Below are 61,587 nucleotides of genomic sequence, written 5' to 3' on the forward strand. Positions count from 1 at the left end.
TCATAAATACATAATTGTTTCTATTTCTGGTTTTATAGTCAGCTTTTCATATACTTTACCGTCTTTTGGTGTAATTATCTACAAGACATGTGTTGTTTCAGGATCCTTCCTTTGTTCTCTAGCTGCTCATGTATCTCTTAGACCAGACTACCCCTCTAGCTGGGCTCTGCACTGTGGCTCCGTGGTTTGACCCAGTGCTGTCTCATGAGTTTTCTGCATTTTTCAGAGTTCCAAGAAACAATATCTCAGCTTCATCGGAAGCCTCCTCTAAACAGATGGTATTGTGACATTTACTCTAAGTTATCAGATGCAGTCCCAATTAGTATTAGAGACCCACTCCAACAGTTTGCTGTGTTTAAAGCACCTCTCTGCTGAGGAAATTCTGGAAGAGACAGCTATTGGATGGTTCATCAGTCTTTCACCCCTAGACCTTTACTCCTAAGTGCTATTCTTAAGAGCCTTGTTTTAAATTACATTTAGGGAATTCTCTCCCACTTAGAGCTTGGGCAGTGGCCAGGCCTTAGCTCTACCTGGACAGGAATTTGCCAACAGACACAGATGTTTTCTGCATCAAAACTAGATTTAAGTTGCTTTGACTTAGCAATTTGACCCTCCACATGACAATTGAACTATTTTTAAAGGGAGCTTGGGAATTATCTGGAAATAATTATCCAAGTCCCCACTGAGTGGAGGTTTGTCAGCTGTTTGCAGACTATGGGATGATGGATGGTAGATTATTTCAGAGGTTGCTAATTACCTAATTCCACCTATGTTGTTAGTTTTGTCTGCTATTTGAAATATTCCTGATATTTATATCTGAATTCTTCCTAATTGCTCTAAGTTTCTCGTCCACTATGTGTAATATTTTACTATGATGTTTCTTCATGCTCATAACAAAAGACATGCATCTCATTCTTAAAAAAAAAAAAAGAGAAATTAACACTTTAAGAACATTTAAATAATGCAATATGTACATTAGAAATTTAGAAGACAAATCATGTTGAGTACTGCAATATTTACATTAGAAATTTGGAAAAAAGATCATCACATCTAAATCCCAATTGAGTGTATCGCACTGAAGCCTAATTGATTCATTAACTTCAGGAGAAGATAGCCTGTGTTTTATCATCAACAGCTCAAAGCAGTCACCTGTTCATTCCATCTGATACTGATCAGCTCTGTAAAACGAAGCCTAGTGAAAAGCTAAATAACCTAATCACCTTGCAGCCTTTGTGGCCAGAACAGAAACATGCTGTATTGTCATTTTGTACACTTGAGTTACACCTTGGTTTGTCCCAGTTTTCCCCTGTAATAATGGTTCTGCCCCTGTTATCTCCTCCCTCCTCCTCAGTGTCCATCTTCTTGCCTCCACCCCCCACTCCCCAAAAAGTGCAGAGTCGTTCCCTTGATCCCGCCCCAGTGCCCAGTCCATCACTCAGCAGCCCATCCCCTCCTTCCAGAAGCTTCTACCAGGGGTGTCGAGTGATTGGTTCAGACACTGGGGTCCCTCCCCTGAATTACTCCCATTGGTTTCCCTAAATGTCAATCTCCATACTCCCCGCCCTCCTGCAGCCCCATTGGTGGATGGGCAAGCCCCGCCCCTGTTTCCTCCCCACTTTATAATATGTTGCACAGCCCAGCCCTGGGTCTTCACTTGGCTAGTTGGCGTGGGATGTGGATTTCTTTGAAGCTGTCCAATAAACCTGGATTTTGCCCAACTGGAGGTTACTGTCCTACTTCTATCAACATCACATTGTGTTTTACCTGTACAAGGCAAAAGCCTCGGCTGCCGTCCTGAGGAACAGGAGAGTGACCCTGCCGCTCGCAGGGCCTGAGCCAGCACCAGCAGGTGACTGCAAGTGGACGCTTGGAGGAACACTGAGACAGGAACAGGACTGTCAAGACATAGCTGTGTCTGGGAACTTACAGAGGCAATTTGCAAACAAAAGCCTCATGTCATCATTATGGTACAGGGTTCCTACTAATCTTCTTTAGTTATTCCCTGTTCCAGCTCCCAGGAGTACTTCCAGTGATGTCAAAGATCAACGCTTCTAGCTAGTAGACTCGCTGGTACTGTTCAAGTAATTGGAAACAAGGGTCATTCATTTCCATTTCTCTAAGCGACATTAGACATTATTCTTTTGTCTTCTCCCGCTGTGAAAGCTTGGGTCAAAGACTTGATAGAATTTAATAAGCTTTGTTGATTGTAATTGGTCTTTCTTGTATGTTATCCCATATCTAATAACCAGTGATAACCTTCATGAGGCAATAGCCTTACAAGAGTGAGCTGTTTCAGCATCAGAACACATCAGCCTTTTTCAAACTAACGAGAAGGAAGCGATGTCATAGACAAGCAGAAGAATTCTAAAAGAAAGGCCTTATGAAATCAGGCCTTGTTCTGCTATATTCGTAGCTGGCGTGTCATCTCTTCTAAGAGCAGCTAAGCAATTAAAAGTTCCCATGCAAACCTATTTTGAGAATGAGATTTAGTTAACAGTCTAGTCTGAAGAAGAAAAACAAATGCACCTGCAACAACAAGGAATTTGTCCCATAAGAATCAGTGAATAGCTAAATAATATAATGGATTTGATGCACAAATAAAATATATTTTATGAACCAACAGAATAACTGGTAAGAAATTTATTAACTAATTAAAGTTGTTCAGGAGGTCTGAAATTGTATAAACTGAGTTGTGTGAATGAAGAATGGTCTTCTCCTGCATGAAGAAACTTGAGTCCCAACTGCATTATTGCAGCAGGGGATAACCTCCCCATCCACACAGATGGTACACAGTCGCTGCGGAACATCATCATCTGACTGCCCCCTGTGCAACTTTCCTTTGCATCTCCGGCTGGGATGACTGAAGATTCCTTTGGTCTCCACTTTTTGTTCAGGCTTCTTCACCTTCTCCTGAGCCTTACTGGTCTTCTGACCTTTGTTTCCAGCTGCAGGATGGGACTTGTTTCCCTTTTGGGTCACAGGTACCCTGAACAGAGTACTCTGAACCCTGTCCCAGTAGGAGAAATTTTCAGGATCAAGTTCTCCATTTCAGCTGGGTCCTCTGAGATTTCAGTTCTCCCCTTGTTTGGGGCTTTAGCTTCCCCTTTCTTTGGGGCTTTGGTTTCTTTCTTTTCTCTGGGGCTTTGGTTTCCTCCTTCTTTGAAGCTTTGGTTTCTTTCTTTAGGGTTTTGCTTTTCTTCTTCTCTGGGGGCTTTGGTTTCCTTTTCCTCTGAGATTTTGGTTGCCTTCTTCTCTCTGGATTTGGTTTCCTGCTTTTCTGGAGGTTTTTTTTTTCTTTGGGGGTTTGGTCTCCTTCTCTGAGGCTTTGTCTTCCTTATTCTCTGGGGCCTTGTTTTCCTTCTTTGGGGGTGTGGTTTCCCTCTTCTCTGGTTTTTTAGGTTGTTTGCCCATGGAGACACCTTTCTTTTCCTCCTTCCATCTCTTTCTCCTCTAAGGCTTTTTTGCCTCCTCAAGCTTTTGAGTCAGCTGCTTCAGATCCCTTCTGCAGACAAAGTAGAAAACATTGCAGAGAGTCACTACCAGAAACTTGGGCTCACTCGTCCTGGTTGGCCCTGCACTTCATTCCTTGACCCTGAGGCAAGGCAGAATCGTGAGACCATTTCCGTGAATTTTGCTCAACCCACAGAGGTTAGGAACATCCCAAGTGAGGGGATTGGTGGAAGGGGACGTCCAGGACCAGCCAGACCTGAGCCTTGCCATTGTAAGATCTTGAGTGTGCAACCTCCCTCTTAAGGCACACCCAGACACCTCCAGCCCACTGCCAAAGGCTGATCCACCAGCTCTCTGCACTGATGCCCGAAAACTTTGTCTCTTGACTTCCCAGTTTAAAGCAGATCACAAATTACTAACATCTGCTTTTCTCTCCTTCTCTCTTAGCTCATTCAGCCCCCTTCTCCCTGGGCATAGCCTGCTCCTTACTGAGAATAATTCCGTCAGTCTGAAAGCAAAGGCTGCAGGAACTGCTCTCCTGCAAGACAGGCTCTTGTCAGCCAGATTTCCTGCTGGAACCCAGCTGTGACCAAGCAAACTGGTGCTGTCTGCCATGGAATCGATCTGAAGCAGCCTCATCTGTCTCCTCCCCATGAAACCAGCTTCAGCCAGGGCTGAAGGAAGTCCTGGCACACAGGCTCGCTTTAAGCAGCCTCCACTCCCAGCTGCACACTTTGCCTGTGTGTCCTGAGCTGGGCTGCCCTGCTGGAGGAGAGCTTCTCCTGTGCTTGCCTACTGCTGCAGCTGAAGGGGATCCTCAAGGACAGGAGTGGTGTCCCACCATATGGAGAGCCCTGGCAGATCAGCATTGTAAGGACTTCATCTGTGGCAGCACCAGGACCCAAACCAAGGTTTGGTCTGTGCCCCACACCTGCCCATACCACAATCCCATTGTTTTGGTGAAGAAGGGAAGATGATGAAGAAGGTGTGACTCAACACCATGGACTTAAAGACACCTCTACAGGCAGTGCCAAGGTAACCCCAGAGCCCAGCTCCCTGCAGGCAGCATCTAAACCAGGAGGGCTCACCACTGAAATAGAGAAGAACATGTTGTGTCTCAACAGAAGAAGGTCCTTCCTCTCTTGGGAGCCAGGCAGCTAAGAGTGGCCATCCCTGTGTTGCTTCTGGCCTTTGCTATCCAGCACCTCTGAGCTCAGAGTCCTTGGAGCAGGGAAGCCCTCCAGGGACAGTAACCCATGGAAGAGCAGTGATCCATGGAAGGCTTACTCACCTCTCCCTCCATATGCGCTTCTTTTCAGGTATTATTTTATCCATTTCTGCTTTCTTCTCCTTAGGGAGGGCATCATACTCATCATCCATTTGCAAGACATTTTGTTTCTCTGGGTAGCTTTTTTCTGCTTCAGTTCTTTAGTACAAACCAGAGGAGAAACCCTGAGTGACTGCAAGCAGAGCTGGGTACTCTGGGTCAGCTGCAAGGATTCACAGCTTTTCCTGACCCAGCCAGGAGATACTGGGGAGCTCATATTCCTGCTCCAAATTCAGGCAATCCCCAAAACTATGGCCAGGCAGTAAGGGCCCCATTCCCTCAGACCCCAGGAAAGGAGACTTGGTGAAAGCAAGATGAGCTTGTTCTTTTGTTGCTAGGAAGGTGCAAATATAAAAGAGCCAGTGATATTAGACCTGGTCCTACTGGCTGAGCAACTCATCCAGTCCTAGTCTTTGTGGCTAAGGGACACAAGGGAATATCCTGATTATTTCCCCAGTCTATGGCAGGCAGATAGGAGCTTGCTTTGGCTACACTCAGGATTGGAAGAGGATGCTACAGCCCTTCAGCCAAGAGTTCCTCCACCAAGCTGGGGAGCAGGCAGCTGCTAAAAGCATGGGCTTTCCCTGGAGAGCAAGGTGACAGAGAGTTCACGGTGTAGGGGCTGGAGTCCCTGCTGTTACCACAGGCAAAACAGACACCACCAAAACCTCACTGTTTTTCTGACCTGCTGCTGCCTTGCCCATGGCCTTGGCCCTGGCCTCAGCCTCAGTCCTGGCCTTGGCCTCTGCTACAGCCTTGAGCTTTGCCTGTTGAGCCTTCAGCCTCCTCTGTGCTTCATCATTCTCGGGCACCTCTGGGGGCAGCGTCTCGCCCACGGCACGTGGCGGCATCAAAAAACTCTTTTAGTACTCAGACCCTGTTTTATCGTGCTTTTTGTTTCATTAGTAGGTTTGTGGTTTGATTTGTGGTTTGGTAGTTTTCCTTGGTGCTGTTTTCCTTTTGTCTCCACCTTTTCCCAGTTACTTCGTCAGCTAGTTTCTATTTCTCCAAACTTTAGCCATTTATTGAAACCGTTTTTCCTCCCATGGAAGTTTATTGGTTCACTGTTGTTATCCCCGCCTAGGTTTTTTATTGCCAACTCTCCTTATTTGTTGAAAATTGCACCTTCCCCTGACCTCCCCCCACATGTAAGTCTTTGTTTGCCCCTTGATTGGGGTCCCAGGGGAGGAAAAGGGGAAGTTTACCATCAAATAAAGTTTCCCTGGGACCCGTGTGCGCTGCCTGTGTTTTATATTGCACCGAAACAACTGACAGCTGGGATTCAACGGAGCTCCAGGGGGAACCTGACACCCTCCACCCTTCTCATCAGCTACCCGGAGAAAGAGAAGCGGCAAGACCCCACTGCCATCCGTAGGATCTGTGTGTTGAGGGAAGGGAAACCGTATGGAAGATTCCTTTTCTTGCTTTTCATCACACAGACTCAACAAACCCATTTTCTGTCTCCTCCCTTCCTCCCAACAACACAAATTATTTAGTTTAGGTCCTCCCACAGCATGTCAGCAGTGCTGGCTTTGCCCTGGGGCTTGCCTCCATCTCCCTGGCACAAGCCTGGGAATGCTGGAGAGCTGTAAAGCTTAGGCACCATGGACATGGGGACCAGAGCTGCCTTCTCACCTTCTCGTCCTCAACAAGGTGCTGCTCATCAAAATCCAGTGAGTAAAACTTAGTGGGCAAGGAGATGGCCATTTTAAACCAGCTTGGATGCCAGGTGTGTTCCTCAAAGGTTGTACTTCCAAGCCCCAGAGCCAACAAAGGGGCTGGGAAGGGAGCCCTGGAGCGAGGTGGGCAGGAGCCCGCTGGCCGTGGTCCCAAGGCAAGGAGCTGTGCCAGGGGAGGTGTGTGGTACCTGAGAGCCACAGCTGATCTCCCGGGGCCTCAGGGAGTAGCTGGCACGTGAGGCCTCCCCGGTCAGCACCACCTCGTAGCTGGGGCCTCCCTCCACGTGGCACAGCACCGTGACATTGGAGATGGTGTTGGCATGGCCACAGAAGGTGAAGGAGACCTGCTGGCTCTCTCCTGGCTGCAGCACACCTGACAGTGGCACGATCCTGAAAGCCTGCATGGAAGACAGGAGAGACTGAGCTGTGGAGCATGGAAATGGATGCAGAAGAGCATCTTGGAGCAAAGTGCAGCTGTACCTGGAGGGGCCTATTCCCCAAACACAGCCAGAATCACCCTGATCTCATCCTGTATCCATGCCACTGACCAGTGCAGGGACCATGGGGAAAATCTTCTCCCATACACACGGATCAATGAATTAATTAGTGCATTACATGAAAGTGAACTGGGATGTCTCCCGGCAGTAGAAATTCTCTCTGATGCACAAATTGCCTTTAAAAAGCAGTTCTTACTGTTTTTAGAAAAGGAGGAGACTCAGAGTGAGAGCTCTTGGAGCTGAGACAGCCCAGCTCATCTGACTCCTGAGGCTCTTCCCCTCTCTCTCTGATTTAAATGCTGCTTTCTCAAGGTGCTACAGCAAAAGCTCCTCCATAAATTTCCTATGCACCACCTGAGGAGTTCCAGGGGGAGCAATGCCCTCCATAGGTGCTGCACAGCATCCTTGGGCAGCCCTACAGCGTGTCCTGCACAGCCTCTCCAACAACCAGCTGCTCCAGCAGCACTTTGTGATGGGCCTGCAGGGATGGGAGGCCCCTGTGTGGCCAATGCTGAGGGCCACCAGTGGCACTGGGAGCTCCAGCCCTGCTTGCCACACTGACAGTGTGCAAGTGAGACACACTCCCTCTTACTTCCTCTGCTTTGAGGGGAGTGTGTGGGAAGTCCATGGAGCACCTGAATTCCTCCAAGCCTCCTGGGAGCTGAGGGTGTTCAGGAGTTTGAGGTGGCACCTGAAAAACAAGCCATTTTCTATGCTAGGAGGAAGAGACAGCCACTTCCAAAGTCTCAGTTTGTAAGACAGCTTCAGGGCTACTGTAGGAATGTGCCCCCTATTGATGGAGTGACAAAACTATCCTTTGTCTCCCTAAAAAGGAAAAAAGCCCAGAAGTTTCTTTCCCAGATATGGTATAATTGAAAGAATAGACTCAGATAAAGGTACACACTTTACTTCAAAAAATTTCACATTCTATATGTGTTGTATTACACAAAAATTGGAAATTCCATACCCTGTGGCACCCTCAAAGCTCTGGAAGTGTGGAGAGAATGAATGCTATCCTTAAGAACCATATTACCAGATTAATTATTGAAACCAGATCAGCATTATTACGGATCAGAACTGCTCCAAGAAAGGACACAGGAGTTTCTCCCTATGAAATGTTATTTGGGTTACCTTATCTGGGAAGGAAGGAGGGTTTGCCAATGGCTGAAACTAATGACTTATATCTCAGAAATTACTTCAGGCAATTGCACTCTCTCTCACAGATCTTCGAAGAAAAGAGTTGTTATTGTTACCCCAAACATCACCTCTAGACTTTCACATACACCAGGTAAAACCAGGAGATGGGGTTCTAATTAAATCTTGGAACGATGATACCTCAACAGCAGCATGGGAAGGTCCCTGTCAGGTACTTTTAACAACTGGAACAGTCACCAGGACTGCAGAAAAAGAGCTTCTCAATCAAAGGGCCAGTGGAAGCTGCTCCCCAAACTTGGACAGTGGTACAAGGAAGTCAAAGGGCCAGTGGAAGCTGCTCCCCAAACTTGGACAGTGGTACAAGGAAGTGACTCTTAAAAGTTAATCTTCAAAAGATGACTTAATAGTGAACAGTCAAGGGCAGAACTGGACAGACCTCTGTATTTGCACCAGAGAGCCTTTTGCTCCACTCTGGGCTGCCATCCCTCGGGTGTTGAGTAGTAGGAATGTAAGGCAAACCAGACCTTGACAAAAGAGGAATAGGAAATGATGATTTAAGATTCTGGAAATTGCTGGATGGAGTGTCATGGCGTCTGTGCCTCACCTCTACATCCCTGCAGTGTGCTGTTCTAGTGCACAGAACTCAGGAAGCAGGTGTGGATACCAAGGAAGGTAATCTTTGATGCTGCAGTTACAGTCTGAGGTTTGCATCATCTGAGCAAGCATGGATGGAACTGCTGATGGAGGCACTGCACACAAGTGTATCTGCATCCTACTTGACTTGACTTGGAGGAGAACTGTGGACAGCAACGTGAACTGACAAATGAGGAACTTTTAAATGACTGAACTTAGCACTGACCAAATAAAGACTGATTAGTCTTATTTACAACTACTTCACAAAAGGGGCCAGTTTGTGCTGACCAGACAGGGTCATTAAAGCAAGGGCTTCAGCAATAAAAGGATAATAAAAAGAAAGGGTGGATTGTGAGAGACAATTGTGACATTTTGCTGAAGCCAAAAGGTTGTTAGGTTAGGTGTTAGTTCTGTGTGGTGTTTGGATTGTTTGGATTTTTCTGGTTGGTTCATTGAGTGTTGCTGTGAGCTGGGAGAGGGGTGGAGTTGAAGACCTGACTAAAAGAAGTAGGATGAGCGGGGAGGGGAGCATACATTTACAGATGACACCAAGGTGGGAACATGAGTCAATCTGTTTAGGAGGGCTCTGCAGAGGGACCTGGACAGGCTGGATAGATGCGCCAAGTCCAACAACATGAAGCTGAACAAGTCCAAGTGCCCAGCCCTGCATTTTGGCCACAACAACCCCTGCAGTGCTACAGGCTGGGGACAGAGGGGCTGCACAGTGCCCAGGCAGAAAGGGACCTGGGGGTGCTGGTCAGCAGTGACTGAACACGAGCCAGCAGAGCCCTGGTGGCCAAGACCAAATGGCTCCTGGCCTGGATCAGGAACGGCGTGGCCAGCAGGAGCAGGGAGGCCATCCTGCCCCTGCACTGGGCACTGGTGAGGCCACACCTCGAGTGCTGTGTCCAGCTCTGGGCCCTGTTTGGGAAGGACCTTGGGATGCTTGAGCACATCCAGAGGAGGCAACGAGGCTGGAGAGGGGCTGGGAACACAAACCCTGTGAGGAATGACTGAGGGAGCTGGGGGTGCTCAGCCTGGAGAAAAGGAGACTTGGGGGAGACTTTATAACTTTCTGCCTGAATGAAAGGTGGTTGTAGTCAGGTGGGGCTCGCTCTGCTCCCAGGCAACAAGTGACAGAATGAGAGGGCACAGTCTTAAGCTGTGCCAGGGGAAGTTTAGGTTAGATGTTAGAAAAAGATTCTTCACTGGAAGAGTGACTGCACGCTGGAATCGCCTGCCCAGGGTGGAGTCACCAACCCCGGACATGTTTAAAAAAAACTGGATGTGGCACTCAGTGCCATGGTTTAGTTGATGAGGAGGTGTTAGGTCATGGGGTTGGACTAGATGATCTTAAAGGTCTTTTCCAACCTAATTTGTTCTGTGATTCTGTGAAAAGTTGGTGGTCGGGAGAGAATGGAATTTCCTGAGTACCCATCCAATGGCAGAGGGTACACGGACTGCCCCAGCCAGGAAAAGGTATAAAAAGAAACCATTTCCTCGGGCAGTGGGTATGTTGGCCTCTTGGGCAAGGGAGGCACACTCCTGGCTCAGCTGAATCGTTACTAATAAGCAGTTTTCCTTTGCTTCGACCATTTGTCCCCATTGAATTGTGCCTAAAAGTTAGTGCATTTCTAACACCATGGAGGGGGAATAAGGTGATCTTTAAGGTCCGTGTTCTATGGTTCTGTGACTGGGCACGACTGCGGCCCTTTCACGGTCCTTCTCGCACCGCGGTGCCGGAGCTGGGGAGGAAGCGATGGAGCCGCCGCATGTCTGGGGCAGCGCGGGCCCGCGGCGGCCAGGACACGGCCAGAGCGGGACAGGGAAAGGGAACGGGAAAGGGAACAGGAAAGGGAGCGATGGAGCCGGCCGGTGTCGCTGTGCCGCTGCCGGGGCCGGGCCGGGCGATGGCGGCGGAGCGGGAGCGGCCGGGCCCCGTTCCCGGGCCCTGCTCAGGGCCCGCGGGGGGTGAGCGGGCCGCGGCCGGACGGTGCCGGTGCTCCGCTCTGCCCGCTCCGGGGCACGGCGCCCTGGAGAAGGCCCGGCGCCGCCTGAGGGAGTTCGATGTCGGGGACAGGTTCTGCCGCTTGCCGCTGCCCCGAGCCGCCGTGCTGCTGCCGCTCCTGGTGCGAGCGGGGCGGCTGCACCTGCTGCTCACCGTCCGCTCCCTGCAGGTACCGGGGCTCCCAGGGCTGCGATCCTTCCTTCCCTCCCGGGGAACCATCGCCGTGTGTGCCCCCAGTGCCGCCCCTCGTTCTCCAGGGCACGGCCGGCTGTTTTTACACTCCTGTCCTCCTGGTGTTCGCCTGCCAGGAGCACCGCGGAAACCCGTGACAGGAAATTATCATTGTGGGCACTGATGGCTTGCTTAACTGAGGAAACTGACCGTGCAGCGCAGCTTTGTTAAATGAGGGGTTTCAATCTGCAGTTAATATTACTCCTTTTTCCCTTTAATACATAAAAGGCAACAGCTCAAGGCTGCCAGAACTCTTTCTCCAGCATTTTGTTTTCTTTTACAACTCTTGTTTTCCATCCCTGTGTCACATCAACTGCCTGTACTCAGGAATCACTTTTTTCTGTTGCTGGGTCTTGCTTAAGAAACAAATACAGTTCCATAGCTGATACAGTGATTATAAAGGTGTTTTTTACTGATCCTTGATGCACAAGCCTACTACTGCAATGTACTTAAGGGTATCTTAGAAATAACTCCTTTTTTGATACAGTCAAGAGGGGACACAGTCTTTGATGCAATAACTAAATAATTTAATTCGTAATGAGTCAGCTGAGTCGGGTGCGTGTCTCCCTCCCCAGAGGCGAAAACACACGCACTTGGCAGTCAAATGGCAATCTTTTATCCCCTTGTGTGGCTGAGGTTGATCCCTGTCCCCTTTCCCATTGAATGGCTACTCAGGAACTCAGGCTCTTTCCAGAATGCCAACTCTTCCGTCCTTTCCCTTCTCATCCTTTTTTCTTGTTCTGGTCATGTCTTCAACCCTGCCCCTCTCCTGGTTTCTCAACAGCACCCAACAAAACATATCCCAACTATAGATAACAACAAAGAGGAAGCAGAACCAACCATTTTCGTTCTTCTACTCCGTAGTATTTTTGGGCTGAAGCAAAATGTTATTTCCTCTCTCATGGGTACATTATTTGTGTCTTTCAAAAGTTTTTGCTCTTGGAGTATTTTAATCTTGCTCTGCAAGTTGTCTGTCTGGATTCATCTGTCATTTATGCAAACAAGATGATGCAAAATGTGAACGTTGACATAAGTAGAAGTTCCAGTATGGATTACACAACACTGTACAGCTACATATATTTTCTGATAGTGAGGGTTTATGGATTAGCAGGGGATAGCCTCAGAGTTTTCTTAGGTAGCTACTCTTGCTAAGGGATGCTTCTTCTGGTCTGCAGAAACCTTAACCACCATTTCCAGCTTCTTTGACTGGAAAGATAAACATAAAGGGATGCTGCAATACCAATATGCATCTGTGTGGGTCCAATAAGAAACATAAACCTTGCTATATTTAACAGCAGTACTCCTTTACATTCTAGCTGAGAAGATCACCAGGGGAAGTGTGTTTTCCAGGAGGTAAAAGGGAAGCCACTGATAAAGATGACATTGACACTGCTCTCCGAGAAGCTAAAGAAGAAGTTGGTCTTCAGCCAGAGAAGGTGGAAGTCATCTGTAGGCTGATGCCTGGAATTGATAAAGTAAGTCAGCATGTCAGCACAGAATAAGTTTGGGTGGTTTTCACTTGTGAGGCTGGCAGTGACCTTTTCAAACCTGGAGCTGCCAGGAGGCGCCGCTTCTTCACGTGCACAGCCCGTGTGTCCAGCAGAGCCCAGGGAAAGGGTTCTTGCTCAGAGTTTGGTATTTGTGAGACCAGCTCTGGGGCACCAGTCAGTGACTCTGGAGTACCACGCTGACAGCGCTGCCCTGGCGAGAGTTCAGCAGAGAGCCACGAGTGCAGTCATGGGGCTACAGCGAGTGGGTGATGAGCAGACAGGCTGAGAGAGGTGGGCTTGCTCAGCTTGAAGGCTGCCAGGGGATTTGGCTGCTTTCTTCTTCTGGGGAGTCAGAGCATGATACCAGAACTCTTCTTGAGGCAGTAGACACAGCAGCAGCATGGACTTTTTGATGAGCTGCAAGAAAAATTCCTCTTCACCATGAGGTCAGCCCAAAAGTGGAGCAGATGTTCCTGGCAGGCTGTATAATCTCCATCCCTGGCGCTGTGCAGAGCTCACTCACCCAGGCTGCTGTAGCTTCACAGGTGTCTCCTTTGGTGTCTGCTGGCTCCAGGGCTGTGCACACAGAAAGGGAGCACCAGAGGGGATGTGCACCAGGATGGTGTGCATCATCTTCCTCCAGCAGGGAGACTCCCAGAGGTGTCTTTGGAGTGTAGGTCACCATTTGTAAATTAACAGCTTCTCAGTTTCAATAGCAGTGTTCAGTATTACATAGGATCAGTTTTCCCACAGAACAGAGGAATTGCTGCTTCTGAAGACTATTTTTGTTCACCAGGTAAAACTCTATTACTATGCCTCCTATTCTTTTATCTGTCAGCAGTACCCTCTCCCCATTAAAAAATAAATACCTACTTTTGAAATTGTATTGAAAACAGCTTTATTTAACGACTTAAATTATAATTTCTCTACAGATGACCTTAGAACCACACAGTTCAGAGGCAGTGTGTAAAAAGGATCATATTTTCCGTGTTTCCAGCCAGTTACTTCAGTCAGTAGGAGAGATGGTGTGGGTTTTGGACCATGAATATTGTGCATGTCAGATGATACTCTGCCTCCTCAATATGCACATTCCAGGCGCTTCTGGCTGGACTGAGTCTTTCCAGACTTGAATCAAATACCACAGGCACTGTTTTCCTCCTTTCTACAGGACAGTGGTCTTAATTAGTGTGAATAAGTAGAACTAGCACTGTATCCTAAAGAATTTTGGTGTTCTGTTGATGCAAACTATGATTTCAGTGATTTTGTCTTCCCATGGAAGAAATAAATAATGTGTTCCCATGTCCATAAATAATGTGTTTGAAAAAGTGTTACATTTTATGGCTAAATACACTGCAATAATATTTCTGTACCTATAGAAAAATACTTCCATATTCTGGAAAATTCCTGTATCTCGGGAAAACAATACAGAAATATGATAAAGGATAGGGAAAATTTGGAATGAAATCAGAATTAAAAACATAAATAAGGAAGACCCATGAGAGAAACCACGAGTGCCTTTTGACTTCTGTAGAAGCCTTTTGAACTGCTCTGATTATACAGGATGAGCACAGTATTTGTAAACTAATTTTTGACAAATACAAAATATTATTTCAAATTCTCAAAGTCAAATTAAATAGCTTGCCATTAGGAGACTAAATTGCATTGCAGTTAAAAATAGTTCATAGGCTTCTTGTACTCATTTTGTAACAATGCAATGTTTTTTTTAAGTAATGAACATTTTTACTTGGTACAGACATAAGTGTTTGAGAGTTTAGTTGATTTTTTAAAATTAACTTATTTATTGGGGATTTTTTTTCTCTCTTTTTAGATGAATAACTTGGTGACACCAGTTGTAGGGTTTATAGAGGATACATTCCAGGGCACTCCTAATCCAGATGAAGTGAGCGAGGTTTTTGTTGTGCCTTTGGAGTACTTTGTCAAGCCCTTGAATTACAAGACCTTCACTTATAAAACCTCCTCAGGTTACTCAACTCGTGTACACTGCTTTATATATGATGACCAGGAACATAAAAAGTCATTCAAGATATGGGGACTGACTGCCCACTTTGCTGTATTTCTTGCTCTTATAATTTCTGGAGAAAGACCTACCTTTGAAGTGGATTATGATCTTGACAACTTAATTTCATCCTCTGAGAATTACTTCACTAATTTGTATGCATCTGTACATGAAAGAAAGAAGAGTAATCTGTGACAGTTTGGTCTGGCCATTCATTTACTTTGAAAGAGGAAAAAGGAGCTTGGTTTATTTCCTTTGTACTTCTTGTTTGAAAGCTACACTTGAATTTCTTCAGAACTGGGAATTTTTAAGTTGACAATCCCCAACTGGATTAATGTAATTTTTAATCTCTTTGAAGACCTGCGAGAAGCACACAATATTTTCTGTGAAACAAACTTTCAAAAGGTCTGTTTCAGTTCCTTCTCAGTTTCAGTGCCTTTGTTCTGTGTGTTTCTGTGCTTTGCTTTGTCTATAATGAGATAATGCTATTTGATGGAATTTGTGTCTGAGTTAACCTATGAAAACTTTTGGGATCTGCCTCTTACATGTGCCATACGTGGACAACATGATTCATACAGTCTTGTCTGGTATCTTTGAGCACTTACAGAATGCACAATAAAAATACAAAAGGTTTCAGCTGCTTTCACAATCTTATTTTGTTTTCCTTGGGCTTGTGGAGGGAAGAGGGCAGGTCAGTATGTGCAATGAATTTTGGTTAATTTAACATTTCTCACGAGGCAATTCCATAGGCTATGGAAAACTTAGGATACAGGCAACAGGACTGAAGTTTGTCCCTCACCATCTTGTTATCAAATCTCACTCAGCTGCTGACAGGAGTCTTCTCCAGGACAGAAAAGTGGAGGTGAGGATTCACGAGGACAACCCACCAAACAAAGAGCAACGCAGAGAGGTTCAGAGCCTACAAAACAAGGCACTGAAGAATCCTAAGAGACCAACAGCACCCAGGAAGAGCCTCTGAACATTCAGTGGCTGAGTGCTCCATGCCAAATATTCTGCAACCTGAACACAAGATGGAGCAGTATAAATTGGAGTCAAGAAGTTGTTAGGAAAATGAATCCACAAACATCAGAAGTTTATGTCCAAAAAGGACACAGAGGAGTCCTTTTATTTTATTTGAAGAAAGGGAGAGGCCATGGGGCATTCCCCTGGGATCTCTCAAAGTTTTGGAGGACGCAGCCTCCCTTTTTATCCCAATTTCCCAGTCGCATTTCCCTTCTCTCTTTCCCCATTGGCTGAGGTACTTGAGAGGTACAGACTTCCCAATACACCTGATACAAAAGATTTCCCTCTAAGGTATAACCCTCCCTTTTCATTTTTAAATCTTATGGAATTGAGGGGCTTTTCTTCCCTATTGTTTCTTTCATCTTTCATTGTCCAGTCTTCATTTATCAGCAAACCTAAAGTTTATTTGTAAAAGCAAATACCTTTTCCATTCATCAATCAGTGGAATCCTTCCCATTGTTTCTTTTATCTCCCCGTGCTAGTTTTATCTACCAGCAGAGCCACAGCTTCTTTGTGAAGACAAATCTGCTATTCCTCTCAAAATCAATTACCATGATAGCACAATCTGGCAAGTATGTGATCACAGCTAGAAATCCCCATTCCTTGGCACAGCTGGCACGTGTGCAGTTAGTTGGGAGTCAGAGAGCTGCAAAAATGGGTGCTTGTGAGGATGCTCCTCTTGTTAAACTCAGAAGCAAAGTGGCACAATTTAGAGCAGTGATTTTCACTGTAGAATACTCCCTCTGCCTTTGGGAGTGCACCTCACAGAGGCAGCTCTTCTGGAGTATGAAATCCCATTACTGATGGAAAGTGTGCAGAAGAGAGAGGAAGGGCATCGAGCCAAGCCTTGCAGGGTTCCCTTGCACCTGGCAAGGAGCAAGTGCTGAAAGGCTCGTGCCACCCTTCCACTGTGTCACTTGAGCTCCTTGCATGTCCCAGCAGCTTCCTGGTGCCTCTGACTGCAGATCCAGCTAAGATCCAGTCATGTCCAGAGAGAAAATCCTGAAGTAGCTCCATAGGTGCTTTGTCCCTGTGAGTTCTGCAATTCCAAAGACTGTAAACCTGCAGGATATTCATAAATCTATGGGACCTGACGGGATCCACCCCAGGGTAATGAGAGAGCTGGCAGATGAGCTTACAAAGCTCATCTCCAGGACCAACAGTCCTGGCTCACTGGTGAGGTTCCGGAAGACTGGAAGCTGGCCAATGTGACACCCATTCACAAAAAGGGTGCAAAGGAGGATCCTGGTAATTATAGACCAGTCAGTCTGACCTCAGTACCTGGCAAAATAATGGAACAGTTTATATTAAGTGCCATCATGAAGAATTTACAGGATGGCCAGGGTATCAGACCCAGTCAGCATGGGTTTAGGAAGGGTAGGTCATGTTTAACCAAGCTGGTCACCTTTTATGACCAGGTAACCCGCCTAGTGGATGCAGGGAAGGCTGTAGATGTTGTTTATTTGGATTACAGCAAGGCCTTTGACACTGTCTCCCACAGCATACTCCTAGATAAGCTGGCAGCCTGTGGCTTGGACAGGAACATTCTGTGCTGGGTTAGGAACTGGCTGCATGGCCGAGCCCAGAGAGTGGTCGTGAATGGTGCTGCATCCAGCTGGAGGCGTCCCTCAGGGGTCTGTGCTGGGGCCAGTTCTGTTTAATATTTTTATTGATGATATGGATGAGGGTTTAGAGTCTTTCATTAGTAAATTTGCAGATGACACTAAGCTGGGAGCATGTGTGGATCTGGTAGAGGAACGGAGGGCTTTGCAGAGGGACTTGGAACGGTTGGATGGATGGGCAGAATCCAATGGGATGAAGTTCAACAAGTCCAAGTGCCGAGTCCTGCACTTTGGCCACAATAACCCCCTGCAGCGTTATAGGCTGGGGATGGTGTGGCTGGACAGTGCTCAGGTGGAAAGGGACCTGGGGGTGCTGGTTGACAGTCGGCTGAACATGAGCCACCAGTGTGCTCAGGTGGCCAAGAAGGCCAATGGCATCCTGGCCAGTATCAGGAATAGTGTGTCCAGCAGGAGCAGGGAGGTCATTCTTCCCCTGTACTCGGCACTGGTGAGGCCACACCTGGAGTACTGTGTCCAGTTCTGGGCCCCTCAGTTTAGGAGGGACGCTGAGATGCTTGAGCGTGTCCAAAGGAGAGCAACGAGGCTGGTGAGGGGCTTGGAACACAAGCCATATGAGGAACGACTAAGAGAGCTGGGTTTGTTTAGCCTGGAGAAGAGAAGACTCAGAGGTGACCTTATCACTCTCTACAACTTCCTGAAGGGTGGCTGTGGTGAGCTGGGGGTCAGTCTCTTTCTCCGAGCAACAACAGATAGAACAAGAGGACACAGTCTCAAGCTGCGCCAAGGGAGATACAGGTTAGACCTAAGGAGGAAGTTTTTCACAGAAAGAGTGGTCAAACACTGGAATCATCTGCCCAGGGAGGTGGTAGAGTCACCATCCCTGGATGTGTTTAAAAGGAGACTAGATGTAGCACTTAGTGCCATGACCTAGTTGAGGTATAAGATAGGATGGGTTGGACTCTATGATCTTGAAGTTCTCTTCCAACCTAGAGATTCTGTGATTCTGTGATTCTGTTTCTAGCCAAAGCTGCTCATATTATAGCTCTGTAGACCTGCTTATATTTTATACTGCTTTGACAATATTGAGATTCTGTATCAGCATTAAGTTTAGTCATAATGATGCACATAATCAGTGTCATACATCTCACACCTGACCACGAGACTTCAGAGTCTGCCACTATAATCCCCAGTGTTATCTGGGCCGAAGTCCCACCAAGGTAACGTGTTTGCTATCAGACTGTCATCCATGGTCATCATAAGGGTGTCACTGGCTTCATGATGTGGTTCAGAGTATTAGCTATCCAATTCCAGTGGAAGGGACATGGTGGGACTTCAAGTAGAGGTTAAGGCTGGCTATAATAGCTCCAGGTGCTTCACAGAGGTGGAAGGAATCCAGTTCTCTGTCCTGAAAAGCTTCATCTGGGAGAAGAGGAAGGCTGCGCAGGATCTCATGAAATTTGCACCATGCCTGGGCAGAGTTCAGCATTCACAGATTTCTTCCCAGAAGACATAATTTTCCCTGCTTTATTGGTAAATGAGGTGGGCCAATGCCAATCCTCGAGGTTCTTATGGCTCAGTAGGTTCTTCAAAGAGCTTCCCAGTTTTCCATGAACTTCTCAAGGTTTGTCTTCTGAAGAATATTTAGATGATTCAGTTTCTTTATCCTCAGCTGAAATCTCAAGGTTGGCAGTATCACTGGAGAAGAAGCCATGTCATTCCCATTATAAAACTATAGAAATAGGCTTTTGTTTTTAAACAATATTTTTTTCCGCTTAACCTCTGCATTCCAGAACAGGAGAGAAATGCTTTGTGGAATCATACACCAATAAAAAAGTAAATGAGGGCTATCATGAAAAAGGCCATTTGTAGACCACAAAGTTCACCAGTTCAGTTGCCCTTCTTGCCATTTACACAGCTAATGAAGGGGAGTTTGCTAGTGCTTGGCCCTTCACTGACTCTGAATATTCTGCTCACTTTATAGGTATAAACACTTGAATACAAATATTTCTCTCAGTCATAAAAGAGAACACACCACAAGCTCTCCAAATTCAGCAAGTGGCCCAGAAATCTTATAATCTGATTATGGCAGTATCTGTCTGAGAGCTCAAAGTATGGAGCATGGGCTGGCCACAAGCAAAGGCAACTTTGAGGGAGGGAGCACAGCTGCTACTCCTCCAATTTCCCAAGTGGGAATAACCCTCCCACCTCTTCCACCAGACCCAGGATGCTGCTGGGGGAGCCCCTCAGCTGAAGAGCCCCTGGGGAGATGTTGGACACTAGCCTGTCGTTCAGCTGTGACAATCAGTGACTCCATCAGTGACTCCACCAGTGACTCCATGGCAACAGATGATTCATCACTTTCCTTTTCTTCCTTCTCTGGGTTTTCTTCTTCCTCTTCCAGTATCTTCTCCTCTTTTGAAGGAAAAAAATATCCATGAATAGAAGACGAGGCACATTGCCAATCCCATTTAAGCTGAGAAGTCCCACTTCCCCAACACTGGCCTCTCCCAGAAACAATGGATGCTGCTGCTCCTCTCTAACTCCTCGTGTTCATTCTTACTTAGCTTTTTCCTCCCAGAGCATCATCTCATCCCCTGCAATGTCATGCACATCCAACCCTGCCAATAGCCCTGCCAGCCTCTCTTACAGCTTTCCCAAGCTTTTCTGCCTACCATCATCTTTCCAGGCCCTTCCAAGATCCTGGGAAAAAGCCTAAAAGGACTCAACTGCTCGAAACTCAGGAAGCAACCAGAGAGGCCAAAGTGTTGGTCTGGCAGCCCTGCAACTTCCAGACTTGTGGAGATGGCGTGAGCTGCCTTAAGTGCAGGTAGGGGGAAAAAACAGGGGAACTTCCTGGGAGATGACAGACAGTGCTCACCTTTCAGCATCCTGGGCAGGCACTTGGTAACCCCAGGGAAGATCGTCTTTCCTTTCAGGACGATTTCTGCCGGTTCCAGATGAGCCACTTGGACCTGGAAAGTCCTGCGGAACGCTCCTGGCTTTTCTGGCAGATAAGAGACTTTCAGCACTCGCTTCTTGCCAGGTGCAATGGAGCCCTGCAGGGACAGGAGAGGAGGGAGGGACTGCATCAAAGGTGTGATGTGGGATGGCTCAGGACTCAGACAGGCTGAGAAGACAGGTTCTCATCCAGAAGAAAACATCAGACCACCTCACTTTCTACCTTCCTTGTGCCAAAAGCTTGCGCCTCCAACCCGGGGGTGCAGCGTGTCCTGAGCTCTCACAAGGCTGCAGCCCCAGCACAGCCTGACAGGAGCACAGCTCTGCTGCTGCTCGTGGCATGTGCCCTCTGCCAGCAAGGGTCATGCCCAAAAAAGAAAAGCTCTTTTGCCAGGCTCTGTGCAAAAGGAGTGAAGTGCCTGCACTCTCAGGAGGGCCAGTAGCCCCTGTCACAGCACATCAGCAATTCCAGGCTCATGTCCAAGGGCCTGACCCCTCATTAATGATCCCAGCAAAAACACCTTCTGCCTCTGCAGTTACACCATCCTGACTCATGGTTTCCTGCACACATACATCTCTGGAAATGCAGGAGCAGAGACTTGGATGAGATCTGGGGATGAGAGTGATGGCAGGAAGGGCCATCCTCCTCTTTGTGCTTTCAGAAATGCTGTCCAAGTCCCAGGCTGGGCTCACAGCAGTGGGGCTGAAGGGAAACACAGCTCTGGGTGACAGACTCAGCTGCAGCTTTCCTGGGCTCCCCCCTGCACACCAGGCTGGGCCCTCAGCTCCCCATTCCTGTTCTCTGTGCAGGGAGAAACAGCTGAGCAGGACAAAGCCTGCTCCTGGGTCTCCTGAGTTACTCCAGCACACAACACAGCTGCAGCCAAAGGGAGCCTGGCCAAGCTGCCAGGGCAGGATGCTGCTCCAGCAGCTGAGTGCAGGCCCACGCAGAGCTGTGTCTGCAGGTGCTCACAGGAGGAGGGCACCAGCGGGGCACCCCTTGCACGAGACATACACAAAATAATGAGAAAGCCATTTGGCTTCCCCTTTGTGGCCATGTGTGTTTTGGATTGTAATTGGGTCCTAGTAGTCAGTTTTATAAACGCCCCTCACCCATTTTGTATTGTTACAGCATATTTTATCACCAATGGGCTGTTTCTTTCCCCCCTGTGGTTTTGCCCTAGTTGTACATCTCCCCAAAGACCTGCCCTTTTGTTCCCTGTTCCTCCTCCCACTGAATGTCAATCCCTTCCCATGCCTGTCCCTTTCTCTAGAAACTTCCCTATGAATTTTGTATCCTTCAAGGCCCCATTGGTTTGTTTCAGTTATTCTCCTCCTCTGTAATCCTCTATTGGTTTAGACATTGTATTTCCCACTTGTGTTCCACCCCCAGTTTCTCCCAGTTGGCTGAAGAGTGTATCCTCCCTTGGGACCTGCACCGTTTATAAACTGATGTATGCCTTTGTTGAGTGTCTTTCTGTCCCTGACCCTCTGGGGAATAAACACCTTTGGAAAACATACAGAAGACCTCTCCCTGTTCCTTATCCCTGCCCTGGACACAGTCCACCCGTGCCTAGAGCAGCTGTGCCCTACAGCCACACCCCGGATTCCACAGCTATCTGGGGCTGTCAGGAGCCAGTCGGGCCCAAGAAATCTGGCACCACAGCACCCCTTCCCATTCCAAAGGGGGCCAAAGGCAGCAATACTGCTGAAGCTCCAGGACATCCAGGCAGGACTGAGAAGCTAGCATGGGGGGATGCTGCAGCCTCTTCTCCATGCTCTTTCAGCCCTGCTCCTCTCTGGTCCCCTCACTGCCCCACAAAGCTCCTGCAGAGAAGCAAAGCTGGAGGAGGGAGGGACCAGCACAGAGGCTGTGCAATTTCTGGTAAAGGAGCTTCAAGCCCAAGCAAGGAATATGTAAACACTGCTTAGTGCTGGCAGCAGGGAGGCAGGGACAAGGAAGAAAGTGATCTTCAGAAGAGCCAGCAGCACCCAACTCCAGTACCAGCACAGCCAGAGAGCTGAGCACTTCTGCCTCTGGCAAGTGGCACCTGCCAGCCAAGGCCATGGGGGAGTCTATTAGGTGAGTACTTGCTTGACCTCTCTGCCCCCAGCAGCAATTGCTTACAGCCCTATCTCTCAGGGCTGGCTTTGGGGTTTCCCCCCCACTTTTTTCCCTCTCTTTTCCCCCTTGTTTCTTTTAATCCTCTCCTGGGCCCCCTGACACAGGGCCAGAGCCAATGGCTTGTGCTACTCACCTTGCGGGGCACGACCACGGGCACCCCGGGCAGAGGCTTTGTGCTGGAGTCTTGCACCACGTAGGTGAATTTCATAACCCCGTTGTTCCGCAGGGTGATCCCTGCTTTGAGGACTTTGTTAAACACCTGCAGAGAGGAGGATAGAGGAGTGAGAAGTCACAGATACAGGCCTGATGCTGGGCAATCTCCTTCCTCTTTAATGGCATTGAAAGCACACAGCCACAATGCAACCACACAACTACAGAGAGGTGGTCAAGGCCAATAATAAATGAACCAGAGGACCAGGTCCTCTGCACTCTGAGGGGTCACCAACAGCCAGGAGAAACAGAGGAGGTGGCACTGAGATGTGTGAGACGAAGCCAAAAGGTTATGAAGTTCAAGAATGAAAGTTGTTGGTTCTACATGTTGTTGTGTGTGGGTTGGATTTGTTCAGGTTGGTTTGTTGGTGTTTCTGTGTGCTGGCAGAGGGACAGGGTTGAAGACCTGTCCAAAAGAAAGGAGGATGAGAGGGGAGGGGACAGAAAAGTTGGCAGTCAGAAAGAATGGAAGCTCCTGAGTACCCCTCCAAGGGGAAAGGGGACAGAAACATTGCCTTTTTGTTGGAGGCTGTGTTTGCTCATCTCTGGGGGCAGGGAGACACACACCTGGCTCAGCTGAAGCATTACTAATGAACAGTTTTTTTCTGCTTTGACAACTCTGTCCCCATTTAACTGTATCTAAAAGTTAGTGCATTTCTGAGAGGCATTCCAGAAGAAAAGGCACCTGCACGCAAATATTGGCAAGAAACATACAGCTGACAAGAGAGACACACAGGACAACACAGGCAGTGCCAGCAACTGGAAGTATCTGTGGACTTTAAACTGAAAAGAAGGAAAGTGGGGATTATTCTGGGACATTGTTTTCAGCTACTGAAGTGACTGAAAGCCCAACTTCCGCCCTGGATTATTTTGTGGATCAAGCAAGAGCATTTGACAAAAGCATCTCCTTGGAGCTCAAGCTTTAGGAGCGGATCAGTGGAGGGATATCTCAGGGACATGTCCCTCCAGACATCTTCACTGGGACCCTTGTGTTCCCCAGGAGGCAGGGTTAGGTGCATGAAGAGGACAGTGCCATGTCCCTGGGCCAGGGGGAAGGGAGGGCAGGGGTGGAGATGGCCACTTTAAACCAGCCTGGATGCTGGACATATCTCTCACAGGTTGTATTCTAAGCCCCAGAGCCAGCAAAGCAGCTGAGAAGGGAGGGAGAGCGCCTGGGATGGAGGTGGCCATGATGCCAGGAGAAGCCTGTGGTACCTGCAGCCCCCAGTCAATCTCCTCCACGTCCAGCCGGTAGCTGGGGCACGAGGCCTGCCCGCTCAGCACCACCTCGTAGCTGGGGCCTCCCTCCACGCGGCACAGCGCCGTGGCACGGGCGATGATGTTGGCGTGGCCAAAGAAGGTGAAGGTGACCTTCTGGCTCTCTCCTGGCTGCAGCGTTCCCCACAGCGGCATGATATCAAAAACCTGGAGGGAGGGGAGGAGAGATCAGCATGTTGAGAGTGGAAATGGATGCAGAAGAGCAGCTGTGTCTTGAACTAGAGTGGAGTCATAGCTGCAGGGGCCTATTCCCCAAACACAGCCAGAATCATCCTCATCTCATCCTGTGTCCATGCCACTGACTAGTGCAGGGACCATGGGGAAACCTTCTCCCATAATCACTTCTCCATGAGTATACCCTACATTAAAGTCAACTGGAATGTCTCCTGGCAGCAGAAAATTCTCTCTGCTGCAGAACTTGTCTTTGGAAACATTTCTCACTGCCTCCAGAAAAACAGGAGACTTGGAGGTGGGAACCCTTGGAGATGGGGGAAGGCTCATCTGACTTCTGACGCCTTTCTCCCTCTCTCTGACTTACATGCTGTTCTCTCAAGCTGCTACAGCCAAAGTTCCTACAAAAACGTCCTGTCAACCACCTGATGAGGTAAATGGCAGCAATGCCCTCCACAGGTGCTGCACAGGGAGCATCCTGGGGCAGCCCTACAAAAGGTCCCACATGGCCTCTCCAGTGACCACTTGCTTCAGCAGAGCTTTGTGATGGACTTGGAGGGATGTGAGGCCCCCCTGTGAGCAATGCTGAGGGCCACCAGTGGCAGTGGGGCTACAGAACTGCTTCCCACGTTGGAAACATGGACGTGAGACAAATTCCCACTTACCTGAGGCATTGTCACGTTGGGGTGCTCCGTCTCGGAGAATTGACTCAATCCCCTCATCCTCACCGGGCTCCGAGACTCCCCAGGAGTGGATGACAGCACCTGGAAAACAAGCACCACGGGCTGCAGTGAGCTGGCTGGTCTGAGCAAGATCACTCTGCTGCAGGCTCCACCACCTCACCACACCAGGAGCAGCTGAAGAGGGACCTGGGCACAAATCAAATGTGAAAATGTCCAGGCCATTAGTTGAGTGTGGGTCCAAGCCCACCCACAGATGAGACCTGGGCTCCATCTGCACTTCCTACATCCAACTTGTGTGAGGCAACTGGGTGCTCCCAGCTCTCAGGCAGGGAGGGTTGCAACTACATAATCTCTGACAGTCCCTTCCAAGCCAAACCATTCCAGGATTCCAGGACACCACTTGAATTTCCCTGATTTACTTGTGCATACATGGCAACAACCAGGAAATAAAGATGATTTTGTGCTTCTATTTGAAAACATTCAGTCACACTGTTCATTGCATCTATAGGGCTTTGTTTCTCCTGATTCTGAAAAACTGTGCAGTGTAGAAACAACTGGTATTTGTGTGTCAGCAGGTATAACCCTTCTCCTTAAACTTAATGCCCATACTGGGTTTTTGAGAAACTCTTCTGCTTCCTTACATCTCTTTTTTTATTGCCGCATGAGCAGCCTCTGTTCCCCCTGATGCAGAACAAGGGGCCGCTTCCCATTCCAAAGTACTGATGTTCACCAGGCAAGTTGGCAGATCAAAGGGCCTTTTTCCTTGTTTGGAGGAAGAGACAGTGACTTTGCAAAGTCTTGCTTTATAGAAGACAGCCCTGGAGCTGTCACTGCAATGCCAGCTTCGGGTGAAGGCAGAGATGTGAGTGCTCTGGCTGGGTGGGGAAGGGGGTCCGTGGAGATCAGGACTCTTCATGGACTGACACACATCGGAAGCTGGAAGCCTTCTCATCATGATGCAGATAAAGACCTCATGTTACATTGTAAAGAAAATAAGCCAAAAAATCCCAAACTCAGCACAGGTCTGTAGGCTCTGAATGAGCTTCTGTGAGCAAAACTTTCCTATTTCTACCTCCCCAGACTCCCCATGTCCAGCTGGCACTTTCAGGGCACAGGACAGAAGGGCAGCAAAAAGGGAGGTTGGCATGAGTATGACTTTTTGGTGGCCACTTGAGGAGGCAAAGCAAGTGGTAGGTGCACAAGAAAATCCACCTCTTTTTCCAAGGAATCCTCTGCATCTGCTGGCTCCTGGTCAGAGTCCTCCTGAGCAGAATCTTCCTGGTCAGAGTCCTGTTGAGCAGAATCCTCGTGGGCAGGATCTTCATGGGCAGGATCTTTGTGGGCAGGATCCTCCTCATAAGAATCTTCCTGGGCAGAATCCTCCTGGGCAGAATCCTCCTGGGCAGGATCTTCCGGGGCAGAACCCTGCATTGTTTCTGGGGTTTCAGTTGGCTCATCCACACTTTCAGTCTTGGAGTATCTCCGTGGAAACACTCCCTTCTTCTTTGATGACTGGGGTTTGAATTTAGGTGGTGGAGGGATGAACCTGGAAAAGAACATAACTATGGTGGTGGACCTGCAGTGGGAGAGAGAGGCGCCTGCAAGAGCAGCTCCTCACGGCCATGCAGCCCCTGGCTGGGTGCTGGTGTGGTGAGCTCAGGAACAGCCACTCCAAAACCAGGCTGGAGCAGGTCCATGTTCCCAGCAGCACAGGGATGATGCTCTTACGTTATGGTGTTCGCCAGGCTGTCCGCCAGGAATGACCAGTGGTATTCCACGGGCAGTGGGCTGCAGTTGGTCATCTCCATATGCAGCACTTGTTCAGTGTCGTTTATGATGCAGCCAAAGTCCACGGCCTTGGCCTGGAGATGGAGATTGGGGAAGTGGACTTCTCCCCGAACGGTGATCTTCTCCTCACGAGGATGCTCCATGAAGCGCACCCTGAGAACCCTCTTGGCCACCCGGCTGTGCAGATTCTTCTCATAAGCTGGGTTAAACTGGATGCAGAGATGAAGTTCCTCCCCTACATCCAGTGTTATGGGCTGCAAAGACATGAACAGGAATTAATCACCTGTGGATGACGTCCCAAGGTCTTGACAGCAGGAAACAGTAAACGGTCAGTGTGACCCAGCATGGGCTTCTCAGTTCATGGTTCATTGCTCTACAGCTGGGGTCTGACTGCAGGCACCACAGTCCAGCCCAGGATTCCCTCAGGCTCCTGTTCCTGTGCTCAGCAGCAATACAAGGGGGTGGCTGCTGGAGAGCTGGCATGCTTTCCAGGAGACACCTTTACTGCATGGCTTGCCTCGATCCGCTTTCCTGCTCCCCTCCCCTCATGTTTTACAGCCAGCATGAATGTTACCGATTCAGATAAGATTTTGATTCCTTCAGCAGCTCTGCTGATTCAGCTCAGGCCAATCCACTGCTGACACCACAGAATAAACTTCTCAACTCCAGGACCTCCCAACAGAAGTGCACCACCACATCCCTCCTCCTCAAACCCCACTGAACAAGCCCACAGAGGCTCACCTTGGAATCTGCAGGGAGAGGCTGCCAGTCCACATTGCAGATCAGGAATGGCTGCTCCAAGTCCAGCACAATGCTGACTGGCAGGGGGCTGGTGTTTTTTAAAGAAAAAGGCTTGTAGTGCTGTGTCAGGACATCACTGGGCTCCTACAGAAACAGGAGACAAGGAAAAACAACCTCAAGTGCCATAGACCTCCTTCCCCTTCCAATGCATTTCACATTTTCCAACCCCAGAAATGCATCTATTTCTATTTACTTCCAGCCAATTTAAGAGTTACATCTTTAAATGCCAGGATACAATCTGGAGACTTACCTTTACCACACAGAAAGTGATTGCTCTGGAAGACATTTGCAGAACAGGGCAAATGAAGTTGCAGGTGACATCCACTTGCATTATCTGTTTCTTTGTTCTCTCTTTCCCCACCAAAGCGTGACACAGCAGCCGCTCCTTCACCTCCTGCATACAAGATTCACTTGTCTCCCAGTGTGTGCTGGCAGACCCAGCACCCCACACTGGCTTGCCACCCACCCATGGGCCCTATTCCTGTCACTTGTTATTAGGGACTCTAATTAGTCTCTGCTCTCCTCAATAGCTCTTTTTTCTTTCTGAGCTCCCACCTATTTGTTCTAAATATCTGTGCCCAGGGTCCCGCAGCCAGGGAATGCACACCAGACTTAGCTGGCAGCTTCTCTGCAGAGTTCCATTTCCCCTGGAAAGGAAAGTCCAGGTAGGAGAGTGCTCCCAGACTCTGCTAAATCTCCCCCTCTGAGTTGCTCTCCAGGGGTGCTGCAAAACCTGGCTGTCCCTGGGCTGGCTGAGAGACTGGGGCAAGCAGTAATAGATAAGTTGACCAAAGTCAGTTTGCCAATTCTCATGATCCCTGGGAACAGTTCCTGCCTGGATGGACATCACAGTGATCATCAGAGCTGGCACACTGTGTTTTCCCCCTCCAGGACTCATAGCTAGACCAGCCCTGTGCCCATGTTTGTCTTCAGAGGAAAAGCAATGCTGCTCCCAGACACTCCTGCCATTCACAGGGCTTTTGTTTTACTCCCTGCTTCCCTCAGAAAAAACACTTGACAGTAGTTTAATTTGCTTCCTGCCTGGACTTCTAGTCTAAGTGCAACTTCTTTGCTCTGCTCTTCCTTTCTGCCTCAGCACATGACACAGGTAAGCCCTGTTTGCCCGAAGGAGCAGTACCTCCTTCAGCCTGTATTTTGGGATCAGCAAGTTGGGTTTATGGTAGCTAGGGAAACACAAAAGAGCCTTAGCAACTGACGGTGGCCAGCAAGGAAAGCAACTGAAAAGAATGGCCTGAAAACAGCTTCTTGAAGGCACTTGCTCCTTTTGCCAGGCAAATGTCAAGGGGCTGCAGAAGAAGCCGCAGTGGAGGGGATCGCAGGGGAAGGCTCAGCCCTTGGCAGGGGCCTCACCTGGGCAGTGCTGGAGCGGCCTTCCAGCACCATGTCCGCACTCTGGCCCGGCATCAGGTCCACCTGCGGCGGCCACAGCCTGAACACGGGGCTGCCAGGTCTGGGCATCGGGGAAGCACCTTTGCTTTTGGTGCCACCGAGGGCAGGGGCGCGATCACGGCGCCAGCGCGTGCGGAAACCTTCTGTGTTCCAGTACAGCCGATGCATGCGTCGTCCTCTGTTTGTCACTTTGAAATGGAAATAGCAGGGAGTAAAGCTGGAAGAGAAGCAGAGATGGAAAATGTCACAGGAGCTGTTATTTCCCTGGCATCACTCAGCTTCAGCTTCACCCTGATGCCATTCCCTGACTGCACACTCTGCAATAAAACCTCTACCCAAAAGGCTGCCCAAGCTCAAAGCTTCAGCCCTGCTGGGTCTTCCAGCTTTTCCATTTCTGTGGCTTTCCAGGATATCTAGCAACTCTCGGATGACATATTTCTAGAGGAATTCCTGTGGCTTCAGAGCTGGGACCTGGAGTACTGAAGATCTAGCCTGAAGGACTATGGAAAAATTGTTCCTTGCTGAACACACAGGAGGTGTGGAAGTTTCCAGAGCCTCCTACCTGAAGTGGGACTTCAAGTCGAGCTTCGGAATGAGAGGTTTGTCCGTGACAATTGTGGTGCCAGTGCCCACAGCCTGGAGAGAGATGATGGTCGTATAGCTGTTCTCAATGAACACCTTCACCTTCTCCCGGAATTTCACTGTGTCGTTCAGGTTTGCTACGACAGTCACGGATGTGTCACATTTAGGGGGGACCACTCCATGACTGGGCTCAATCCTCCAGCAGGAGTCTTTCCCAGCCTGGAATACAAGCCAAACACAAACTTAGATGGAAGCCATGGATCCCGCTCTGCTGTGAGGTGCAGGAAACAGGAAGGCTAAAGAGGTGAGTATAAAAACCATACATGTTTAATTTCCCTAAATGTAAGCTATGGTGTCCAGCACAGCAACTCCCCAAGAGCTTATACAACCTGTATTTTACCTTCCTTTAACACACTCAGATCATTAGCCCCATTTTGCTCAACCCAAGGGATGCTCCTCCTCAGGAGGAGGCAATTCCCCCTGCCGGCTCTCTTTGGAGTGCTTGCCAAGGGAAGCTATTCACTCTCTGCTGGCTTCCCGACAGCAGAGCTGGGTCTGCACAAAGGCTCACGGCTGGAAGAAGGCAGGACTGCTCAAATCCCAGCCCAGCAGCCACACAGCTGGAGGGCGCTGCTGAAACCTTGAAGAATAACTGCAAACCAGCTGAGCAAAAACCCAAAGTCTCCTTTCCCAAGGGGCCATCAATGCTTCTGAACACCCCCTAAAGGACTGAAGCCGTCACTCCCCACTGATCATCAGCTGTAGAGAGATGCCCCAGTGCCCTCTGCTATGGAAAAGTCACCTCCAAATGCTTAGAGCAGAGCAGGAAAGCAGCAAGCAGGAAGAAAACTGGATGCATGTGCTCTGTGGACATGGCCCACACTTCCCAAGAACTCTTGTCATCTGGTTTCTCATGGACTTCACAGACTGGGCAAGAGAGCTGGAAGCTGTCCCAAGGAGGGAGGAAAGGCCTTGCACAGCACAGCTGTACAGACACAGCTCTGCAGGTCCAGCCCTGGCAGGAGCATGTGAAACCCAACCTTTACACACCATGACCACCCAGCCAAGGTGCATTGCTCCCTGCAGAGGTGGAAAGCAGAACTCCATTGTGGAGTCAGGAAAAGCTGCCCTGGCAATCCTCCACTTTGGTGTAATGTTTACCCCCTAAACAGCTGGAGAAGCAGCAAGAGGAAAATTCACACCCCTCCTCTTCAGCACAAGAGGCTGAGCCTGGACTCTCACACAACACCTGGTGATTTATCCACAGACACAAACAAGTCGACAGTGTCAGGGTTGGCTTTAACCAGCTCCAGAAGTTGAACCCACCAAAAATACAGAAGATCATATCTCTTTTCAAAGCTTTTTTCAAGCCTTTCACAGATGCCTCCTCCAGCAGGGAGCACATCCCACTCAGCCCCAAGCCACGTACCCTGGAGCTGCAGCTCCAGCCCTGTGGCTTGCCCCCTCTGTAACCTCCATGAATGAAACAACCTTCCTCTGCAGGTGGTCTCCAGAGACATTCTGCAATGCTACAGGGACCACAGGCTCTGGGGCTGCACAACCCTCACAGGTGCATGTTTGCAACAGCACTACTGAGTCGTGAAACTTGCCTTCCCATGAGCAGTTGGAGGGCAGAGCTCACACCCTGGTTTCTGCCATTAACACAAGTCTGGCACACAGCAAATGCAGATGGAATGGGGAGTCCATGGGGAAATCCATGCCCTCGTGGGAGCAAAGGCCCACAGGCTCCTCTTGATCTCAAGAACTTCAAAAACATGACTTGCACAGCTAAGTATCTTCCACAAAATAAAGAGAGAACTTGCAAACATGACCCAGACTCATTTCTGCTCCAACCTCTCTGCAAACTATTTCACAGAGGCGTGCCTGAGATCCTGGCTCCTCTTGCTTGCACCTGGATGGAATATCTTGCTTCCACTCACACAGAACAATACAGAAACATTGCACACAAAAAACAGGTCAAGGGCTGCTAGTAACCAGCACTTTTCCCTGGAAAACAGCCCCACAGACACTTACCATCTCCACCCGGAAGGTTGCAGGAAGGTGACACTGATTGGCAAGGTGCAAAGTTTGGAAACAATCTTCTAAGACTGGGATAGAGCCGAAGTTTATCTCCCTCGGATGGACATAGACAACAGGTCCCTGGCCAATGCACTCTAATTGGATTTTCTGTTCCAGGAAGAAGGAAAGATCAAAAATAAGACACAGCAAATGCAGTTTAAAGAACATAGCCAGTTCTAAGAGCATTCCTAGACTGGGGATAATGATGGCTGTTTGAAGTTGTCAGTGATGCAGACTGAAACAGAAGGCCTGGAGCAAGTGTGGAGTCTGCAGTGACCCCACCTGAAAGCCACAAGCTCCCATTATCAGAGGACAAACAATTGCTGTTTGCCAGGTGCCTTCTTCACACCTCTTCCACATGGCTATTTCCTTTACCTCCTGCCTGCTTCATTCACTGCTCCATCTTGGCCCAAGCCACCACCCCAACTTTTGCTGCTGCACAGCCAACCTTGAACACTCAGTTCTTGAAAATTCAAAAAGCTACACTGGTGAAACCAGCTCGAGTCAGAAGCAAAGCAGGCTCTTCAGAGTCGAGATGAAGCAAGTTAGCTGCCTTCAATTTGTGCTTATGTCTAATCTTCGTATCTATGAGTAAGTAATTGTATCATTCAAGCAGTATTTTTTCCTTTAAAAAACGTCTGAACTGACTTAATAGTTCAGAGGATTGTTCTTGCAGAGGATTGTTCTTGCAGAGCTGGCACAGACAGTGGGACAAGGAACACGGATCCCTTTGCTAAACTACCTGCCCACACCAGTGGAAACCAGGACAATTGATTCAATCTTGTTGGATTTCACTGGTCCTGAATACCCCAACTCTTACACAGGACTTGAATGCATAAAACTCACAACACCAATGAGATTCACTGGAGGGCTTGGAGTATGATTTAACTACAGAAGAAACCGGCCTCCATGATGTAAAACCTTCAGTTTGAAGGTTTGACTTGAGGGAAAGGCATTGACAGCTGCCAGAATTACCTTCAGTCACAAGGAGCAGCATCCAGAAATGCACATCCCTTTGGGACATACATGGCTGTGCAAACAAGAGCCAGAAACTATGTACTATGGCTGCTACCTCAAGAGTAAGGAACTGAATCCCTGCATGATGACAGATCTTTTGTTCCTCTGGGAGAAGGGAGGCCCAGGGGCTGCAGCCTGGCTGATGCTGCCCAAGGCTCCCTGGAAGAAGCAGCTGGAGGGAGCAGCTGTGCCTCAGCAGCTGGCTGTGCTTCTAGGTGACAGTGGGGCAGAAGCAGCAGAGGCAGGGCAGAGCCCTTTGGAGATGGGCAGAAGAGCATCTGGAGGATTCCTGAGCCAGCTTCAGTTAGTGTGTGACAATGGGATAGATCCTCACTGAGGAAAAGGCTTATAAAACACACAAACCCTTCATCTACAGTATTCTTAAAAGGGACAAGAACAGCCCAGCTCAGCAGCGTTACAGTCAATGCGGCACACAGGAACGAGAATAAAAGCAGACAGCAACTTTGTCCTCAGTGTTACTGCTACACACATCCTGCAGCAGCCCCACATATCCTGCAGCACTGCTGGCTTTGCTGGGGTGCTCATGTCACAAACCACACTATGGAGGGATGAAGAGCAGCCGTGCCTGGCAGACTGGGCCTGTATTTTGTAGTCACTCTTGGTGTTACGATATATGCCTCTTTTAGGAACTCTTTTAGAATCTTCTTTAGAATCTTCAGAGTCCTCTTTTAGGAGGCTTTAGTTCAGGAATTGTTTGCCTTATCCATTTCCAAACTTGGTGAAAAAAACAAGCAAAGTCTGTGCTCCAGATGCAAGTTGTGTGGACATACATATCGTTTTGGCTGGGCTTTTGTGGAGGAGATATGATGGGTATTTCTCAGGTCTGAGGGATCTGGCTTTCAGAGAAGCCTCAGTCCAGCTCTGCACAAAACATTCCTTCAGTGTTTGCTTTAGCAAACAGTGCTTGCTTTAGCAGGATTCAGGGATGTCCCTGTGTGATGCTGAACAGTTGTAATGAAGCAGCACTTGTGTTCATCGGAAAACACGGCAGAGTATGAGACCCAGGGACTGGTCTGGCTTTCAGACTGGGGTTGTTATCCCATCTCCCAGATTTGTAACTATATGCTGGCTCAGGCACTGAGATTGCCACCTTTGAGGCTTCCACTCTTCCTCTTTCCTAGGCATAAACTGCTGCTTGTGCCATCAATCCCTTCTGTCCTTGTCCACACCAGCCATACCGCACAAGTTCCTGGAAGAATCCCTGTGCAGTTTACACCCCACTGGGATGAATTGCTCAAGGACACATCTCCCCTTGCTCTCACCAGTGGGGATCCTGCTCTCCCAAACACAGCCAGCTCAGCAGTGATGCTGCACTCTCCCAGCGACCGGGCCTCGAATGCAATTGGGATCTCCACCGAGCTGTGAGCCTCGATAATCCCAGTCGGTGCACGGCTGGAGCACCGTGCAGCAGCCTCCTCCTTGAAGGGACAGAAACAAAAGCAACTTCAGAACTGAGGAAACTTTAAACTCCTTAACGTCTACCACAACTCCCACATGCTTGTAAAAATTCTCAGGAGAAAGCAAAAAGGCAAAATCAAGATGCAAGCTGTAGGTACTGAGCATCCCCAGGGGGTCCAAAAGTTGCTGCATCCACGGACACCCACTTCGGTGCTGACAGCCTCCTTGCATCAGATTTCACTGCCCTCTAAGCTCTCCTACTTGAAAACAAGTCCAGGATTAGAATCTTCCTCAATATGTTAAACTGCTTCCTGAAGGTTGTATTTAGGTTCCTGTTCTCAGAAAACCTTTAGCTTTGAAGAGAAACCAGCAAGGTCTTATCCAAACCCTTTTATTCCCCTAATAACCCCCTCAGTAACATTTGAGGGGAGGAGATGGATGTAAGGCCAAACCTGAGGGAGAAGACAGTAGCAGCCAGGAAAGTCGCTGTCATTCACAAGGGTCAGCTTCTCATCATAGCAGGTCTTTAAAAAGCAGTACCCCAACTTCACCACAGGGTTGAGCACTCGCAGTGAAGGAACGACGCATCTGGGCAAAGAAATGAAAGGGAATTAGAGATATTGAGGGCATGGAGAACTTCTGTCCTCCAAGAGCATGCAATGGAGTGTGAGACATTTGTCAAATCTAATACATTGGAGTAGTAGAGTAGTCCTACAGTAGTCCAGAGCTGTCTTGGCAGTTTTGCCCCTTCTTTGCCCAAGGACACCTGCAAGGACTCCTGTAGCAGTCCCAGTGTTCCATGAGCTCCAGGGGAGCCTTTCCAATGAGGACCAGTGCCCACCCACGCTCAAGGAACACAAGACTCGGTGTATCAGTGAAAATTACTCCCTTTTCTGCTACAGCACTGTTGTCCTGCCTGAAAACTGAATCATCTCTTCCAGCAGTGGAGGGCACAAGGCCCGCTGTGCAGGTGATCAACTTCTTCCAGTTCCTACAGCTCCCTCAATTCTTCACACTGACTGTCCCCATTTGCACTTGCTTGACAAAACGGCAGCCCAGGCACTGCCTGGATGGCTCTGCCTGGGAGAGGGAACGGCACCAGGAACTGCATCCCTCTTGGCATCAAACTGACACCCACAGCAGCACAGCAGGATGGAATTCTGCTGCACCAAGAATGACTTTTGGTCTCAACTCTGAGAACATTACTCAAAAGAGCCAGAGGGAAGCAGCAAAACCTGAGCTGACCTGCCACATCAAGGACTACAGTCCTCTTTGTAAGATCTTTTGCTCTCCCCACTCCTGGCTGGAGCCTCTTCCCCACTGCACTGCTGAAGTGAACCAGGCCCCAGCTCTCAGCAGGCTGCTCACTGTGTTCCAAACCAATGCTGCAGGGGGGTCACAAGCCACCACAAGTTCACCACTTGCAGGAAGAAGGACAGGCAACCCTTTGGGAAATTTGTTCCAGCTCAAGCACCAAACCCCAGGCCAACAATTCATGTTATTCCTGCTCCCTTTAGAAAAAGGCCTAGGGCCATGCCTGGCTGCGAGCAGGGAGCGTCTCGCTATGGGCTGCTGTCCTAGCACAGTTCTCATGTCTAGATGGGCACATCCAGCTCATTAAGCAACACTTCTCCTTTGGAGCTGCAGCCAGGCAGTGTGCTGGATGCACGAGGAAAGACAAGCAGGTGCAGGAAAGGTGTTGGTACCTGGCTGTGAGGGGCAGTGCCAACACCTTCTCGCCGACATCATCCACGTCCAGCACCAGCTGCAGCTTGTACTTTCCAACAGTGTTGGAACACAGGGTGACCTGGTAGAAGAGAAAAGAAGTGCAGCAAGGATTTGGTCACTCCCAAAATCTCATCACCCATGTGTGCTGGCCTCCAATTCGTGTTCCATGGTAGACAAAGGGAGGGTTTTGCTTTCATTCTTCTGCTGGTCCATAAGTAGAGCAAAAGTCTTTGAAAGTAAAAAAAGCCCTCTGGCAATGTCAGATTTGCTAAGGGGACTAATTTTTCACCTGACTACAATAATATAAATGCAGGAGAAATCTGTTTTCTTGAATGGAATGAGTCCAGCTTTACAGCAGGAAGCTGAGGGCAAAGTGTGGCCCAGCCCATGCCCGGCATGGCTGCAGAGTATTTTCTGTCCCCACTGAAGATCCCTGCACTGAATACAACTCATCTGCTGCCCAGGAGATGAGAAACCAGACCAGGAAGAAAAGAAAACTGCTTTCTACAATGATAGCTCTTGCTTTAAGACCAACCTTTAGTTTTCCTTTCCTCTGCCCACTTCCAATCAAATAAATCACTCTCAAAAACACAAGAATGGCTTCAGGACTTGACCATATGGCATGTGATCTCAGCGTATGATTTTGGAAACAAAACAGTGCTCCTTGAGGAACATCCCGAGTAAGCCAGCTAGCAGAGGCCTCACAGCAGTGCAGATCTCTCACTCCCACAATGATCAAAGCTGGCACCAGAGCTAAAGCCCTCCCACACTCCAGTGAAGCTTCAGCCCCATGGGCTGGACTCTTCCCATACCTTGATATCCTGGGATCCCAGGGCACGGACGGTCCCTCTGCAGGGCCTTATGTCAAATTCCCTTGGCCTCCTAAGACCTTGAGCTTCCTTCCTCCAAGACTGGCTACTGCATTTGCGTATCTGAGTAGAGCTGTAAACACTGGGCTCTCCCAAGCCATCCCCAGGAATGTAGAGATGAAAAGATATGGGTGTCAGGGAGGTGTTAAACAGGCAACAGTTCAAGGTGCGAGGAAAACCTAAGAAAATGACACAAATATCCATTTAGGCATCAATATCTCATGATTCCTGGTGTGAATATCCTGGTAGGATAAAATCCTGTGCTTGGATTTTACTTCTTTGTTATCTGAACTACAGCTCATTGCAGTGGATCTATGGCTTGGCTGGCCAGCTATGTGCAGAGGAGACATCTCCCAGCCTGCTTACCAACAGTCATTTAAACCCGGATGGGGAGAAAAACCCAACTGCAGGCACAGCCCAGGGCTTCTCCATGCCCATCAACAGTGACTCCAGCAGGGAGGCAAGAGAGGCACAAAAAGGATGTCACAATCTCAAATGCCACTGGGGTAACCGCATGCAGACATCATTCAGCAGCACAGTTAAAAGAAACAAAGATAAAATAGCTGCCCCCAGCTAAAGAAACCCTGGGAATGAAATCAGATTAAGCAGGATGAATCTGCTATTACAGAACCATATTCCTGCCTGGTGCCTTTCTTTATTGTGCCACTTACTAAAAGGGAAACAAGAAGTGGCCAAACAGTGATGCTGACTTTTTATTCCTTTGCTCCTGTTTGATCTCATGATGGCAAAAGGGTACCTGAGGCACCAGCAGCCCTGGAATTAACACCCTGAAGAGGCTGTGGTGGAGGAACACGGGTGATGAATGCTCTTAGGTTCAAGTGCTCCATTTCAGCAGCACTCCAACCTCTGAGGCTGTGGTGCCAGCCCAGGGCACACTCACCAAAGGAGACGTCACCGAAGTCGAGGGCGGACACATCGAAATGGAAAGTCGGGCCCATCACGTAGCCCCTGCGAGGACAAAGGCAGGGAGGCAGTGCCTTTGTTAAAGGGAATCACAAAGGGTTCAGGGCTCCTTAGGGAGAGGGTGGATAAAAGCTGCTGCCAGAGCCACCCTGGATTTCAAATCAACCCAGCACCCTGTGCTCAGCACAGAACCCATGTGGACAGGAGGCAGCCAAAGCAAAATGGTCAGCAGCTGACAGATTAGCTGGGACAGGCCTTGGAGCTGAAGTCTTTTACTTCTCCTATCATCGCTTTTCTTCTTTTTTTTCCACCTCTACCCTTTGCTGAGTGAGGATTGTATCCTTTGCCATGGCACCAGCCCATGGGATGGTGCCCAAGTCCTTGGGTCAGTTCCTGCTGCACAGTTCCCTGACTCCCACATCAGCCCTTGCCTGGCTGTGCAAAGGAGGCACCAGAGCACTCTGTGCACAGGAGTTGGGAGCACAGCTTGTCCCCACAGCATGGATGGCAGAGGTGAGGCTGCTGCTGCCCATCTGGCATGGATTATTAACAGAAGTTTTTACAAACACTGCTGCTGGTGCAGAATCCCCCAGGCTGGCCCATCTCCAAAGCCCTGGAGGCTTTGCTGGCTGTTCAGGTGGGACATCCCAGAGCAGCTACTGCCCAAAGCTGATCCATCCCACTGCCTGCCATGGCCCAAGGCAGAGGGAGATCCTTGCAGGGAGGAGTCATTCCAGCTCCTGGGTACCACACAGGCCAGCAGGCACCCCCACACTAAAGGGATGCCAGAGCCAGAGCCAAGATTAAGACCTCAGGCAACACCTCTTTTCTCTGCTCCACCACAAAATAAGGTAGATGGGAGATGATTACCCAGAGACAGCTACAGATGTGCCCACCAAGCTCCCAAAGCCCTCCTCACCTGATAGTGAAGGTCACAGGCTCAGGGGATTCAGACACATCAAAGCAGAATTCTTCCTCAAACTGCCCCAGGATGGTGGGACAGAAGGAGACACTGATGGCCTGGAGTGTGGAGGGTGCCACGATGCCCTCCTGGGGCTGGAAGGTGAAGCAGGAGCCCATGGCTGTGCTTGGAGGGATGAGTTTGAAGGGAGCCTCAATAGGCCCATTGTTGAACAGGACCGCCTGCAGCAGCAGCAGAAAAGCAAAGTGGAAATACATGAGGAATCTTCCTTTCTTACAGAAGTCTGAGTCACTTTCAAATTAAACTATTAACACCTGTAAGAGACAGAAGATGCCCTGTGCTGCTGCATGGTAGAAGCAAAAAAATACAACTTTGAAATACAACTTTGCATAGCTTTGGGTTTTTCATGCAAAGCACTGACAGCTTCACATAACCAGAGTCACTCTGGGGTTTTCCCACTGGCAGAGACGGTCCACTTAGACCTACAGCACGGAGGGGCTGCTCAGCATCACCGAGTTCATTCACAGCTGGCCCCAAGAGCAGCACTGGGCATCCCAGCATTACCAGTGACATCGCCACAGTGATTTCAAATGTGCCCAACCCCACCATGGGCAGGGCACATTCAGCTTCCATTGCAGCCCAACCTGTTTGCAGCAGGAGTGGGAGAAACCAGAAGCAAAGATGTAGAAAGTTCCTTTGCTTCCTTCCCAGAAACACTTTGCCCTTTCTAGAGCCAGAGGCTGAAGTGTGCTGAGGGACTGGTCAGCAAGGGAAAGCACTGCCAAGTGCTGTGACCAGTGCTAGGGTGGGTGGCTTTCCTCTGACTCCCACGAATATGCAGGAGGGACATGACTGAAAACTGTTTGCAATGGGCTTGAACTCAAATGCGGCCAGTTTGTTCCTGCTGCCTTTGGACAGCCTGAGCACAAAGGTGACTTGTGTCTGGGACTGGAACAAAAGCCTCTGAACATGCAGCTTTTTGACCCAGTGTTGCTTTCATGTGTCACGCGGTTTTGCAGGAAGCCTCCCAGCTGATCTCCAAAGAAGACTGCCCAAAAGAAGGGACTGGGGTTTCACAAACAACAGACACACCTTTCAGACCTCACCCAAAAGATCGAAATTCCAAGAAACCCCACAAAATGGACTAGTATCACAACTACCCAAATTGCCAGGAATTCCACAGGGCTCACTGCTACCCTAGGAGCCACCAGGATCCCAGCCCTGCTGCTCACCTCATATCTGTGGGTTACTCTGACAAAAACCTCCCCGATGTTCAGTTCCTCAAACTGGAAATGGAGCCGGGGCCCGAGGCCTTCCCCTGTGAGGAGCAGGGGCATCCTCTTCTCACGGCCTGGGGAGAGATTTCTATTTCAGTACAGTAATTCCTTCTGCTATCCTGCATTTTCCAGGCTGCCTTAGTGCTAGTCCCTGACTCTGAGCTGCATGATGTCCCAGGAGAAGATATGGACCCTTCTCTTCCCTCAGGAGATGCAGTACATCCATAGAGACCACCCTTTCTTCTACGTCTATGTTGAGAGTGGAACTTTAGGAAATGCCAGAAATTTTGTTCTTCCTCCTTCTGGGTGCAACCTCAGAGTGTTTTTCCCAAGGGAGGAGGAGCACACTAAATACAGGCAGCATTCAGAACAGCTGAGAGGGAAAAAAATCAAAAGAGAGGAGATGCCCTGGAAGCTGCAGGGACAGTGGGCATGTGCCAGCACTGCCCTGCTGACCACACACCCTTCCCAGCAATGACACAGGAGCCCAGTGACCTGGGGCAGTATTTGCACCTCGCCTTCACTGCACTGAGAGAGGCAGGGGAAGCAGCTGTACCTGAGATGTCACAGTAAACTGCTTGCTTATAGACCCGGGCTTCCTGGGGCTCGAAGAACACGCTGACTTCAGCCGAGCAATTCGGCCTGATCTCACCCTCCTAAAGCAGAAGGAAACAGCAAAACATTTCTCTTCAGACATCACATTTCTGGTTCTCAACCACAGTCCTGTAAGCCGTTATTTAGAGCATCAGTGACAAGCAAGGAGTGAGTAACACTCATCAATAACACTGACAACAGAGTTTGCAAGCTTTAGTCAGGCTCCTGCTGCCTGCCAGGAGCCCACAGGGCAGAAATGCTTTTTGCCACCAGATCTCTGATCTCACTAGAATCCCAATGACTTCTCTCTTGGCACACAAAGCCAGCTGAGGCAGGGATCAGTCAAGTGACCTTACTCAGGGATGAGGAGGAAGAGAAGGAAGACAAGCAGGAAGGCAGGTTCTCAGCCAGCATTTACCTTCGGCTCAAGGGAGAAAACGTCATCATGGCACAGGATGCCATCTTCTCTGATCTTTGCCACCTCACTTTGGAAGCTGCGGGTCAGAAGAGCAAGGTGTTCTTGGCAAGTGATGTCCACTCCGCGCTCCTTCAGAAAATCATACAACTTCTCCTTTTGCTGCCGAAATATCCTGGGATACTGCCTGCAGGCATAGGAAAGACAAACCACAAACCCAGCAGGCTGTTTAATAAGCCACATCTTTGCAGAGAGAAGTGGAAGTGCAGGAGCAGCTCTGCAGCAAAGGGCTGACCCTGAGCCCAAATGGATCAGAGAGTCAGTTGTTCACTCCACATTTGCAAGCTCAGGAGAGGTTTCCAAAGCCAGCAGCCCTCAAGAGAACCTCGTGGCTCAAAGCCTCTGCCACAGCTGAGGCAGAATCCACCAGCCACCTCAGGCAGCTTTTCCTGACACACAACTGTTTGGGGAGCCAGGTAGAGATGGGATGGTTTGCTTACCCTAAGCCATTCAACAGCACCAGTATCTCCTGAAGCCATATGTTAGTTTTACCCTTGGGCAAGGTATGTCACTGAAATGGATCTTTCAAACCTACCTCAGCTCCAGATGATGCTCCTCTTCCTCAGTATCAACAGCCTTCCACTGGAAGCGGGCTGTGATATCACTCTGGTTGTGGATGCACACGGTTGCGCGGTTTGACATGCCGATGTACGTCTTCTTGAGGCTCACAGTATTCCTGCCCAGCCTGATGGGGACATCCACAGCTCTTCCATGAAGGCTTGTGTGGGTCTCTTCACCTGGAACAAGCAAAGGGGAGTCTTTGCTCAGCTCACTGGCTGATGGAAGCACAAGGAGCAGAGCAAACCACAGGCAGCAGAAGAAAGTGGCACAGCTTTTAGCTGAATGAGCAGTTCCATGGATCAGTACATGTATCACAAGCTGAGAGCTGCATGTGCCCAGCATGAGGATCTCCTGGACAACCTGCCAGCATTTCACCCTCTAGAACAGACCCCTAGCAAAGGCTCCCTCATTTCCAGAGCTTTCAAACCTTCATTATTCCCAGCCAGCTCCTGGGATTCATCTGGGCTCAGACTTCAAGCTCACCATTCCTGTTGCAGATGAGTTTTTCCCAGGCGAAATGCAAACAACAAATATCACACATGCTCTCTAGAAATGCCATTTACATTGAGCTCTACAAGGATCAAGATGACAAACTACATGACTACAAACTAGATGACTAGAAAATGAACACCATGAAAACTATCATCATCTCCCTCTTTAAACCCACGGCCACACCAGCCTTTCTGCTTAGAAAGGGCTCTGCTCTGAGGGATGCACAAGTGCCCCGTGCAGTGCCCAGCACTCACCTGTGTCGTAGTGCACGACAAGGGACCCGGAATGGTCCCCAGTCTTCAGTGGCTGAAATTCCACTGTCACCTGCATGGCACCACCGACATCCAGAGTTCCCGTGGCCGGAATGACAGAGAAAGGGCTGCAACACAGACATAGCAGGACTCTTGGTGGAGATTTGGGGATGTTAGCCCTTCTGCAGCCCAGTTCACTTCTGCTCACTTGTGCAAGCAAAGAGCAAACCAACCACACTCAGCAGAAGACAGAACAGACAGGGTCAGAAACAGCTACTGACTCTAGAGTGAGGAGATCCAGTCCTCACAAGAGCCTGTGACCTCATCTCCCCCATACTCTCTGCAATTAGGCTCAACAGTCATTTACATCTGGCTTACTTTCATCAGGCATCAGCTCTCCTTACTGACAGGGCTGGGCAAAAGTATGGCCACGATTACACCAAGGACCAAGTACTCCTGACATAATTTAGAAACAGAGCTGACAAGTGAGCAAAGCTGCCAATTTTGTCACCAAGTCTCTCAAAGCACCATTCATCTGCACTTTTGGTAAATGCTGTGTTCAAGGAGACTGGTTTCAACTGAACTGGTTTCCTTGCAGATACGATGTCAAAAATGCATTACTCTCTCCAGTTCAGCCAACAGGAGAAACAGTGATTGTCTGCTGAGACTGACAGGAACAGCACAGGCTGCCCACAACACAGCTCACATGAGGCATCTGATGCAGGGACCACTGGAAAGCCTCGTGCCTGTGGCCCCCCAGAGAATGGCTCTGTTTGCTGACAGTGCTGAGTCAGCATTTCAGAAGCTGCTTGTGCTCAGGAGGGTGCAAGCCAGCTACCAACATGTTCCAGCACCCCCCAGGAAATCTGGGACAGAGACAGCTCAAAGGCTGCATCCTGCTAAGAACACCGAAAGCAAGAGCAGCTGCCATCCATCCTGCTCACTTCCAGCCAGGGCTGCAGGGCAGCAGCTCTGATGCTCTGCTTCCTTTTGTTGCTCTTTCCCAACTCTGCTGTCACCCAAAGGTGACATCCTTTGCACAAGGAGAGATGAGCTGCCTCACCTCTGGGTGCTCAGCTGGTAACGAGCTAGCCGGTTACCGACATTGCGAACCAGCAGAGTCTTCTCACTGCTGTACTTGACCGGACACGTGGAGAAGTCCAGCTGGTCAGGGAAGTCCAGGATGGCTCGGGGACCAATGGCCCGAATTGGCACAATGAACTCTTCCCTTTCAGTGGTGCAGAGGAGCTTGTGGAAATAATCCTGTGGGGAAAAGAAACTGTCTCAGCACAGAGCATTCATCCCCATCTTAAACATGGGCAAAGTATCTCCCAGTTCCAGATCCTGTGCAACTCCACCAAAACCAGCAGAGGTCCTCAAAACCCAGGCCAGATGCCCTGAATCCAGCCCTGCAGGTCCACTTTCCACTGAAGACACCAATCTCTTGGGACCTCCAGACTCACTTTGTTCTGCCCAGGGGTGAAGAGGACGCGGACAATTGCGTAGAGGCCCGGTGGCACCTTGCAGCACACGTCATTGGGGCCCACCAGCTGGAAATAAGGTGAGCTCTCCAACGTGACCTTCACCAAGTGAGGAACCTGCAGGACAGACATGGAATGATGGTTTTGCCACTTGTGGAGACAGGTGGACATGCCCTGGTGCCATCCTTAACCACCCTTCTCTGCTCTCCTCTCCCAGCGCAGCGTTAAACCTCCACGTCCCAGCACTTACCTTGTCCCTGTTCCTCAGAACCACCGGCACTTCATAGACCTCACCAGGGGTGTAGTTCTGAAACACCACCTCTGGTGGGCAAGGCTGAAATGAGCTCTGCTCTGGCTCAGCTGCCAAGAACTGCAAGGAGAGGCCAGACACAAGAGAGACAGGTTCAGCTGCTGGGAGGAAGATTCTGATCTGATCCCCAGTGAAGTACAGACTCTGGGAGAGCACGTCTCCCCAGCCCACGCTGGGCAAACAGTGGCTCTTCCACCTCTGCCCTGGGCTGATCAAAAGCTCCTGGACCACACTGAGCAGGCTCAAGCCTTGCTGCTCTTTTGGCATTCTCCTCAATTATCACATCAAACAGCAAGGCCAGGGAAAGGCTACCTTGTGATGAGAGCTCTCATGCTTGTCTTGAGGCTGGACAATCTGAGGCAGACTCAGCTTCTTAGCTTTGGCCAGCCTCTGCTTGGTGCTGAGAGATACCTCCTGCTGGAAGGCAGAGGGAGTCAGCTGAAAGGCAAAAAAACAGCAAGAGTCTCAGAAATGCCCATGTTCTTGTTCACTTACTACTGATGAATAATTTGTGATCACAGCCACCAGGACAGTTCTGGAAGCCCTGGAAGTTACCTGCTGAAATACTTAGCACCAAGAAATTAATTATACCGAGTGCAATACACACACTCCAACCACATGGCTGTATCCCCTTAGTCTCTCCGTGATTTGATGTGACATGTTTGGGGATTTCTGCTCTTTGGGCATTTGTTTCCTCCTATGTTTCACTGGATTGAGGCAGTGACCTTCCCAGAGAGTGGGGAGGAGCTCTCAGAACTGCCTGAACGCCATCCCTGCACAATACTCACAACTCACAGCCAGGAGACAGCGCTGCTGGCTCAGTCCAAGAGAAGCAAGAAAGAAAAGCTGTGCCAAGAGTGAGGTGCACAGGAATGTGTCCATGTTTTTGTTCTTCTGTTAATTAGCATTTGTTTTCTCTGCCTGGGCTGACAGAGCCCTCCACAGCAGAAAACAGAGGGATCTCCTTGCCAGAGCCTCAGCACTGGGGCACCTTCAGCCAAGTGAGCTCCAGACAGCAAGGGACCTTTGTGGCCCTGACTGCAGTGCTGCCTGCAGGGCTGGATCTGTGCCCACCCAGGAGCTGAGAGAGAACAGCTGCTTTGGAAGCTCTTCTGGCTGGGACCAGCCGTGGCTCTCAAGGCTTTGGGCAGAGTTTGAGCTCTCCCCCCACATGCCCAGGTGCCCAAGGGCAGGTTGGTCAGAGCAGCACAGGGCAGTGCCCAGCCTGACAGAAGGAATTCCTGTGGCAAAGGGCAGGCACAGAAGCACATGCTGAGGGCTTCAGCTGCACATTGGATTCACTTGGCTCCCGTGGCACAGCCAGGCAAGGCGCTGGGCTGTCCCTGAAACATCACACAGTGTTCCCTACTGCACCAGGACAGCCCCTACCAACAGGAGCACGGCACAAAGAGCTGGGCAGGGGCTCTGCAGCTTCACAGCACTGCTGGACAACAGGGGCAGGGACACCAGGGACACCAGGGCACTTGCCAGCCTGAGCACAGCCCCAGAGCCTACTCACAGTGTTAGGCTTCAGTCTGTCCCTGAGCAAAAGACGAGGTGTTGGTATCCTTCCCGAGAATCCAGACGCCATTCTGAAGGGAGGATGTTGCAGATGAGCGACAAGGCCTCAACAAAACTGGAAAGAACAACAATGCAACTCTGAAAATCTAGAACCCAATTCATGGCAGACTCAAGGGCTTTACTGGTGCTGAAGATTTTATATGATTTGAAAGTAGCTAAGTGCTTGTTTGGCATAAGTAGCTAGTATTGTTAGGCCTCTAGCTGGACTTTATTTGGACTAGATGATTACCTTGTGCAATTCAAAGATGGATAATACTGAAACCTGGAGCTAAAGTGCTAAACATTAATAATACTTAGAACAGACAAAGCTGTAGCTTAAATATTATTTAAGAACAGCTTGAGTGGACCTCCTCTTCTTTAGGCTAAACAACCCCTGCTCTCTCAGCTGCTCCTCACTGGACTTGGGAGAGACTGGAATGTTATGGCTCATGGCTTAAATATTGCTATAAAGGACTTTTTGCCCATTGTGACAAAACTGAATAAAGAAGCTGAGACCACCCAAGCCCACGCTTCCCTGAAAATGCCTCCTGACTGGAACTTGGGACTGTGAGTTCAGCCCCGCAAGGGAACTTGAGACGAGATAAAGGTGACACTATTGTCCTATTAGCTCAGGTCTGGGGACAAGTGAGTAAGGCTGAGGGAGAAAAATATATCCACAACAAAGCCAAAGCCAGCAGCTGTCCTGAAAATCAGCTCTGTCTGCCTTCAGGCTGGGCAAGTCATAGCCACAGACTCCTCTGCTGAGGCCAGGTTTGCACACAAACCTCCCATCAACAGAGGGGCAGGAGGGAATTTTGGGTGTGTGGCACAACCTCTGGTAAGGGGCAGTGGACACCCATCCTCCCTCACACAAACTGGCTCAGCTCTAAAACCCCCCACCCCCAGAAGGCCACATCCAGGGGACATTCCCAGCAGGGGCAGCTCAGGGGGTGTCACAGCCCATCAAAGACCCCAAAGTGCCCCCAGAGCCATTCCTGAGCCCTTGCACCAGATGACTGCATGGCATGCAAAGTAACACAACAGATCTGAAAATCCACAACCCAATTCACAGCAGACTCAAAGGATATACTGGTGCTAAAGATTTTAGATTATTCAAAACTAGCAAGAGACAGAGCCAAACTTGTCCCACCCCAGGGAGGCACCTGGGCAGTCCCACCTTGCCCAAACCTGCGTTAATCCATTGCACTCTTACATTTTGCAAGACCTCACCACAGAGAAGACCAGAAGAGGACTGGATGGGATGGGATGGGATCCATGGAATGGTGAAATTTTCTACTAAATCTGTCTCTGTCACTCTCTTTCTTCCCCCCTTCCCAGACCCCTCCCTCCCCCCTCCTTTTTCTATTTCTTTCTCCCTCTCTCTTCCTCACATTTACTGTTACACAAAATCCAGACTATTGACTTTGGCATATGGTCTCATTTTGCACCTTAATTCAGGGAACATCTTCTTAATGATTTTAATAACCAGATCATAACAACCCACTGAAACTTGAACAGAACTCATTCACCTATAAGTAGTTTAAATAAATACTATAGGGAAAAATGTATAGACTAGTATATTTAGGAAATGTTGTATTTCTTCAGTGAGAAAAAGCACCATCAGTAGACCATCTATTGTTCATCCCCTCAGCTGTACATGCCACCGAACTGGAGACTGGCTTTATCCCATCCTGTATTTCCCTTTGGCATTCTCTTTCAGAGCACAGATGGGACAAAACCAGAAAGTAAAACTTGAGCCAATCTTTACCTTCAAACGAAATTCAGGACTCCCTGGCAGAAACCAATGTTCTGCGAGTTCAGGACTCCCTCACAGAAGCCAATGTTCTGCGAATTTAGGAGTCCCTCGCAAAGACCAATGCTTTGCGAGTTCTGGAGTTGCTCGCAGAGACAAAATCTCCGCGAACTCTCAGCACTCGCTCACAGAAAACAACGATCTGCGAACAATGCACTTGGCGAATCGCCGAGTGCAGCCGCCCGAACGCGCCGAGGCTGCGAACGAGCAGCCGGGGCCGAGCTCTGGCGCTGAGGCCGCGGCGCCGTCACAGACGCTGCGGGCCCGGCGCGGTTACCGGGCAACCGCGGCACCGAGCGCGGGGCCGGGCCGCGGGATTGGCAAAGGACATTGGCACTTTCCCTACTTTTTATATTTATAAAAGTTTAAAATGTGGTGATAAAGGCACCTGTGGCAGGTCTATACACTGCTCTTTGCATAGCATCATTATTCTATCCTGCCTGGAGCCCCAGCAGGGGCTGAGGCAGCTGCAAAGGGGCTCAGCCTGGAGAAATGGAGGCTCGGGGGGCCCTTCTGGCTCTGCACAACTCCCTGCCAGGAGGGGACAGCCGGGGGTCGGGCTGTGCTCCCAGGAACAGGCACAGGAGCAGAGGGAACGGCCTCAGGCTGGGCCAGGGCAGGCTCAGGGTGGGCTCCAGCAGGAATTTCCCCATGGAAAGGCTGCTCAGGCCTTGGCAGGGGCTGCCCAGGGAGCTTGGCAGTGCCCATCCCTGCAGGTGTCCCAGGAAGGGCTGGAGGTGGCACTCAGGGCTCTGGGCTGGGGACAAGGTGGGCATCGGGCACAGCTGGGACTCCATGGGCTCACAGAGCTTTCCCAACCTTGATGATTCTATGAGTCAGTGATTCTGTGAAGGCATGATTCAACATAGATTTTAACTCTAAATCTATCATACACAAATATTACAAAGGTCAAACTTCACATGAAAGAAATTTAAGATTATTCTTTAAGATTGAAAGAAACATCTATCAATGTTGCATACAGGTAAAGCCCTATAAAAGAAGAGCCTTGTTCCCTTGTAAAATGATGGCTCGGGCCTGCTACTTTGGCTAAGCACAGCTAACAGCTAGCCTGACAAGTTCCTGTGAGAAAGGAATTTGCACCTGTGAGAAGAAAGACTTCTACCCACACCTGCTATCCAGGAGACAAGAATGTAAACCTCATTACAGAGGAAAGTTTCTCACTGACACCTATGTTAGCATCTACTAACCAATGAACTGAATTGCACTAAGTTACTAACAAATTAAAATGAAACACAATGCCTTTAGAAAACCACATAAATGGGAGCTGTGAAGAATAAAATCGAGCTGTTGCAAATGAAGAAATAGATATCTTGCCCATCTCTACAGCCACATATAAAGACAGCATTACATGAACTGCCCTTGGGTTTAACCTCTTCAGTGAAAAATCAAACTGGGCCACAGTTATTGGTTCAAGTTTCCTTGTCCTTGAAGATAATTCAAAAGACTTTATAGATATATTACTGCTTATGTAAACTAAAACCTTCATGTTAACATGTAGAGATATATTCTGATTATCATTATTGACAGGCCAATGGAAGAGAAAAAATAATCACATTTGGTAGGCTGACTTCTTCCCTCTAATGCCTGGCATTTCTGGCTGAGATGCCAGACTCATGACCACACTGCTTCTTTTCCAATTAAAGATGATGCAGAGTTGGGAGAAAAGCTGTGCCTCCAATCAGGCCTAGCCTTGTCCACATCTAGTAAAACTGGTATTTCTGAGTTTGAAGTTTCTCAAAAGACAGATCTTTGCCTTGGAAATGCAACTCTCAGTCAGTGACTTTGTTGGCAGAAGGTGAAACAAAATGCAGCTTGTGTGTTTTCTGTGTTTATCTCTTGGTGGTTTTCTCCTCTCGCTGGGTGCGGGTTGTAGGGTTTGCTGTGTGTTGCTGCTTTTCCCCTGCTCTCTTCCCCGCAGTGTTTGCGGAGCAGAGGCGCAGCGGCCCCGGCAGGGCGGTGGCAGCCGAGCCGGGCCAGCCCCGGCGGGCTGGATTCACGGCCGCAGGGCCCTGCTGGGAGAGAGGGATAATGAGATGATTGGCTCTGGCAGTTAAGGGATGAATGGTGTGTGAATATTGAGAGAAGCTTTACTGATGTATAGTTATGTTATTGTAGTTTACATGTCCTCTGTTCTGCCCACAGTTTCCCTTTTCACGGCGCCTTCCCTCTCCCCTGTGGGCAGCATAGGCCCTGCTCCAGCGCAGAGCTGCTTGAGTACCTCTGTCTGATGAAGCCTTACCTGCTGTGTTTGTGTGCCTTGAAAACCTGTTGCTATAGGGTTTTTTAGTTTATTTTGTTTTCTCACTAAATTTTAAATTTTTTATATAGTTTTGCAGTTACTGGAGAGATTAAAAAGCGATAAATACAATGCCTTATTACCTACCAAATTTTAACATGCTCTGATTTCTTTAACAAGAATGCTAACAAATCTGCCATATAAAATGATGCCAGATACAGTCACAAAAAGCTGTTGGGTTGTTCAGCAAGATACTAAATTGCACGCTATTATATTTATTTCCCAGCAACCCTGCACTTTAAAAACTCTCACTGAATTTCTGTTTCCATGGAATTTGCAGTTACCATGGGTTTTTCTCATAATTGATTTACTCATAATTCTAATATGCTTCTTACTACTTTAATCCATCCAGTACACCATCATGCTGTTACTTCACTTACGGCTTATTCACCTTTTAGTTGTCTTTTTGTGTTAACCTTAGACTAAGTCACATCATGTCATATCTATAACTTTTAAGGATGTTCATTTTAATTCTGTTAAAATAAGGCCCAATATTGTGATGCTCAGTTACATTCTGTTACATTGAATAAGGCTAAGATTTACTAAGTTCATTTTGGTAATTTTATTTTTGTTAAGTTTCAGTATTAGTAAGTTTGAACCAAGTTCTATTCCAGTCTTTTATGGTTTAAAATATGTTTGGTATTAATAGTAATTAACTTCGCGTTCTCTTGAGTGTGCTTTTTGTTCTGCTAAGGTGATAATGAAATTATGTCTATTAATTTAAAATCCTTTTAGGAATCATAAATTTTTCTAGTCAGATGTTCAGTGTTTTTCTTTGTTGCATTTTTTTGTAATAAATACATAATTGTTTCTATTACTGTTTTTATAGCCAGCTTTTCATATGCTTTACCATCTTTTTGGTGTAATTATCCACAAGACATGTGTCATTTCAGGATCCGTCTTTTGTTCTCTAACTGCTCGTGTATCTCTCAGACCAGACTACCCCTCTAGCTGGGCTCTGCACTGTGGCTCCATGGTTTGACCCAGTGCTGTCTCATGAGTTTTCTGCATTTTTCAGAGTTCCAAGAAACAGTATCTCTCAGCTTTGTCAGAAGCCTCCTCTAAACAGATGGTACTGTGACATCTACTCTAAGTATTAGTATTACAGAACCACTCCAACAGTTTGCTGTGTTTAAAACACCTCTATCCTGAGGAAATTCTGGAAGAGACAGCTATTGGATAGTTCATCGATCTTTCACCCTTTCACACCTTTACTCCTAAGTGCTACTCCTAAGAACCTTGTTTTAAACTACATTTAGGGAATTCTCTCCCAGTTGGAGAGAATTGGGCTTGGGCAGTGGCCAGGCCTTATCTCTACTTGGACAGGAATTTGCCAACAGACACAAATGTTTTCTGCATCAAAACTAGATTCAAGTCACTTTGACTTAGCAGTTTGACCCTCTACACATGACCTCCCCCTCCACACAGATGACACACAGTCATTGGGGAACATCATCATCTGACTGCCCCCTCTGCAACTCTGCTTTGCATCTCTAGCTGAGATGACTGAAGATTCCTTTGGAAGCAGGGTCTGTCCAAAGGTCCCTCAGGACCTCTCAGCTAGCACCAGCACTACTAGCAGTGGGGGACACCCTCCCATTCCTTGGCCAGGAGAGCGGCTATGGCTCTCGCCTTGTTCAGCACGAGACAGCAGCAGGCAGCACAAGAGACAGAACAGACTGCAGCTGGGGCAAATCCGAGTTTATTGAATCCACCCAGGATCACAACACCTCAGACGAGCCAACCAATAAAGACCCCAAACTGGCACCACGCAGGGGATTATAAGGAGGGGAGCAAACAGGGGAGAAGTGGGTCTTTAGCCCAACGGGAGCACAGGGGGGAGCGGGGAAAGGTAGATTGTCACCAAGGGAAACTAATAGGGACAACCTCGGGGAGGGGCCCCAGCCCCTGAACCAATCACTCGATGCCCTTAGTAGAAGGTTCTGGAGAGAAGGGAAGGGTTGCCGAGTGATGGACAGGGCACTGGGGAGGGATTTGAGGAAAGATACAATGGTGACCACGGTAACAGGGGAGGAGGAAGGGTGACTGACAACTTCAGGGAGGGAGGAGAGAACCAGAGCACAGCCATTGCAACAGAGGGGAGAACAGAACAGTCCAATATACAACCCAATACAATAAAAGCATGGTAAAACAACATCCTTTGGTCTCCACTTTTTTGTTCAGGTTTCCTCACCTTCTCCTCAGGCTTACTGGTCTTCTGACCTTTGTTTCCAGCTGCAGGATGGGACTTGTTTCCCTTTTGGGTCAGGTAACTGCACGGTACCCTGAACCCTGTCCCAGTAGGAGAAATTCTGCTGTGATGACTCCTACATCTGAAATCTCAAGATCAAGTTCTTCTCCATCTCAGCTGGGTCCTCTGGGATTTCAGTTCCCCCCTTCTTTGGGGCTTTAGCTTCCCCCTTCTCTGGGGCTTTAGGCTCCCCTTTCTTTGGGGCTTTGGTTTCCTTTTTTCCTGGCACTTTGGTTTCCTCTCTGGGATTCTGGTTTTCTTCCTCCCTGGGGCATTAGTTTCCTCGCTCCCTGGTTTTGGATGTTGCTTCCCCACAGAGACACCCTTCTTTTCCTTCTTCAGCTTCTCTAAGGCTTTGTCTCAGGGAGTAGCTGACACGTGAGGCCTCCCCGGTCAGCACCACCTCGTAGCTGGGGCCTCCCTCCACGTGGCACAGCACCGTGACATTGGAGATGGTGTTGGCATGGCCACAGAAGGTGAAGGAGACCTGCTGGCTCTCTCCTGGCTGCAGCACACCTGACAGTGGCACGATCCTGAAAGCCTGCATGGAAGACAGGAGAGACTGAGCTGTGGAGCATGGAAATGGATGCAGAAGAGCATCTTGGAGCAAAGTGCAGCTGTACCTGGAGGGGCCTATTCCCCAAACACAGCCAGAATCACCCTGATCTCATCCTGTATCCATGCCACTGACCAGTGCAGGGACCATGGGGAAAATCTTCTCCCATACACACGGATCAATGAATTAATTAGTGCATTACATGAAAGTGAACGGGGATGTCTCCTGGCAGTAGAAATTCTCTAATGGCACAACTTGCCTTTAAAAAGCATTTCTTACTGTTTTTAGAAAAGGAGGAGACTCAGAGTGAGATCTCTTGGAGCTGAGTGAAGGACTCCAGCCCAGCTCATCTGACTCCTGAGGCTCTTCCCCTCTCTCTCTGATTTAAATGCTGCTTTCTCAAGGTGCTACAGCAAAAGCTCCTCCATAAATTTCCTATGCACCACCTGAGGAGTTCCAGGGGGAGCAATGCCCTCCATAGGTGCTGCACAGCATCCTTGGGCAGCCCTACAGCGTGTCCTGCACAGCCTCTCCAACAACCAGCTGCTCCAGCAGCACTTTGTGATGGGCCTGCAGGGATGGGAGGCCCCTGTGTGGCCAATGCTGAGGGCCACCAGTGGCACTGGGAGCTCCAGCCCTGCTTGCCACACTGACAATGTGCAAGTGAGACACACTCCCTCTTACTTCCTCTGCTTTGAGGGGAGTGTGTGGGAAGTCCATGGAGCACCTGAATTCCTCCAAGCCTCCTGGGAGCTGAGGGTGTTCAGGAGTTTGAGGTGGCACCTGAAAAACAAGCCATTTTCTATGCTAGGAGGAAGAGACAGCCACTTCCAAAGTCTCAGTTTGTAAGACAGCTTCAGGGCTACTGTAGGAATGTGCCCCCTATTGATGGAGTGACAAAACTATCCTTTGTCTCCCTAAAAAGGAAAAAAGCCCAGAAGTTTCTTTCCCAGATATGGTATAATTGAAAGAATAGACTCAGATAAAGGTACACACTTTACTTCAAAAAATTTCATATTCTATATGTGTTGTATTAGACAAAAATTGGAAATTCCATACCCTGTGGCACCCTCAAAGCTCTGGAAGTGTGGAGAGAATGAATGCTATCCTTAAGAACCATATTACCAGATTAATTATTGAAACCAGATCAGCATTATTACGGATCAGAACTGCTCCAAGAAAGGACACAGGAGTTTCTCCCTATGAAATGTTATTTGGGTTACCTTATCTGGGAAGGAAGGAGGGTTTGCCAATGGCTGAAACTAATGACTTATATCTCAGAAATTACTTCAGGCAATTGCACTCTCTCTCACAGATCTTCGAAGAAAAGAGTTGTTATTGTTACCCCAAACATCACCTCTAGACTTTCACATACACCAGGTAAAACCAGGAGATGGGGTTCTAATTAAATCTTGGAACGATGATACCTCAACAGCAGCATGGGAAGGTCCCTGTCAGGTACTTTCAACAACTGGAACAGTCACCAGGACTGCAGAAAAAGAACCTCTCAAGTCAAAGGGCCAGTGGAAGCTGCTCCCCAAACTTGGACAGTGGTACAAGGAAGTGACTCTTAAAAGTTAATCTTCAAAAGATGATTTAATAGTGAACAGTCAAGGGCAGAACTGGACAGACCTCTGTATTTGCCACCAGAGAGCCTTTTGCTCCACTCTGGGCTGCCATCCCTCGGGTGTTGAGCAGTGGGAATATAAGGCAAACCAGACCTTGACAAAAGAGGAATAGGAAATGATGATTTAAGACTCTGGAAATTGCTGGATGGAGTGTCATGGCGTCTGTGCCTCACCTCTACATCCCTGCAGTGTGCTGTTCTAGTGCACAGAACTCAGGAAGCAGGTGTGGATACCGAGGAAGGTAATCTTTGATGCTGCAGTTACAGTCTGAGGTTTGCATCATCTGAGCAAGCACGGATGGAACTGCTGATGGAGGCACTGCACACAAGTGTATCTGCATCCTACTTGACTTGACTTGGAGGAGAACTGTGGACAGCAACGTGAACTGACAAATCAGGAACTTTTAAAGAGACTGAACTTAGCACTGACCAAATAAAGACTGATTAGTCTTATTTACAACTACTTCACAAAAGGAGCCAGTTTGTGCTGACCAGACAGGGTCATTAAAGCAAGGGCTTCAGCAATAAAAGGATAATAAAAAGAAAGGGTGGATTGTGAGAGACAATTGTGACATTTTGCTGAAGCCAAAAGGTTGTTAGGTTAGGTGTTAGTTCTGTGTGGTGTTTGGATTGTTTGGATTTTTCTGGTTGGTTCATTGAGTGTTGCTGTGAGCTGGGAGAGGGGTGGAGTTGAAGACCTGACTAAAAGAAGTAGGATGAGAGGGGAGGGTACCATACATTTACAGATGACACCAAGGTGGGAACATGAGTCAATCTGTTTAGGAGGGCTCTGCAGAGGGACCTGGACAGGCTGGATAGATGCGCCAAGTCCAACAACATGAAGCTGAACAAGTCCAAGTGCCCAGCCCTGCATTTTGGCCACAACAACCCCTGCAGGGCTACAGGCTGGGGACAGAGGGGCTGCACAGTGCCCAGGCAGAAAGGGACCTGGGGGTGGGGTGCTGGTCAGCAGTGACTGAACACGAGCCAGCAGAGCCCTGGTGGCCAAGACCAAATGGCTCCTGGCCTGGATCAGGAACAGCGTGGCCAGCAGGAGCAGGGAGGCCATCCTGCCCCTGCACTGTGCACTGGTGAGGCCACACCTCGAGTGCTGTGTCCAGCTCTGGGCCCTCAGTTTGGGAAGGACCTTGGGATGCTTGAGCACATCCAGAGGAGGCAACGAGGTTGGAGAGGGGCTGGGAACACAAACCCTGTGAGGAATGACTGAGGGAGCTGGGGGTGCTCAGCCTGGAGAAAAGGAGACTTGGGGGAAACTTCATCACTTTCTACCTGAAAGGTGGTTGTAGTCAGGTGGGGCTCGCTCTGCTCCCAGGCAACAAGTGACAGAATGAGAGGGCACAGTCTTAAGCTGCGCCAGGGGAAGTTTAGGTTAGATGTTAGAAAAAGATTCTTCACTGGAAGAGTGACTGCACGCTGGAATCGCCTGCCCAGGGTGGAGTCACCAACCCCGGACATGTTTAAAAAAAACTGGATGTGGCACTCAGTGCCATGGTTTAGTTGATGAGGAGGTGTTAGGTCATGGGGTTGGACTAGATGATCTTAAAGGTCTTTTCCAACCTAATTTGTTCTGTGATTCTGTGAAAAGTTGGTGGTCGGGAGAGAATGGAATTTCCTGAGTACCCATCCAATGGCAGAGGGGACAGGGACTGCCCCAGCCAGGAAAAGGTATAAAAAGCAGCCCCTTCCTCGGGCGGTGGGTATGTTGGCCTCTTGGGCAAGGGAGGCACACTCCTGGCTCAGCTGAATCGTTACTAATAAGCAGTTTTCCTTTGCTTCGACCATTTGTCCCCATTGAATTGTGCCTAAAAGTTAGTGCATTTCTAACACCGTGGAGGGGGAATAAGGTGATCTTTAAGGTCCGTGTTCTATGGTTCTGTGACTGGGCACGACTGCGGCCCTTTCACGGTCCTTCTCGCACCGCGGTGCCGGAGCTGGGGAGGAAGCGATGGAGCCGCCGCATGTCTGGGGCAGCGCGGGCCCGCGGCGGCCAGGACACGGCCAGAGCGGGACAGGGAAAGGGAACGGGAAAGGGAACAGGAAAGGGAGCGATGGAGCTGGCCGGTGCCGCTGCCGGGGCGGGGCCGGGCGATGGCGGCGGAGCGGGAGCGGCCGGGCCCCGTTCCCGGGCCCTGCTCAGGGCCCGCGGGGGGTGAGCGGGCCGCGGCCGGACGGTGCCGGTGCTCCGCTCTGCCCGCTCCGGGGCACGGCGCCCTGGAGAAGGCCCGGCGCCGCCTGAGGGAGTTCGATGTCGGGGACAGGTTCTGCCGCTTGCCGCTGCCCCGAGCCGCCGTGCTGCTGCCGCTCCTGGTGCGAGCGGGGCGGCTGCACCTGCTGCTCACCGTCCGCTCCCTGCAGGTACCGGGGCTCCCAGGGCTGCGATCCTTCCTTCCCTCACGGGGAACCATCGCCGTGTGTGCCCCCAGTGCCGCCCCTCGTTCCCCAGGGCACGGCCGGCTGTTTTTACACTCCTGTCCTCCTGGTGTTCGCCTGCCAGGAGCACCGCGGAAACCCGTGACAGGAAATTACCATTGTGGGCAATGATGGCTTGCTTAACTGAGGAAACTGACCGTGCAGCGCAGCTTTGTTAAATGAGGGGTTTCAATCTGCAGTTAGTATTACTCTTTTCTCCCTTTAATACATAAAAGGCAACAACCCAAGGCTGCCAGAACTCTTTCTCCAGCATTTTGTTTTCTTTTACAACTCTTGTTTTCCATCCCTGTGTCACATTAACTGCCTGGACTCAGGAATCACTTTTTTCTGTTGCTGGGTCTTGCTTAAGAAACAAATACAGTTCCATAGCTGATGCAGTGATTATAAATGTGTTTTTTACTGATCCTTGATGCACAAGCCTACTACTGCAATGTACTTAAGGGTATCTTAGAAATAACTCCTTTTTTGATACAGTCAAGAGGGGACAGTCTTTGATGCAATAACTAAATAATTTAATTCGTAATGAGTCAGCTGAGTCGGGTGTGTGTCTCCCTCCCCAGAGGCGAAAACACACCCACTCTTGGCAGTCAAATGGCAATCTTTTATCCCCTTGTGTGGCTGAGGGTGATCCCTGTCCCCTTTCCCATTGAATGGCTACTCAGGAACTCAGGCTCTTTCCAGACTGCCAACTCTTCCGTCCTTTCCCTTCTCATCCTTTTTTCTTGTTCTGGTCATGTCTTCAACCCTGCCCCTCTCCTGGTTTCTCAACAGCACCCAACAAAACATATCCCAACTATAGATAACAACAAAGAGGAAACAGAACCAACCATTTTCGTTCTTCTGCTCCGTAATATTTTTGGGCTGAAGCAAAATGTTATTTCCTCTCTCATGGGTACATTATTTGTGTCTTTCAAAAGTTTTTGCTCTTGGAGTATTTTAATCTTGCTCTGCAAGTTGTCTGTCTGGATTCATCTGTCATTTATGCAAACAAGATGATGCAAAATGTGAACTTTGACATAAGTAGAAGTTCCAGTATGGATTACACAACACTGTACAGCTACAGTGTATTTTCTGATAGTGAGGGTTTATGGATTAGCAGGGGATAGCCTCAGAGTTTTCTTAGGTAGCTACTCTTGCTAAGGGATGCTTCTTCTGGTCTGCAGAAACCTTAACCACCATTTCCAGCTTCTTTGACTGGAAAGATAAACATAAAGGGATGCTGCAATACCAACATGCATCTGTGTGGGTCCAATAAGAAACATAAACCTTGCTATATTTAACAGCAGTACTCCTTTACATTCTAGCTGAGAAGATCACCAGGGGAAGTGTGTTTTCCAGGAGGTAAAAGGGAAGCCACTGATAAAGATGACATTGACACTGCTCTCCGAGAAGCTAAAGAAGAAGTTGGTCTTCAGCCAGAGAAGGTGGAAGTCATCTGTAGGCTGATGCCTGGAATTGATAAAGTAAGTCAGCATGTCAGCACAGAATAAGTTTGGGTGGTTTTCACTTGTGAGGCTGGCAGTGACCTTTTCAAACCTGGAGCTGCCAGGAGGCGCCGCTTCTTCACGTGCACAGCCCGTGTGTCCAGCAGAGCCCAGGGAAAGGGTTCTTGCTCAGAGTTTGGTATTTGTGAGACCAGCTCTGGGGCACCAGTCAGTGACTCTGGAGTACCACGCTGACAGCGCTGCCCTGGCGAGAGTTCAGCAGAGAGCCACGAGTGCAGTCATGGGGCTACAGCGAGTGGGTGATGAGCAGACAGGCTGAGAGAGGTGGGCTTGCTCAGCTTGAAGGCTGCCAGGGGATTTAGCTGCTTTCTTCTTCTGGGGAGTCAGAGGATGATACCAGAACTCTTCTTGAGGCAGTAGACACAGCAGCAGCATGGACTTTTTGATGAGATGCAAGAAAAATTCCTCTTCACCATGAGGTCAGCCCAAAAGTGGAGCAGATGTTCCTGGCAGGCTGTATAATCTCCATCCCTGGCGCTGTGCAGAGCTCACTCACCCAGGCTGCTGTAGCCTCACAGGTGTCTCCTTTGGTGTCTGCTGGCTCCAGGGCTGTGCACACAGAGAGGGAGCACCAGAGGGGATGTGCACCAGGATGGTGTGCATCATCTTCCTCCAGCAGGGAGACTCCCAGAGGTGTCTTTGGAGTGTAGGTCACCATTTGTAAATTAACAGCTTCTCAGTTTCAATAGCAGTGTTCAGTATTACATAGGATCAGTTTTCCCACAGAACAGAGGAATTGCTGTTTCAGAAGACTATTTTTGTTCACCAGGTGAAACTCTATTACTATGCCTCCTATTCTTTTATCTGTCAGCAGTACCCTCTCCCCATTAAAAAATAAATACCTACTTTTGATATTGTATTGAAAACAGCTTTATTTAACGACTTAAATTATAATTTCTCTACAGATGACCTTAGAACCACACAGTTCAGAGGCAGTGTGTAAAAAGGATCATATTTTCCGTGTTTCCAGCCAGTTACTTCAGTCAGTAGGAGAGATGGTGTGGGTTTTGGACCATGAGTATTGTGCATGTCAGATGATACTCTGCCTCCTCAATATGCACATTCCAGGCGCTTCTGGCTGGACAGAGTCTTTCCAGACTTGAATCAAATACCACAGGCACTGTTTTCCTCCTTTCTACAGGACAGTGGTCTTAATTAGTGTGAATAAGTAGAACTAGCACTGTATCCTAAAGAATTTTGGTGTTCTGTTGATGCAAACTATGATTTCAGTGATTTTGTCTTCCCATGGAAGAAATAAATAATGTGTTCCCATGTCCATAAATAATGTGTTTGAAAAAGTGTTACATTTTATGGCTAAATACACTGCAATAATATTTCTGTACCTATAGAAAAATACTTCCATATTCTGGAAAATTCCTGTATCTCGGGAAAACAATACAGAAATATGATAAAGGATAGGGAAAATTTGGAATGAAATCAGAATTAAAAACATAAATAAGGAAGACCCATGAGAGAAACCACATTTGTCTTTTGACTTCTGTAGAAGCCTTTTGAACTGCTCTGATTATACAGGATGAGCACAGTATTTGTAAACTAATTTTTGACAAATACAAAAATATTATTTCAAATTCTCAAAGTCAAATTAAATAGCTTGCCATTAGGAGACTAAATTGCATTGCAGTTAAAAATAGTTCATAGGCTTCTTGTACTCATTTTGTAACAATGCAATGTTTTTTTAAGTAATGAACATTTTTACTTGGTACAGACATAAGTGTTTGAGAGTTTAGTTGATTTTTTTAAAATTAACTTATTTATTGGGGATTTTTTCTCTCTCTTTTTAGATGAATAACTTGGTGACACCAGTTGTAGGGTTTATAGAGGATACATTCCAGGGCACTCCTAATCCAGATGAAGTGAGCGAGGTTTTTGTTGTGCCTTTGGAGTACTTTGTCAAGCCCTTGAATTACAAGACCTTCACTTATAAAACCTCCTCAGGTTACTCAACTCGTGTACACTGCTTTATATATGATGACCAGGAACATAAAAAGGCATTCAAGATATGGGGACTGACTGCCCACTTTGCTGTATTTCTTGCTCTTGTAATTTCTGGAGAAAGACCTACCTTTGAAGTGGATTATGATCTTGACAACTTAATTTCATCCTCTGAGAATTACTTCACTAAATTGTATGCATCTGTACATGAAAGAAAGAAGAGTAATCTGTGACAGCTTGGTCTGGCCATTCATTTACTTTGAAAGAGGAAAAAGGAGCTTGGTTTATTTCCTTTGTACTTCTTGTTTGAAAGCTACACTTGAATTTCTTCAGAACTGGAAATTTTTAAGTTGACAATCCCTAACTAGATTAATGTAATTTTTAATCTCTTTGAAGACCTGCGAGAAGCACACAATATTTTCTGTGAAACAGACTTTCAAAAGGTCTGTTTCAGTTCCTTCTCAGTTTCAGTGCCTTTGTTCTGTGTGTTTCTGTGCTTTGCTTTGTCTATAATGAGATAATGCTATTTGATGGAATTTGTGTCTGAGTTAACCTATGAAAACTTTTTGGGATCTGCCTCTTACATGTGCCATACGTGGACAACATGATTCATACAGTCTTGTGTGGTATCTTTGAGCACTTACAGAATGCACAATAAAAATACAAAAGGTTTCAGCTGCTTTCACAATCTTATTTTGTTTTCCTTGGGCTTGTGGAGGGAAGAGGGCAGGTCAGTATGTGCAATGAGTTTTGGTTAATTTAACATTTCTCATGAGGCAATTCCATAGGCTATGGAAAACTTAGGATACAGGCAACAGGACTGAAGTTTGTCCCTCACCATCTTGTTATCAAATCTCACTCAGCTGCTGACAGGAGTCTTCTCCAGGACAGAAAAGTGGAGGTGAGGATTCACGAGGACAACCCACCAAACAAAGAGCAACGCAGAGGGGTTCAGAGCCTACAAAACAAGGCACTGAAGAATCCTAAGAGACCAACAGCACCCAGGAAGAGCCTCTGAACATTCAGTGGCTGAGTGCTCCATGCCAAATATTCTGCAACCTGAACACAAGATGGAGCAGTATAAATTGGAGTCAAGAAGTTGTTAGGAAAATGAATCCACAAACATCAGAAGTTTATGTCCAAAAAGGACACAGAGGAGTCCTTTTATTTTATTTGAAGAAAGGGAGAGGCCATGGGGCATTCCCCTGGGATCTCTCAAATTTTTGGAGGACGCAGCCTCCCTTTTTATCCCAATTTCCCAGTCGCATTTCCCTTCTCTCTTTCCCCATTGACTGAGGTACTTGAGAGGTACAGACTTCCCAATACACCTGATACAAAAGATTTCCCTCTAAGGTATAACCCTCCCTTTTCATTTTTAAATCTTATGGAATTGAGGGGCTTTTCTTCCCTATTGTTTCTTTCATCTTTCATTGTCCAGTCTTCATTTATCAGCAAACCTAAAGTTTATTTGTAAAAGCAAATACCTTTTCCATTCATCAATCAGTGGAATCCTTCCCATTGTTTCTTTTATCTCCCCGTGCTAGTTTTATCTACCAGCAGAGCCACAGCTTCTTTGTGAAGACAAATCTGCTATTCCTCTCAAAATCAATTACCATGATAGCACAATCTGGCAAGTATGTGATCACAGCTAGAAATCCCCATTCCTTGGCACAGCTGGCACGTGTGCAATTAGTTGGGAGTCAGAGAGCTGCAAAAATGGGTGCTTGTGAGGATGCTCCTCTTGTTAAACTCAGAAGCAAAGTGGCACAATTTAGAGCAGTGATTTTCACTGTAGAATACTCCCTCTGCCTTTGGGAGTGCACCTCACAGAGGCAGCTCTTCTGGAGTATGAAATCCCATTACTGATGGGAAAGTGTGCAGAAGAGAGAGGAAGGGCATCGAGCCAAGCCTTGCAGGGTTCCCTTGCACCTGGCAAGGAGCAAGTGCTGAAAGGCTCGTGCCACCCTTCCACTGTGTCACTTGAGCTCCTTGCATGTCCCAGCAGCTTCCTGGTGCCTCTGACTGCAGATCCAGCTAAGATCCAGTCATGTCCAGA

The 61,587-nt window shown here is 48.6% G+C and overlaps 3 protein-coding genes and 1 long non-coding RNA gene across 6 annotated transcripts; 2 read left to right on the plus strand and 2 right to left on the minus strand.

The window, feature by feature from the left end:
- Positions 1-10,588: 10,588 nt before the first annotated feature.
- LOC135279445 (peroxisomal coenzyme A diphosphatase NUDT7-like) lies at positions 10,589-15,136 on the plus strand. Its single transcript, XM_064386837.1, has 3 exons — positions 10,589-10,918; positions 12,297-12,455; positions 14,299-15,136. Exons 1-3 carry the CDS (start codon positions 10,604-10,606, stop codon positions 14,680-14,682), a joined length of 858 nt encoding a protein of 285 aa, XP_064242907.1. The 5' UTR covers positions 10,589-10,603; the 3' UTR covers positions 14,683-15,136.
- A 444-nt stretch (positions 15,137-15,580) lies between these two features.
- Positions 15,581-47,090, minus strand: LOC135279442 (hydrocephalus-inducing protein homolog). 3 transcript variants are annotated; one of them, XM_064386831.1, is made up of 31 exons: positions 46,827-47,090; positions 45,018-45,134; positions 43,811-43,936; positions 43,439-43,558; positions 43,171-43,305; positions 42,771-42,970; positions 41,711-41,835; positions 40,939-41,140; positions 40,347-40,530; positions 39,891-39,990; positions 39,290-39,408; positions 38,055-38,278; positions 37,113-37,180; positions 36,155-36,390; positions 35,321-35,421; positions 34,067-34,202; positions 33,479-33,634; positions 31,134-31,286; positions 29,080-29,318; positions 28,479-28,734; positions 27,358-27,501; positions 27,048-27,191; positions 26,247-26,560; positions 25,943-26,064; positions 25,731-25,792; positions 24,501-24,599; positions 23,602-23,811; positions 22,310-22,435; positions 19,972-20,149; positions 19,375-19,505; positions 15,581-18,788 (listed from the first exon to the last, which is right to left on the minus strand). In XM_064386831.1, exons 2-31 carry the CDS (start codon positions 45,087-45,089, stop codon positions 18,786-18,788), a joined length of 4,485 nt encoding a protein of 1,494 aa, XP_064242901.1. In that variant the 5' UTR covers positions 45,090-45,134; positions 46,827-47,090; the 3' UTR covers positions 15,581-18,785. The 3 variants fall into 3 exon arrangements, with proteins under 3 accessions (XP_064242901.1, XP_064242900.1, XP_064242899.1); XM_064386830.1 differs by having other exon boundaries at positions 25,731-26,064; positions 45,018-45,090; XM_064386829.1 differs by having other exon boundaries at positions 25,731-26,064.
- A 3,859-nt stretch (positions 47,091-50,949) lies between these two features.
- Positions 50,950-54,723, minus strand: LOC135279620 (uncharacterized). The gene is made up of 2 exons (XR_010346850.1): positions 52,063-54,723; positions 50,950-51,980 (listed from the first exon to the last, which is right to left on the minus strand). It is a non-coding gene; the product is annotated as an uncharacterized LOC135279620 (long non-coding RNA).
- Positions 54,724-55,729: 1,006 nt separating this feature from the next.
- Positions 55,730-60,206, plus strand: LOC135279447 (peroxisomal coenzyme A diphosphatase NUDT7-like). Its single transcript, XM_064386839.1, has 3 exons — positions 55,730-55,998; positions 57,378-57,536; positions 59,381-60,206. The coding sequence occupies exons 1-3, from the start codon at positions 55,732-55,734 to the stop codon at positions 59,762-59,764; spliced, it is 810 nt and encodes a 269-aa protein (XP_064242909.1). The 5' UTR covers positions 55,730-55,731; the 3' UTR covers positions 59,765-60,206.
- Positions 60,207-61,587: the final 1,381 nt, after the last annotated feature.

The sequence above is a fragment of the Passer domesticus genome, chromosome 12 (genome assembly GCF_036417665.1).
Source record: "Passer domesticus isolate bPasDom1 chromosome 12, bPasDom1.hap1, whole genome shotgun sequence".
NCBI lineage: Eukaryota > Metazoa > Chordata > Aves > Passeriformes > Passeridae > Passer > Passer domesticus.

Bases quoted from the DNA above. Each gene is read 5' to 3' on its own strand.
- LOC135279445 (XM_064386837.1), top strand. From the start codon at position 10,604: ATGGAGCCGGCCGGTGTCGCTGTGCCGCTGCCGGGGCCGGGCCGGGCG. The intron at 10,919-12,296 runs GTACCGGGGCTC...TTTACATTCTAG, and splicing joins TCACCGTCCGCTCCCTGCAG to CTGAGAAGATCACCAGGGGA. The intron at 12,456-14,298 runs GTAAGTCAGCAT...CTCTCTTTTTAG, and splicing joins TGATGCCTGGAATTGATAAA to ATGAATAACTTGGTGACACC.
- LOC135279442 (XM_064386830.1), bottom strand. From the start codon at position 45,089: ATGGCGTCTGGATTCTCGGGAAGGATACCAACACCTCGTCTTTTGCTC. The intron at 39,409-39,890 runs GTACAGCTGCTT...ATCTCTCCCCAG, and splicing joins AGTTTACTGTGACATCTCAG to GCCGTGAGAAGAGGATGCCC. The intron at 24,600-25,730 runs GTGGATTTTCTT...CTTGTTTTCCAG, and splicing joins AGGATTCCTTGGAAAAAGAG to GTGCTGTCATCCACTCCTGG.
- LOC135279447 (XM_064386839.1), top strand. From the start codon at position 55,732: ATGGCGGCGGAGCGGGAGCGGCCGGGCCCCGTTCCCGGGCCCTGCTCA. The intron at 55,999-57,377 runs GTACCGGGGCTC...TTTACATTCTAG, and splicing joins TCACCGTCCGCTCCCTGCAG to CTGAGAAGATCACCAGGGGA. The intron at 57,537-59,380 runs GTAAGTCAGCAT...CTCTCTTTTTAG, and splicing joins TGATGCCTGGAATTGATAAA to ATGAATAACTTGGTGACACC.